This window comes from Anas platyrhynchos, chromosome 4, assembly GCF_047663525.1.
Source record: "Anas platyrhynchos isolate ZD024472 breed Pekin duck chromosome 4, IASCAAS_PekinDuck_T2T, whole genome shotgun sequence".
Taxonomy (NCBI): Eukaryota; Metazoa; Chordata; class Aves; order Anseriformes; family Anatidae; genus Anas; species Anas platyrhynchos.
The window spans coordinates 8399792-8455549 of record NC_092590.1 but is presented as its reverse complement, the minus strand read 5'-3'; the positions used below and the strand labels follow the sequence as shown (position 1 = coordinate 8455549).

Below are 55758 nucleotides of genomic sequence, written 5' to 3'. Positions count from 1 at the left end.
GTACACCTCTTACCAACAGAAAAATAAGTTTCTGTGAGAAGGATACGTGAAGTTCCTAGTGAACAGGCTAAGAACAGTTATGACTGTTCCACTGATTACCTGCAAATACTTGAAAAGATCCCAACAGATCAGTATTACTGTGTACTCAGGGAAGTATTTTACTTTCTATTTTTCATGTTTTTCTTCAGCAGTTAATGCTTCACATACTGAATTAACCACCTTCAGGATTTTTGAGGAATCCTAGTAGAAGCAAATATGCCTTGTCTGTCATGGAAAACAATGAGATTGCCCTTATGTTGCCATTGGAGATGTTGAAAAACAGATACTTCACCTTCAGGACTAAGCATTTCTACCACAGGAACTGCAATGATCTAACGACTTCAGTTTTTCTTGTGATAATTCTTAAACATGAATTTGAGGTCAGTGTGCCATACTTCTTGTTGTTTTTTTTTTGTTTTTTTTTTTTCTTTAAGTTCATCCTGAATGACTGTAGCTGGAACCAAACACTGGCAAGTGAAATCAAATAGGATAAAACATTCCCTATAGACACATAAGGCAAGAAGCACAAAAAAAAATATGGATTAGTTATCAATTAAAAGAGTAAAGTGTTTTTCTTTTTTACTCATTACTTGGTTGTCTTTACAGGTCCACAGCAGAAGGGAACTATTGGATAACTCAATGAAGTCCAAAAATTAACAAAGAAAGCAAAAAAGTTTAATTATGCTGCATAAAGAACTCTGCTTTTTAATTACAAGTACTGAAAAATTAATGTTAAAAGCTTCTGGAGAATAATAGAGTAACCTTTAACAGTAATTTTAAAGCTGTTATTTTTTCCATTTCTTGAGCACCTATCCATAGTTAAGGGTCTAATTATTACACTTTCTCCTACAAACTACTGAAAACAGAAAATATCCAGCAGTTTAAATAACATGAAAAAAGCTGCATCTATTTAACAGTTGCAGAACTCATAGGACAGAGGCAGTAAAATATATATATATATATAAAATAAAAAAAAAAGACAAGAATTAAGAATCCTACTGCAAGAATATTAACTGTAATAAAAGACATCAAAACCAGCAGCTAGTTAGGTGCCAGGACATAATAGAACCCATAAGGACAGGCAAAGAATGATGCTAAGTTAGGGAGAAAGAGTCTGTTTTCAGAGAAGAACTTCCTGACCGACACCACAACAAAGCAACACGAACGGTGACTGTGTGGTCCCCTTCTTGTAAATAAATCAGGCGTCAAATGTTGATCTGCGGTTCATAAGAGGCCTAAGCCTTCTCCAAGGATTTGTAGTATTCTGTCAGCACAGTCCAAGCCTTAGGAGCCATGAAGCCTTCCGGTGGGTTTTGTCCTTCTCGAGCCAGCTTGCGCATGCGGGTCCCTGATATAAAATCGAAGTCTTCGTGGCTGAGAGGATAGGGGTGGGAGTAAGGGGAGAGAGGGAGAAGAACAGGTAGGGAGAGGAAAAAAAAAAAAGAAAAAAAGAAATAGTTAAAAAGAATGCAAAGTTGCTCACAATTCTTCTGCTTTTTTGATAACTTAATGAAAGTTCTTCTTGGAAATATGATCTGATATTAACTTATTTCCAGACATTTGCCCATCAGTGCCAGTACATCTTTACACACCCTCTACAACACAGAGCTTAGGTGACTCCTGAGGTTTAGCAGCTCGGTCCAACTCATCTTCTGGGAGTTGGATCGAGTCTGTGCCTTCATCTAGCCTGGCTTTCTCTCTCTGTGAGGAACTCTGCTGAGAGACAACTCTCTCCTCCACCTCCTGTCTCAGTTCTCTGTCAACAACAGCAGCCATCCTATTCTGCAGCCTCATCCTCTCTGCCCCAGCAGCAGCCCAGCAGTCCACCAGTTGCAGTACTGGTTAAAGAAGATCATTTCAGTGCACTAGGGAATGGAAGAACAACACGGCAGAAGATCTCATAATGAAGGACAATTTGCAGAACAAAAAGTAAACTGATCACTGATTACTGATCACCATTAACAGGACAATCTAAATTAAAATCAACTTCTCAGGTAAGTGGTGATAAGCAGCAAAAGTTCCAGTCAAGTTCAACTCCTACTCCTCACAACAGTGAGACAGTAAAACCAAGACAAGAGTGCCACAATCCTACCGAGTGTTCCAAAGAAAAATCATTTATTCTTAAATTAAATATGGCAATTTTACTTACGCCATTTGTTCAATTTGCAACATGTATCCATTACTCATTCTTTACTTGTCTGTTTGAAATAAAAGCCAAGTATTGATCTCAGATGCACATGCCTGAGACAGAAACAAGAGCCAAGTGTGTGCATCAGAGGGCAGAACTTGGCTCTAAGTGCTGAGCTATGCTCAGTAGGGTATGGAAGTTAGCAAGATGCAGAAAGCATTCCACAGTTCCCTTTCACAAAACCACTAACCCCATAACTTTTTGATTTGGATTGTATGCATCTACACAGCAGCAGTGCCATACGTGCTCTTTTCTTATTGCTCTTAATTCAGAGAGCGATCTCTGAATTAGGTTCTTGAAGTGCAACAACAAGGCAAAAAACCCTACTGTGCTTCAATTTTGCAAAATATAAATTACGCAAAAATAAAAACTTTAAGCTGATGCAAGCCCACCAAAGAAAGAATAATGTCACCAGCATTAAGAACACCTCTACATTTTGTTGCTTGGTGCGGAGATGCCCAGTGCTCACTAACACTGCTCGATGGTAACTTGAGTTCTTTAAGAACTGTTTCTACAAAACCTGTGTGGTGAAATGAGGAGCCTGGTTAATCTTCTAGCAAAAATAAAAAATAAAAAATTAAACCTTTAGATGACTGGGAAGTTAAAAGTAAAGCAAGTGCTATAAAGTTTCTCCAACAACACCAAAGTTCAAACACCAAAAATACATTGTCTGTTTTATTCCCTCCCTGCCTGTTAAGATTGCAGAAAGACTCAAATTCCTCCATGCCCTACATGTGAAATAACGGGACCAAGGCAATGAATTTACGTGCACCATAGAAGTTTGCTTCAATAAGGACCCCATTTCCTTCATGTTCCTCTTATCCCTAGTTGTGGCTGTGCAAGAAGCAGCTGTAAGGACGGGATAGAGAACCACCCAAAAAAGAAAAATCCACTACGAAAATCTAGAGAAGCCTTAGAAAAAGGACAGAAAAACATTAATAAGGGTCATTTAAGAAACATACTACATTCAGTATAGCAAAATATTGCTTAAATAGTCATTTTCAAACATTTCTAAAGTACAGAAGTATTAAGAGATGCCTTCCCAAACTTCTGTTAAATAGGATTCACTTTTAAAAACTACATCAATTAGTAATCTCTAAGATGACTCAATATGGAGCTTTGGCAATATACACCCTCCATTTAAATGGTCCAATACTTTTGCCTTTTTTTTTTTTCCTTTTCAATTTTCTGTTCAAGTTTCCAGCTTAATTTCCCCGGTATTTAAGTGTTATTGAAATAAATAACACCTAAATACTGCCTTCACTAATGGCAAAAATAAAATCTCCTGGGTATATGAAAGTGCTATGTCTACTACGTAGAAATGCTGTAGTGTGGTATGAAACACAAGCATTTTGAAACAAAACCTGACTATGAGTAACTTACTTCTTAACAAAAGACAAAAAGAAGAGTCCAGTAATTCTGTCCAGTGAGCTTTGAGGAAACTGAGAGCTACTCAACATAAAATGGACTTGAGCAGAACAGAGAGTGTGCGTGGGGAAACGTTTGACCATTAAAGCTGTTATGGAATTAAATGCAACAGCCATCCAAATCCCATTCTCAAGTAAAATTTGGAATGAATCTCAGTGAAAATCAACTCAGCCTTTTTTTTTTTTGAGCACGGGATTTAAGTGCCGTTCAAATTTCTATTCAGTAGCTGCTGGAAGTAGCCTTCTTTGAGCCACATTTTAAACAAGTAAATGCCTGTAAAAATGATTTCACTTCTTACTATCAATCAAGTTTGACTAGTATTGATGTAATATTTGGTGCCTACACAATTAAAAGCTTCTCAAAGTTTCATTATGAACTTAATCACTAAGAGCAGTGCTCAAGGCTGACTTCAAGTCCGTAGTTCTTACAACAAAACAAGCAAGCTATCACCAGTTTGCACGTAGGAAACAACTGCATGTAGATGCCCACAGTCCTGTAGGTTCTTGACTCTGCTGCATCTTCACGGTGTCCATAGAGTACTTTAATACAATAACCGAAGGGGAAAAAAAAAAAATCTCTTCAGCAATTATTCCCTGCAGGTTTAAAGGTTTAATCGAAGTATAGTGCATTTTATACAGCTGATTTTCGCTTATCATTTATCGGGAAGAAGTCTCTTCCCTATAAGTGTTCTTTATACTACCTCGTACCAGCTATTCCCACCAGATGAGTACAAACACACTGATTCTGGGGAGCCCTAACCTTTTCCTAGGGTATCTGGCCCCGTGCAAATGACCTCCCTGAAATTCCCATTCCCTGCGGAGGGCAATGTCTCTAGTGGGAATCTGAGGGTCTTAAGAAATTACTCGTAAAATCAAGACTCATGACAACAGTAAGGACCCATGCACTCGCAGTTTCACTGATTCATTAAAACAGTTTTTCTGGAAGCAAACGTATAGAAATAGAGCAATAACATGACTTCGCTCTGCTGGGACTTCAAAACGTGTTCTACTCAGCTGGCAAACCTTCAGATCCAATTACTTCCTAAGACAATTCACAGACCTCTTTATCTCAGGTTCAGTCTTTTAACACTTCTCCTTTTCCACCTTCTTATTCCCTGAACATAATCTGCCAGGAGGTGAAACCCAACCTTATAATGCTTCTCGGGAGGATTTCGACTGGATTGAAATTTGCCTTAGCAGTGTCAAGTTGTGACCTACACCAGCACTTCAACAGGGCACTGTTCCCTACAGCGTTAGCTTTGTCATGTCAATCTGCATGAATGTCTGGCGAACACCCTGCCATGCTGAGCGAACTAGGTTCAACACCAAACCAGTTATGAAAAAACTCTGTGGGAAAGTGAAACATAACCTATGTGCTTAATAACATCATAAGGAAAGCAAATCCTCTACTTGGCTTGCTGATTGGCAGAAGGGCTTAGGTATTTTGAGCTGCTGTGGTGCTTTAATGTATCCTAAATGATATACTAATGTTAACTGTGAAGCAATATTTCAGGGAACTAAATTAAGATGCATAATCAAGCATGCCCATTTCAACCTCTTGCTGCCACTTTAAAATCAGGTATCACACCAAACAAGTTCGGAACAGTAAGTACTTGGCTGAAACAGCTACCTGTAAGTATGACTTGATAGTATGCAAGCAGCTATGACAACCACATTTCATAGTTTATTCCCAGGACTTTTAAAGTCAAAATCATCACTACTCTTCAGATACCCATGCTTCATTCACATTTCACGAAGCACATGAACAGCCTGCTATGGTAACCTTACTTATGGGTTCCTTTTAGCTGAAGTGCTCTCATGGGTTTTCTTCAAGGATGGAAAAAAAAAAAAAAAAGCCATTTTTTCCAAACACTGCAGGGAGGTTTTTCTTTTTTTCTTTTTAATTATTTTTTGGCTGTACGTGTGTTGGGTGTTTTGTTGGGTTTTGTGTTGAATTGTCAGACTAATTTCCTTTCTTAATTATTTTTTTTCCTCAGCAGCAGTCTGTGGCTGCATTTTTAGGACCGGTCTTCAGCAAAGAATTAGGAATCGTTGCTCACCCAAACAACTACTAAGCCACCAATCCCAAACTACACTTGTTTGTGGTAACAGAGAGGCTTTTTTGGCTGAAGAAACATACCAACTTCTTCTGAACAGATTTCAGCAGTAGGTAGTTGTTTATGGGGTTCTTGTTTTTACACTTCTGATAGTGGCTCTCAGATCAGATGTTCATTGGAAGGTCTCCATTGTAACTACAGTTCTCTCTGTAAACATTTCCAAAACATGTCTGCTACCACCTTCAGCTACTGATCCACATTCAGTTCTGTTTCAGGAGTGGTTGAATTTAGACTACCAAGGCACAAGAAGTTACCAAATTTGGATCTCAGAAAAGCCAGGAACCAGAACGAGTTCTGTTCTCACAGCAGTCTCCATCTCAGGACCCAGCTTCCTTCTGACATCTGCTCCCTTGAGTCACCAACACGGTGGAAATGGCACAGTGAAGAGAACAATGACAAAGAACTGACAGACTTCAGCCTTTTGCCTGCAGTTACCAACACACAGGTCACACATCATTCCAAAAAGCTCCCTTTGGCCATTGCTTGGTGATGTGGCCCTGTGGATGACCGAATTCCTGGTGAACAACTCCTCTGGGGCAGGCCTGAGCTTGCTCGCAGGACAAGAACTGTGAACTCAGAAGATTAAGTCTCCCAGACCCAAAGCTAGGATTTAAAATCTGTGGTGGTCTTCAGAAGTCTGCATCGTGACACATACCTGTTGTAAAATTGGAAGGTCGTGGGGGCAGCAGCTAAGACATGCAGCTCACCTACAGCTCAGTCTGGGGGAAACCCACATAGTAAATGCCTCATGTAAACTTCCATGCCTCTGTCGGTGATGTAAGTTCTTGAACTGCCTATTGCCTGTCAACTATCCAAGCCTCAAGGAATTGAATTAGATGCGACAGAAGTCAAGTTACCCATTCCTCAAACAAGCCAGAGCAATGCCTCTATGCATACAGCCCTCTTCCCCACATTTTCACATTGTGGTTTTCACCACGTAAGTGGTGAGCTCAGGAAAGACTTACACGAACATGACTGTTTCATACCCAAGGGTGCTCCAGCACCACTGACACTCATGTTTCCAGACAACCCACTGTTCCCTGCCATTTTCCTTACAGAGCCAAACACCACATGGTCCAGGAGTCTATGTTTTTGGCATTACAGACTATCTTGAAATGCAGCCAGCTGCACCCACCCAAGCTCTAACTCTGTCTGGAGCCTACCACAGTGTTCTGCCTCTGGTGAGCAGGAGCAAGAATGGTTTTCTCTTCGAGCCTGCATGCATCTGCATTGCCATCTAGAGGTTTGCTGCCACACTCCAGTCCAGCCTGCAGCTTACAAACAGCATTCAGAGAAGGACAGGACAAATGGTCTGCATGCTGACAGCAGCAAGGTAAAGCTGCATGGTAACAGCTCTATGAGCTTTTTTCCAAGACAGTGACAGAAAAAAAAGCCTCAAACTAAAGGCAAACCTCTTATCAGAGGTATTGTTGTGTTTTTGTTTGTTTGTTTTAGTTATTAATCATTTACTCTGGCTAATGACAGAGGTACACTTTTACTCCCCTTGATCTAAATCAAATCTATCCTGCACCAGCAGAACTCTTTCACTTTGGTCTTGTTGTATTTATCTTGGCCCTGGGCAGGCCTCACCTGGAGAACTGTGTCCAGTTCTGGGCTCCCCAGTACAAAAAAGACAGGGATCTCCTGGAAAGTGTCCAGCTGAGGGCCACAAAGACGATACGGGGCCTGGAGCATCTTCCCTATGAGGAAAGGCTGAGAGACCTGGGGCTGTTCAGCCTGGAGAAAAGAAGACTGAGAGGGGATCTCATCAATGTGTATAAATACCTGAGGTGTGGGGGACAGAGGGATTTGGCCAACCTCTTTTCAGTGGTTTGTGGGGACAGGACAAGGGGTAATGGCCACAAAATTGAGCACAGGAGGGTTCCACACCAACATGACGAAGAACTTCTTCATGGTGAAGGTGACAAAGCACTGGGACAGGCTGCCCAGGGAGGCTGTGAAGTCTCCTTCTCTGGAGATATTCAAGGCCCATCTGGACGCCTACCTGGGCTGCCTGCTCTAGGGACTCTGCTTTAGCAGGGGGGTTGGACCCGATGATCTTTCGAGGTCCCTTCCAACCCCTTCAGTTCTGTGATCTTTCAAACCAACCTATTTAATCACTTGGACAATAAACAAACAGGACAAATACCCATAGTATCTACTACAACAACCCTTTGACTGTTATGGTATAATGCATACAAGCTGGGACAAAACTAGCAAAATTTACATCAGGATTTAGTTATTGTGCACAGCAATAAGGGTTTCTAGGCACATCTCAAATAACGAATGGCACAAAGGTAGTGAAGTATTCAACAGCTAGCCACCTACGAGGCAGTAAGTGTAGGAAGACTTTCATGTCATATGTTAGGAGTATCCTTCCCTCTAATTGTATTCCTTCTAATAAAAGTGCCATCTGCGTCACTTTGTAGGTCTGGTCTGATGCTGCTACCCAGAGCTACACTTGGTTGAAAAAAAAAAAAAAAAAAGACACACGGTTGCAATACTATCCAAAGAGATGCTTCAGAGCACTGAGGGAAGCCTTATACTGGAATGCTGCCTAAATGGGAGGAAGGAGGAAGGAAGAACAACATCAGCAAACTGCAATTGCTAACTAAGCCTCCCTGATTAGATTCTATTTCAAAACATCTGCAGTGTAGTAAATCATCAAATTTCCAAACACATATGGACATTGTAGAGTAACACACAGCGAAGCTATTTTAATTCTTGTCAGGTTTCAGCAAATTTGCCTTTGTCTTGCTGCTTCTTATTTCCAAACAATGCAAGAACTTACCGTAAAATTAGATTTAGTTGTGCAAGAGAAGATAACACTTTACAGCTTTCAAAAATAAAAGCAGGCCAGTTCAGGTGCTTGGAATTTACTGCTGAAATATAAAGTATTCACATAACTTGCGACTAAGGCTGAGCCAGCACAGTATCTACTAAAGTATAATTAATTGTGAGAAACACAAGATGCTGAATAAAATATGTTGGTTGATTGCCACAAGCCAGTGACATCTTTGGAGACTTATACTCTGTATAATTGTAGCATAAGCAGCTGAAAATTTTCAGTTATTTATTTCAGTTAGTATTTCAGTACTAACTTCAACTGCAGTTTGCCTTAAAAGTAGTTTCAATAATCTGAATAAAGAGGTTTAAACTAAAATGACAAATCTCCTTTCCAGTTCCACTCATTGACACCACAGCAACATATGCAGTAAGTTTTGGACTCTGTTATGCCACATGCAAATAATCTTGGGATAGTCAGAAGACAAAATTACCTGTCCTGTAACTAAATCATAAAAACAAAAGACAGTTAAAAACTCCTGGGTCATACAACGGACTTAGGGCACCATTTTGCATAATTGTTAAGCAAGCAGCTAGTTGCCACTACATTGTCCACTACCTTCTTTCTCCCTGCTGCACTCTCCCATTGATTCTCCTGCATCACATCTGATGCTTACCTGACACCAAGCAAGCATATTTAGGAAGATAAACCAGCAGAAAACTAATCCTTCCATTAAAACGAGTAATAATATTTTCCTGCAGACCTAGCTACTTGTGCCAGCTTGTTCCAGAATTACACAAAATCCAGTACCTGGGAGGAAAATGGGAGCTTCCAGCGGCAACTCAAGTTGCATCAGGTAAGTTGTGCTGTGGAACTGCACCCAAATCATGGCTGAAGTCAAGTTGTATCAGTGGTCTAAAAATGACTCTGAAGACTGGTATATTTTAGCTATATAAAACTAGTTAAAAACTACTCTTTTACTGGAGGGTGCAGGGGAAGAAAAGGTAGCTGCTGCTCAAAATGTTTTAGAACTAAAACATGACTTACCGCTCAGAGTCATAATAGTCCATGCATTTCTTTTTCTTATTATAAGCTGCAACTCTGAAGGGTACAATTTCCAGTGCTCGCAGGCCTGGGGCCATTGTCAACACTTTAGCACCGTGGGTTGGTTCATACAGATCTTTCCCAGTGTCAGGGTGCGGCATTCCTGCTGGATCTCGCCCTACAATGTAGAAGTTAGCTCCTGCAACCATCCGTGATCTGCAGTGCCACTGAACCTAGAACACAGACAAGGGAAAAGGTTAAAAGAAAACAGTTAAAAATATGACCTTTAAAATGTGTGCACTGTGTAACTACCCTGTTTCCCCCCCAATCAAACAGATATTCTTTTCACTGCGGAGCCACACCAGAACAAAGAATCAACTATGTGAATCACCAAACTTACAGCTAAGGCATACCACGCTCCTGTTTCATTTGCATAGTAGGATGCTTAAAAAACTACTTACTTTACTAGTGTTTGGAACAGAATAAACTGAGGATTAAGGTCCTGCTATCCTAAAGCAGTCTCAACAACACTAAATTACCTGTAACGGTTTAGTAAGAATTTAAATTCACTGCACTCTGATACATGATTTTCCTTGTAGAACTGTTCCTTTTCTTTCAAGGTAATTACTGGGAATGCTAAAAACAGAAAAACACTAAATTGGTGCTTATGAAGCATGTCATTTGAAATCTCACAATTTGAAAGGTGTCCATCCTGTTGATAGCCATACTGAGCTTGTTGCTCTGCAAATCATTTGCACTACAGCAATAAATCTGGTACCAATGTCTTAAACAACCTACAGAAAATGATTAAAGGAAGAATCTCTTATTTCTTGGCTACACAAATTATTGACAGGCAGTATTCTGAGGTCACTGGTAATGCTGCATAGGTTTGGAGAAAATTCTTATTCTATCCAGAATAAGGACTGTGGATTTCATTCCTTCTCATACATTCCTGCGTATGAGAGTGAAGTAAAAGACTTCTATGAATTCTCAGAAAAGGTCTACGGGGAACATTGCAACATTCCCTGCAGTAACTCACTCACATAGCTCAACTGGATCTGGACTACAGTTCCTCCTCTGGACTGAAAGGCACTGCAAGCTCTGCTTGATCAGTCAAACAGCCACTAGAAAGGAAGTGCCTTCCGTCTAATTTATTTCCACCAGTGTATTCTCCTATCAATCACAAAGCTACAACAGAATTAACCACTTGAGCCTAGTCGGAATTTGAACTTCCACAAACTCTTGGGGTTCCAACCCAAGTTCTAGCTTTTAAATAAAGTGTTGCCAAAGAATTATTTCATATAAAAGCCTTGAAATAATTCTTTCTAAATTATGTTTGCCAAAAAATAAACAAAGCATTTTTTTTTCCTAATTTGTGTATAGCCCTCCAATATACACACTCTTCACTTAACAGTAATCAACTAAAGTATCTGAATATTCAGGACAACCCTAAGATGCAGTAATTGATCTTGGAATTGATTCTGAAACAGGTCCTAAAAAGAAGGAAAGATGAATTCATTGTCATGCCCTTCTAACTCTAAGGAAAACGAGCATGAGAACAACATTGTCTTCTGCCCTTTCCAAACAAAATCCTTCAATACAGAACATTCTGGTTGATAACAGAGGGATCTTTTACAGTTTGATTTCCCAGTAAGTTTAGTCTTCTCTGTCCACTAAAAAAGCACCACCCATGAATGTCAGGCACAGCACAAACCAAAATATTTTAGTGCACTACCAGAGGGGTTAGGCACACCAGCAAAAGGTTCTGGTTTTGCTGCTGTTGATTTAAACTCCTGACGTACTTACCTCAGTTGGTCCAGCATACATCATGGGGGAAGGAAATATAGCCACCACCGTTGTTTCTGGATTCAAGATCCCCTCCTCCAGCACCGCAGCATGCTGCTTCATGCGCCACATGAGAGGAACATCGTCCTCCTTTGTCCAGCCTCCAAGCGGATGCAAGAGCAACACGGGGCGCCTGTAGCCACGTTCCAAAAGCTGCTTGTGAGTGTCCTGCATTAGAAGCGCATGCCCGTTGTGCACTGGGTTGCGTAACTGGAATGCAAAGACAGCATCTAGAGGAAATAAAAAGACAAAAGATAAGGAAGGCAAGTTATTTTATCAGGAGTTGTACAACAAGAGAAAAATCTTCAGATAGTACAATCTTTGCTCTCAATTCTATTAAGTGCAATAGCAGTAGTCACAGGTCATTATTTTACATGGTTAGACTCAATAAGCAAATTTTAATTAAAAAAGTACTAAAAAAACATTAATCAGCTTCCTCCACTTTTGAAACTTGAACAGAGTTGCTTTAGTTTCTCCAATAGCAATGATCTCCTCTTCAGATTTTTCAGTTGCATAAGCACTTATTATCCAGCTAAACTGCAGTAGAAAACCAAAACTACGCTACCTGTCTTTAAGGCTCAATGTATCAGGAGAATACATGTAAATGGATATTTGCAACAAAACAAATATAAGGGAATTTAATGCACCTTATTAAGTCTCCTTTACCTAAATGGATTAGAAGAGTTTAGGCTCAGTAAGAACAAAATTAATTGCCATCCTAATGTATTACAAAACCCTTCAAAAAAAAAAAAAAAAGATGCAACAGGTTTTCTCCCTTCTGCAAATTAAGATGAATAAAGGCACCCTATAAGACAGCAAAACTGCCTAAACTGAGAGGTCTCCCATAAGCAACCAATGAAATTGCTTAATATCCAAGGATCACCTCCTCTGAACTCAAGTGCAAATGAGGAGGAAGTCTAGCAAAAACACCCAGATGCCTGTGTGGATGAACAAGGTGCTCCTGGCCAAACTCAAACAAAACACCACCAAAAAAAAAAAAAAAAGCATAGGGAGGATAGAAGCAAGGACACACAACCTGGAAAGAACACAGACATTTTCTGAGCATTGAGGGATGAAGCTAGGAAAGCTAAAGTCAAACAGAATTCAATCTGGCACAGGTTGCCCAGTGAGGTTGTGGAATATCTTTCCTTAGAGATACTAAAAGCTGCCTGAACATGGTCCTGAGTAAGCAGCTCTAGGTGGCCCTGCTTCAGCAGTGGGACTGGATTAGATGACCTCCAGAAGTCACTTCCAACCTCACACAGCCTGTGAAATCCAGAAAACAGGTTTTTGTATTTTTAAGAGCATGAAAGCTCAGCACTCAGCCATACCTCTATAGATCAAGCTGAATCTGTTGATATTTAAATCGCTTTCTACCACATTTTAACATTATCTTTTCCTGCATTAATAACATGTCTATTGTGCATGGAAAGATAAAATCAGAACCTCAGGGGTTACCATCTTCTCTTGTGCATTTCGGCAAGATAGTACCTGAGGCTACAAAAATTAGTTCTAGTAAAAGGCAAAGAATACCACTTAAAAGAGCACTGAGATTCTCTATCCTTGAAACAAGGCTTGTCCCTGCAGTATTGAGGCAGCAGGCGTTTGGATAAATCTTTATAGGAAGAAACAAAACAACAAGAGATTACTCACCAGCATTCATTTCCTTGAACTTCTGTCTTAGCTCAGCTGGAGTGAGACGGTATTGATCGAGTCCATCATTCCAATAGATACGATCAAGGACCTGTAGGTCTCCACCTACCAGCCAGTTCCCTTGCTCCATAACCATCTAGGAAAAGAAATGAAAAATCCATGCTGGGATTGCTTATCGACTTGTTCTGAGCATTGAGACCACTACAAAGGGAGCACAGTATTTACAAAAGAGAGAGTTCCAAGTTAATTGCATTTAACAGTCTGAAATCAAGCACCAATATTTAAAAAAAATAAAAATAAAAATAAAAATAAAAATAAAAATAAAAATAAAAATAAAAATAAAAATAAAAATAAAAATAAAAATAAAAATAAAAATAAAAATAAAAATAAAAATAAAAATAAAAATAAAAATAAAAATAAAAATAAAAATAAAAATAAATCACTGGAACATAGTCCAAACATGATACACCATGATGCAGAAGAGAGGCACTAACCCATGGCAGACTTATGCCTTTCTTTTAGAAAGAACAAAACTTACTGTTTTCCCCCATCTCCTCCAATATATAGAAAAGCAAGAAAACCATGTTCTTAACCAACATTATTATATAACAAAAAAAAAAAATGGCTGGAAAAGTTAATATATTGAGTAGAAGGAAGTTGGATGCTTTACAGTTTTTGGTCAAAGCTAATGCACTTCCAGTATCATGCAGCAGTTCACATGGTTCTGGTCAGCAATAACATATCAAATAAAACAGTTCTAATTTACTCATCTGATTTATGAATAAAATCAGATCTTTAAAGTAAGACAGCTTTTGGATTTTTTTCACTTCAGCACTTTATCAAGGCAACATGTATTGTACGCTCACTACAATTCTTTTAGTATCGTCCAACACCACCTCACCCTTTATCAAAATAATACTTACAGCAAGCTGCCTAACATAGTCTATCAATGGCCATAGAAATCAACAATCTGAGTGATTTTTGACAACACATTGCTTTTGAAAGGCTTTTTTGTTCTTGTCTTCAAGTTTCATATACATTTCCAGTCATTTTTCAGCCTGATGTCATTTAGAGATGACAAACTTCCTTGATACAACAGAAAAGTTTGTGTGTACCAAACCCACAAGTCAAGACGTTACAATTAAGTGTGATTTTTGTTCTTTTCTTTTTTTTTTTTTTTGGTTATTTGGGTTGTTGGTTTTTTACTTTGAGATAGAGGGTCTGCTGTTGGAGTTAAATGATGCTGCAGTCACCAAACCATTCCCCAAGAAAATGCCAGATTTTGACATCTTATCAAGGTGTGAGGGAAAAGCATGAGAAAAACATGAAGACGAGAAAATCAGCACTACGTTAGCTCTCAGGCACCCAAGGATTTCTGATGAATTCAGAAAAGCCACAAGATTTATGTGCTCTCATGATACTATAAAGCACAAATTCATGGATATGCTGTCGTGATACCACTATACACACCAGTACAGACATAAGAAGATGGTTTCTCATCTTCTACATTAGTATCAGCCATGTCATTCTGATATTGCCAATATACATGTATGATAAGAAGTCATTTAAATCTTTTCTGCATGAGATTTTCTTAGCATTTCTTACATTTGTGTTACTTTAAGTTTTCAGTAAAAGGGTAGTCTTATGTTCATCAGCACAGAACACAGAGGACATCTTCCAGAATACTCTTACTTCTATCTAGCAGGGTATGTCCTTTTCCAGATATACTCTTAACTGTATGGTTGGAGTTGTAAAGCTTCACTCAGTGAAAGATGTCATTACACATTAATAAAAAATTTTTAAGAATTCAAAAAAACAGTTTTCAGACAGGTATAACTATCAGTCATACAGCTGCTTTTAGAAAACATCAAAGGCTTTCCCTTTTAATTGCAAGCTCATAATTTGAGGTTTATTTCCTTTTATCTGATTTTAAGTCGTATATGTAAACAAAGAGATATTAGAGAGACAGAAATGGGAAAAGAAACATATTTATGGGCTCCACGGAACTATAATCTAACAATTATAGCATCTTTCAAAACTAAACTCAACAACACAAGAATTAATGATACAATTAAAATACTTCAGTATGACATACAGATAAGGTCAAGACAATAAAACATTCTGAGCACAACGGATGGGAAGTAACTCCCCGGAGAGTTAAATTACAAACTCTCCAGGAAGGGTGCTTGTTTCAAGGGCATTTAAATCAGGCAATTCTCACGTGCTCCACATACAGGCAGAAAAGAAGTTTTCTTGCTTCCACGATGCATGTGTCCACCTATTAAGGAGTTTTGATGACCCATCCGGGTCCACAGGAGATAAATTTCCTAGGCACTAGGCTCCTCTGTAGCACAGATTCTGCATCCTAAATTCACTTCATGGGTACTTATGGACATCAGATTTTCACACTGAGTATAGACTACTCAACAGCTGCACTACACAAAAAAGCACCTTTTTTTCCACTCAGATGTTTTAGGTATTTCTCCAAGAAGTTTTGGTGTCAAAATACACCAGTCACATACATCAACTTGAGATGTCCGCAGACAGGGCAGGTAACAGGACTAGCTTTTCAACTTTTAAACACACACCTTAATATAGGGATGTTCCTTGCACGTCGTTCCCCACTGCCTGGCACAGCGTTCCTCCTTCCTGTGCTCATAGAACTCCGGGTTACGCAGAATGGCCACGCGGCGACCCTCGTACACGAGTGCGATTGCTGTACACCCATCCAGCCTCTCTTTGTCTTCCTGCGTAGCTGTTAGCACTATAGGCACTGACAGGTTAATGACTCCCCCTGCAGAAACAAAAAAGCCATTATCCACAGCAGTGGTCATCAATTACATTTTGGAAATCTAACCTCTTAAAAAGTTACAGCCCAGGCTGTAAGTTTATCATACAACAGACTCAAGTGTGTATCTATTTCAGAAAAAAAAGTTGAATCAGGCAGACATTTTGCATAGTTTGTTCAGCTGAATGCTTACCAGCTACTAACTTCTGAAAATAACCCAATGTATCTGAACTTAAAGGTTACGTGGTCCTCATTTTTAAACATTTACTTCACTGCTAGATGCTAGGAGTCTTGTTTTTCCTGACTATAAGGGTAAGATTTAAGAAACCAGTGGCGTAAATACTGCAACTATCATACAATTGCTTGAATTATAATAAAAACAGATTTAACAACAGAGTGCAAAACTCTTGGGTGCTCTCCAGGAGAAAAGTCATGGGCCCATTGAAGGTAATTTGAGTTTTGCTGTTGGCTTCAGTGGAGACAGGCTCTAAATAAGGCTGGTTTGCCCATAATTTAAGCAATACATATTTTAAAACCTTCTCAATCATACTCTAAGCATGATAGGAAGTTAAAAACAATGAAGCTGGGTGTAAAGGATAAGAGAAAAAAGGTAAGTAATTCTATCTCCCTTCCTTTGTAATTCAAAGGTTAAAAAGTGTGCTGCATATCCTCTCCTCAGCTGAGTCTCACCATCCAGAGTTATTTTCAAAACAACTGGATCATAAAATTGAGCTTTGCAACAGTCACAGGGATGGCAATTTGCCACTCCAACTTTGATGATTAGTAAAAACCTCTTGCTTTAGCAGCAAGAAAATAAACACTTCCAACTGGGAAGAGACCTCTAAGTGGTTAATTATTAAAATTTTGTGAGACTGCAACAATAAGTATCTCTAACACCCATCTTCATCCAATGAACTAACTGGAAACGGGGGCAACACAGTTAAGTGAGATGTTCTGTTGCTGTTTATTTTTATTTATTTAAGCTCAGAAGAAAATAGCATCAGCTTGAGACTATTTCGGGTAAGTTAAGCTTTTGGGCCTTTTAAGGCCCAAAGGACAAATGCATTGCAGGTATTTTGTCTCCCTCTTATTGTTATTTATTTTTCATAGCTTATAGTTTATTTGTAGCACCACAAGAGGTATCAAAAACACCTGCAAGAGAAATTTACGAATTTCTAGTATCGCTGTATCTGAAATACCTATAAAAGGCTTTAAAAGCCTCATAGAAAAATCTGATTTACAGAAGATTACAGGGCAGGAGCTACAAGCTATTTTAGCAGTTAAATGCATAGCAACCGCAGGGTACAACGCATCTGGCTTGACACTCAGAAAGGCAAATGGAATGAAAACCAAACTAGTAGCCCAAAAAGCTGTTGCAAACTTGAGATGCTCCAAAATAACTGGATGCCCTTATGTAGGTACAATAGTACCTCAGAGACTTCTGAAAAGAGGAACTGGAAAAGTTTGGAGACAACAGAAGAAGTGAAAGACGATAGAAGTGAAAGACACGTGACATTTTTTTCCTGCTATTTGGTCTCCAGTAAGAGAAGAGTAACACAGTAAAGATTCCTGTCTTCCTGTTTCCTTCTATCACTTTTTTCATATAGCATGCAATAAAACCCTAAAGGTTTGAATAAAACAGTCTTCTAAGAAGAATAAATCAAATAAATGACAGAGAATCAAACTCAAATTTTAAAACCTGATGATATCACTTGTCAGCTACCTTAACTAATGTTCATTCTTAGCCCATTACTAATACAAAATAAAATATATTTGTTTAAATCATCATAGGGTAATTGTTACAGTAGAGTCATTCAATTGCATGTGACAATTGTACGTAAACAAACCCTTCTCACATTCTGATTTCATACTTGCAACTTGAGCATGCAAGTTACTTTGTTGTCCTTTTCTTCATCACTACTTAAGAACAGATCTCTTGCTGTTCCTCACAGAGCTAAACAAATTCAATTGCAATTTCAACTTCTAAAATAAATTCCTTCCAAACAAATCAGAAATTTGGCTTTCAGGTTTAAATGTTCTCAAAAGTGAAAACATTTCCACAATATAAATTATAATTTGTGAAGGCAAAAAAGGAAAGGCACTGATTTTTCAAACTAATATGGTGATAGGAATAAAAAGAATAAATACATTAAAAGTAACAATTTTAGTACCCTATTCTCTTAGCTCAGACTGTGCAGAAACATGAAAAAGTGTCACAACACCATCACTGGACAGCAAAGCATCAACAGTGTTCCAGAAATATGATTAATTTCCTCTAATATGATTAGAAATATGATTAATTTCCTCGGTTTTACTAAGAGAAATATCTTACCATCAAGGAGACAATCAAAGTGAAGGCACTGTAGGTATTCTCTCTCTCTCATAAAACCGTTCAGGGGCGTTGCCCAGCCTTCTGCCAGCACTTGCACCCATTGCATATCCACCTTGCAAAGAAACAGAGCAGATAAAAGTTGTTGCTCGATGGCTCACATTTAATGGTAATTATCTTAGAACGTGATTTGTCCATAAAACACAGTGTAAATGGAAGATTTCTTGGTGTTACAGTCTTAATCACAAAAAGTTCTAAGTCTCCAGAAGAAAAAAAAAAAAACCACACTGTTTGTGACTTTGGCTATTTTTCAGTCTTGCGCTTAACATCAAATATCATTTTGTTACACAAAAAAGTGCTTCATTTGTAAATGTTTGAAAATGTTCGACTTAAATAAAAAAGGAGAACTGCAGTTATTTTAAGCTCTTGGTTATCTTGCCTTATTAAAAAATAAATGCAACAAAAACCTACACCACATACAGCTACCACAAAAATATCAGAATAAGGAGGGGAGGGGGCGTGTGAATACTAACAGGTTAAATCTTAAAACAGATTAGAAAGGAAATTTTTATTGCAGAAAGTAGTGAGAAAATCCAGAAGTGAAATTCTCTCGGGACTAGTACTTATTTCAGTTTAAGATGCATCATCTTACAGGGAACTTCCTTCCATACCATTTAAACAGTCACACTATGACTCAGTGTGTGGCCTTTATTATTTCTGCACGTGCATTACTAAGACTTGGTCAAGAGTCTTTGACAAAGGACAAAGTCCACTGACTTCACTTGTGCAAGTTTCTCTTGTAAAAAGCATGACTAATTTTATCACATTGTTTAATTTATGTTGAGACAAGCGTAACACAGATTTTCTTCCCTAGCTGACGTTATATACTTGCTTGATATTTAATAAACCCCTCGTTAGGAGTAGAGGGAGAAAGAATTTGTTTTGCTAGATGGGAAGCAATTTAGAGTGCAACGCTACAGAAACTTAATAATGGTGACCCTACAAATTTATTCCAGAGCAAAGCAATATATAGTTTTACAGATACACGTGAAAAGAATCTAGAATGACACAGAGTGAGGTCACCTCTCAGCCTCCTTTTCCACAGACTGGACAACCCAAATGTCGTCAGCTGCCAGGCACGCTGCTGGCTCATAATAATACTGTTAAAGTCAGTGAAAAAACTCATGCACTGTATCTGTGTTTAGACCTAATTCTTCAGAAAAAAAGATTACCAGAAAGAACAGATAAACAGCCAGAAGCAGCTTTGTCTAATTGAATTCCAAACTGGAAAATAATGCATTTAACCGAAGTAAGAACAGTGTCAATTAAGTTGATCCATGCTTTTCCAAGTATTCTCTGCTGGAAGCCAGAAAAGTAGCATGAACCCATTCTAACCAGAAAACAAAACGAAACAAAAACTAATAAATTAGATCTGGACACCTACCTGCGTAAGTACCTGATCACTTACCTCGAAAAGTTTGCATCTGTATAAGCCTTATATATAAGGCTACTACTTTAACCTGAAGGTTACCAACAAGGAGATGAAGCAGCAGCAACTGATTTCCACCATATTTCTAGGTCATTACAATTTAAAAAAATATGTGTTTATGAAAGTAAGCTGAAAATTCTTCTAGAAACAACTATCTCTTGTTTTGAAGGTATGCAAGGCATGATTTAGTCTATGGACAAGGGTGGAAAAAAGTCACAGTAAATTTAATCACCATGCTTAGGATTAACTAAGTAACACTATTTGAAATACCAGGCATTACTTATGAAGTTTCAACTGTTATTTCTAAAAAGCAAAGGAAGAAAACACAAATGCTGTGGTGTTTCTCAAGAAAAGGAGAGAAAAGCCTATCAAGTTACAATCTGTAATCAGTACAGGTATTTTGACTATACACAGTTCTGCCGAGCAGCAGACTGTTTTTTCAACTTCAGTACTGAGATAACTGAACACACAATACCTTATTTATTTCCAAGGTTAACAGAGACTCCGCATCAGTTTTGGCCAACTGCAGCTTGTTTTCTGGCACATACAGCTCTTTCACCTCGTAGGAGGCATCCACTGGTACAATGTCCTGTACAAAAGGAAAAATCAGAATTTAGCGTTCGGTCCAAGTGCTTCTTGGACACTAAACACAAGGTCAAGAAGTAAAATTCTACGCTGTACTGCTCTGTGCCAAGAATATGTGCATTAAGCAATTTTTATTCGTTTAAAAAACAACAATGATCCAAGATTATGATATATGGCTAGCAACGCTGCTGGCTTGAGTAGTAACAGTGAAACATTCTGGCAAGAAGATTTTTTTTAAACTAAGTACCTCATACAATTATAACACTTACCTTGTAAATATTTAACTACTGAATTAAGGGCAGTTGTTATGACTGATTAATGCCTATATTCGCTACAGCAGAAAGGTTGAGTGTGTGCTTTTATAGATGCTAAAGAAGTAAAAAGAAATGTTGTAGAGACTGAACAAACTTACAGAATTAAGTAACTGATTATACAAGATGTGTTAGCAATGGTAATAGGGAAGTAAACTGAAAGTCATTAATACAGAAGTATAAATTGGATGTGTCACCTACAGCTAGTAAAATAACTCCAGTGTCCTAATTATAACCTAAATACCACAGAATATCACTTTTATATTGGAAAAAGAAAGGGAGGGGAGCTTCCTCCATGGGTTTTAAATAAAACCTTCTCAAGACTTTCTCATTTCACTATACTCTAGATCTTAAACCCCTCGTAAGGATAAATGCACACTTCTGAGGAGAGGGGAAGAGAAGGGAAGGTCATCCGTGATAAAACTTTGAAGAGTCTCCTGACAGAGGGTTGAGTCAAGCATCAAAACCCAGTCCAATGTTCCAGTGATACCCAGTAGGAAAACATTAGTGAAAAATGGCAGATATTTCTTTTTTAAAACGGGGTTTTAAGTTAATTCTGTAAAGCAAATCTGTTGGAAGTGGAGTGGGAGGAGGAAGCTCACCCACAGAGCAAAGTATACATAAACCTGTAACAAGAGCACAAGGAGTTATTTTTTATTCTTCCAATATTTGCAATCCATAGTAAAGGGGTGTGCCTATAGGAAAGGCAAAGTTTGCCCAGGAGCATTAAAGCATTTATCCAAGCACTTATCAGGCGTTAGGCACCACCTCACTGGAAAGTCAAAGAAGCAGGATGATGAAAGGAACTGGGAGACAAAACAACGGCAGGAATGTAAAGAGGTGGTGAGTCTAGCTAGCCCTTACACTGTTGGTGTCTCCAAAGACAAATAAAAGAAAAATAAACAAACTAGCACTCAGAGGTGGTATTGTGTATGGAAAAGTTGAACCATTACATATCAGACTTCAACTGGGAAGTGATTATTTTAGATAGCAACTTAGGCAAAACATGCCCTGTATTACAGAAGCAGAATTACAGCCCAGCAATGCTGCAGCAACCTCCCCGTAGCAGTAAGCCCAGAACCAAAGAAAAGCACTGCCTGCTGCTACGAATCGCAGACTTCACAAGCAAAGTATAGTGACTGGGTCCACATTATGCTGCTTCCCATAAGATCCTGCTCTGGACCCTAGTTTCTTACCATGCCGTAAAGTTCTAGCATTACAAACCATCAAAAGCTTTACATAAATGTGGCTATTAAAAGGTTTTTGTTGTTGTTGTTTGTTGTTTTTTTTTTTTGTTCAAATATTATCCTGCTTTTGGTGCCCCACTGATGGGCAAAACAATGGGAACAACAAAGGTCTGACAGTGCATTTTCTGTAAACAACCCCTCTACCTCACTGCGGGGATGCAGACAGCCTGAAGGAACCCCCAGCAATGCTGAAGGACCACAGGCCATAAAACCAGAGCAGGCAATCCAGCCCTGCTAGAAAAGCAGCTGAATCCCCACCACTATTACCTAAAGAATCAGGTAGAAAACAGTGACAACCACAGCCATGGCCACACCAGCATTGTTATTTCTACCCAAGTGCAAGAAACAGCCAAAAACAGCTTAACAAGACATTTAATCTGGGGCCATTTAAGCCCCTATTAGAGCAAGCAGAGAGATTGTATGGCTTGAGATCGGCTCATTTTTGTTGTTGTTGTTTCGTAGATTATTTTATTTTAATAAAGTGCAACATAAATATGATTATGGCACATTACATTTTTTAATGAGTTAAATATCTAGATAATTTGTAGGATTAGTAAATCTAGACTCCCTAGCAGACACAAAAATGGTACTTAAAACAGGTTCCTAGATTTTAAATAGCAGCAAGAGGAATTCAAACTGAATGAATGTTAGGGAAATGCTAGGCTAGCAGGCCATCTAGTGACCACTTTAACATGGCAAAGTTAATCAAAGATTCATTCTACCAACAGACAAGTTACACAATATTCCTCTATGCTTACCATTTGTCATTACATTTGAACAAGTAACTGTAAAAAAAAATAATAATAAAATATAAACTAGATGCTTTATTGGAACGCGTGCTATCTTAGACTGTGATGCCAGTTCCTTGCTGATGCAAGCATCCTGAACAGCCTGCAAAGAAGGGGCCCTCAGGCAAGTTTCCAGTAGGTAACCATTCACAGGCACCATCTGATTTATAAGACCGATTATTCAGTAATGTAAGTTCATATTAATTGATGCGTGAGGCCACAAAACAGTTTATATTTGGAAAAAGCAAACAGCAGTGTTTGCTTGACTGTAATCACTGATGGTTTGATAGCTACAGCTTGCAGGGAAGTAGGTTAAGTAGGTTTGGCCATACATTAAGAGCAAGGAAAAAATGGAAAGTGCAATGACAGTTATGACCTTAAACAAAGGGAGGTAAGATTTTCTGCTTCTTCTCTTCCCATCAGGTCTGTTCTATCACCTTTCAGTAACCTGATAAACACATTGTTTTCAGTGTATTAATCTTTATCTATAACCAGTTGAATTCAAGATCTTTTCTTTAAAATGTATTAAACAACATTTCTGACTGCTTTTAAGTTAACAATCTATTATTTTTTTTTTTTTACATTTCATACTTTTAGAGACCATTTTCTCAGGTGACACATCAAGATTACAGCATACTGAGCACCCTCATTCTTACAGGAAAGATGGTTTGTTTCAAGTAACATAACTAATGGATTGGGTGTAAACGCACTACTACGTGAATAGCTGTTGCAGAAATAAAATTCTACATCAGAAATCCCTTAAGCACCCTCTTTCTACATGCCATTTAACCTTATTCCTCATCTTCCATCCTCATCCCGTCTTCAGTTTCAGTAGAACTGTCAGTTTTCAGCATTTGGTCGTTCAGTGGCGACAGGATTACCATTCAGGCTAATTGGCAGCTTATTTCTCTGAGATATGACCTCCTTCTCTAACTTAATTAGAGCTTGTTTATGTCACTGCACTCCGGTTCTGTTGGCTTTAAGCCTGAATCTTCCATGATGCAAACAAAAAGAAAACAATGACTGGCATATAACTTAAAGCACAAAACACAGTTGATTTTTCCTGCTTTGGTATAGGACCAGAAGGAACAGACAAAGATACCTAACACCTGGCTCTCAAAACTATAATAAAACAATGATTACAGCTTTCATGCATATGCAGAACAAATTACTATGGCCCATGGTACTACCAACGTTCAAAGATTTTCTTCTAAGCACTCTACTCGTACAGTATGAAAAATGAGATGTTAGCATAAAGCAAGTGTGATCTAAAGGAAATAGATCCTCCTAAAATCTTGCACTACTTATTGCTTCATTTGGGATGAAACTGAAACATCCTAACTCTACCCTCAAAAAGAAAAAATACATGAATCATTCTCAGCTTGAGTATAAATCCCACTGGATTAAAGCATCTGTTTAATTGTACTCTGCAGTGAGAAATTCTCCAGTGAATGTATTTCTAGAAGATCCCGTATTTGGTAAAAATTAAAAAAATAATTAAAAAAAAAAATAACAGATTATGAAAACTACATTCAACATGATACTACAATCAACTACAGAACTACTTTCAGCTCACCAGCAAAACATTATAGGGTCTGAGGCTCTTTTTCCCTCTAAGTTGGTTTGTGAGTGTGGATGTTGACAGAAACAGTACAATTTTCAAAATGCAATGAAAACAGTACAGTTAAAAAAACAATTCTGGAAGTAAGTGCAATTAATATATATTTTTTGAGAGAGCTTGATAAGTTTCTTTCCAAGCTACGTGCTTATTTCTCCAGAAGGCTGTATAAACCAAAACAAATCCGTATCATCTTGGGAGGAGTTAAAAGAAATAAAAATTCTTGAAGTAGGACTAACCAAAAGTTTCAGGCCTATCTATGACCTACCCATCCATAAATAAAGAAGGGAAGGGTTCACCTGTGTCATCCACTGTCGGTCAGCTATAAATACAGACCTTGTTTGGAGGAGCAGGAAGTTTGAACCCATTCATTGAAGAGCAACGAAGCTGGTGGAGAGACTAGAACATGACTTAAGAGGAGCGGCTGCAGGAACTGGCACTGGTTAGTCTTGAGAAAAGGAGGCTGAAGAGAGACCTTAGTGCTCTCTACAGCTACCTGAGAGGAGGTGTCAGTCTCTTTTCTCAGGTGAAAAGTGATGGACATGAGAAAACGGTCTCAAGTTGCCTCAGCAGAGGTTTAGATAGATGTCAGGGAGAGTTTCTTCATGGAAAGCATGGGTGGGCATTGGAACAAGCTGCCCAGGGCAGTGGTGAAGCCTCCATCCCTGGAGGTATTTAAAAGATGTGTGGACGTGGCACTTAGGCACACGGTGCAGTGGTAGACTTGTTGCGTTAGGTGGATGGTTGGGCTTGGTGATTTTACAGGTCTTTTCCAACCTAAATGGTGGGTCTGTGATTACTGCCCAGCTGGAGTCTCCATGACCAACACAGAACATCCATGAAGCAAAACCTTGCCTGTCCCTTTTCCCAAACTGCAGAAGTTAAAAAACAGAGAAGAAAGCAAAAGACATGCAGCAGCAACAAAAATGACACCATCGCTGTACCTTATTACACCATTCATTGTAACTGCGGTTTGTTCTTTAAAAAACACAAAAATATACACGCTTTCTAAAAAAAAACAAACCACCAAACAAAAAACAATCTGAGCTGGTGATATCCATTTCTGTAATACCATTCAGCAGTATATTTTCAAAAGACAACTATCATAACTCCAGCACACATAACCTCAAAAGCAGGAAATCCCTAACTTAAAACACACAAGTCCTCCTTAATTCTCTAAGCAATGAGAAGAAATCAGTGGTATACTGATGTGGGAATTACTGAAATTTAATGCTGAGGTTTTGGTGGTTTTTTTTGGTGGTGGTTTTTTTTTTTTTTTTGGTTATACTTAAAAGCTTATGAAGTTTTCTGCTCATTCTGGCTTACATACTTACTGTAAGTATAAAACTACTAGTACAGTCTTGCACGGCCTTTATGCAGCACTTGCTTTTTCCCCAGCTTCTCCCACGACGTAACGATGAGCCTTATCACAGAATCACAGGGGGACCTCTGGAGGTCATCTAGTCCAGTTTCCTGCTCAGAACTGAACCAGTTGCTGTCCGCTGCTCAGAGACTTGGCTAATCAAGTTTGAAGTAGCTCCAAGGATGGAGCATCCACAAATTCTCAGGGCCGCTTGTTCTAATCACTTCCCTCAACCTGCTTTTGCTGATACGGTATGGTATGCCATCGGCCTTCTTTGCTGCACAGGCAGCTGCAAAAACACTTCTAAATAGTTTGTGATGTTGCAAATAAAATCCTCGTTGTCTACGCTTGGTCTTACAAATCCCAGTTGGTCCCACTCAATCACCCTTCGGTGTAAGCATTGGGTTTGGACACTGTGCTCAAACAAATAAGTAAACAGCTGCATTCCTACAAATTTTCTGCTGAAGCCATTTTGAAAGAAGGAGCCAGAAAACAAGGTTGCATGTAAAACAATGATTCAATACCCAGCCAGCAGATGAGTGCATTTGACAGTTGATTATACCCTACTGAGGGAGTAATTTATAGCCAATGAAAAAGAAGGTCAAAGACCTGCAATGCTTGTACTGCATCAATGGTACAGATATTAAAAATACTTATCTCCCATGTTGGTAGGCTTCTCAAAAAAACATTGAAAGACGGGTTTGGGGCCTGCTGCAATTCGAGCTTATAACCAAGGTGATCACACAGTATTGTTAATCACAGTTTTGATAAGCCAGGAAGGAACTAGGTAACACTGAGGACCTAGATCCATAAAGAATCACTATGGTTACAGTGATGGTAACTGTGCAGTATAATTGAGGGAAAAAAATATATATGCAGATTATACAGAACAGCAGAATCCATTTCTACATACTTGCCAGGAGCTTGCCAGGAACTGCCACCCTCAATTTCTATTTTGCTTGAAATTCTCGCTGCTCCAAAATACAGATTTTGAATACACTTGTAAGGAACTGTGTGAATATAGTTACAAAATCAATGCTTTCAAAGACCAGGAGGACCACCTCCCTAAATGCAAGTATGATGTTGAACCTCAGAAGAAAATGTTCCCAGGCTTAGATAGGAACTCAACCTTTGGCTGTAATTTGGTGGTAGATGGAATAAGAGAGGGAAGGTTTATACATGCACTCACAATGGATTGATCTAAGTATATAATCTAATTCCCAACATTTGTGGGTTTCTTTTGTGTTATTTGCAGAGCTGCTGTAATATTATGCCCCTAAGAATGGGACTTCTGTACAAAAGTAGTTAAAAGCCACTTTTCCTCAGTACAATGAAAGGTAGGTACTAGAAATGCAACTCTTTCCTTATATGCCTTTGGCACTTCCTTAACAATAAAGGTGGCATTTCTGAGAAGTAACTTCTTGAGAAAGCATTTCCCTGGTTAAATATTGAACCGATTTCATTACTGAGGAATATGAGCTTTGTGTCATTAGCGAGATCAGCTACATTTGTTGACAGGAAAAAACAGCTAAAACAATGAAATCTCCATAGCCAAATATCTGCAGTAGGCTTGCTTGACAGCATATTGGATGGTATCAGCAGACTAAGAGCCAAACTTATCAAGCCCAAAACCACACATGCCTTTCTGACTATGGATTGAGCAAGGACTCATTCATTCAGTATTGAAAGGAACTTCTCATGCGACTCAGGCTCAGCAGCTTTAGCAGATACAGTACCTCACACGCTAGGTCCCTGAAAAGAACTTTGAAGTGTTTTATTTATTGCATTCACATGCAAAAAAAAAAAAAAAAAAAAAAAAAACTATCCAGGTGCCCCTCAAAACTGAGTTACACCACACAAGAGCTTTCCAGACTCAACAGCTGCTTATTACTCCTCCGTGCAGTTTCCTCCCTTCTCTTCCATAAAGCACTGAACATATTTCTGGAGAATACCTGATACATTTGTTTGCGAGTTCTTTGCAAAATATTATGAAGAAGTTTTAGGAACTGTCCTGATTTCAGTTAGAACAGAGTTGATTTTCTTCCTAATAGCTGGTAGAATGCTGTGTTTTGGCTTAGGATGAGAAGAGTGCTGATGACACCCCAATGTTTTAATTGTTGCAGAGCAGTGCTTACACCAAGCCAAGGACATCTCAGCTTCTTGCTCTGTCCTGCCAACGGGCAGGCTGGGGGTGCAGCAAGAGCTGGGAGGGGACAGACCCAGGACAGGTGACCCAAACTAGCCAAAGGGGTATTCCATACCATCTGGGGTCATGCTAAACAATATATAGGGGTGGCTAGCCTGGGGAGGAGGCCGGACTGCTCGGGGTTAGGCTGGGCATCGGTCAGCGAGTGGTGAGCAATTGCATTGTGCATCACTTGTTTGTACACATTAGTAGTAGTGGTACTATTATCATCATTGTATTATTATTATTATTATTTTCCTGTCTTATTAAACTGTCTTTATCTCAACTCACGGGCTTCAATTTCCATTTCTCTCCCCCGTCCCAGAGAGGGAGGGCGGAGGGTGAGCGAACGGCTGCGTGGTGTTTAGCTGCCGGCCGGGTTAAACCACGACAGAACCAAGTTTCCATTTCTCATGAAATAATAAATGCTTCATATTCTTAATATATATCTATGTATATCCCCATCTGTCTGCATCTATCTCAACATACACACATTTTTTCAGCTGTGCTGTCTTTTACTACCATTATTTTCTGAACTAATAGAAGAAGAGCCCTTGAAACTCAAGGATTACCAACATCAAGAGGACTTCCTTACAGTATATTTCACAGCTATTAAAAAAATATATATTTGTAATGCTGCTGTCTTACAGTTCTTTTCTCAATAATCCAGTGCGATTAGTAAGGAACAAAACCGCAGGTTTTTCCAGCTAAGGGAAACCTACCAGAATTATATTTAAGATATCACTGGGTTATATATGGCCTGTTCAGCCATGCCTTGGTTTCATTGTCTCCCTAAAGTAAGCAACCACCAAGACATCTTGCCAGTCATTGTACTATTCTCTACAAAGAAAAAAATGTTAAGATGTGCTTTAATCAAAGGACAGAGCAAAGCTGCCTGGGCCAGAAGCCAGCATTCAGCATTGTGTACCAAATGTATTAATGCCAGAGTTGCTTGTTGGCACACAGCTTTCTAGAATTGTGAAATCTGAACTGGTCTTCTGAACAGGAGGCTCAGGGCTTCCCACAATAAGGAGTTGCCACCTCCCATAGATAGGTCTTATAAAGCTCTCTCCTTTTTTCCTCCAAAAAAACATTCAGATGAGTATTAGGGTACAAGTCTAGCACTCTGCTGTGGTTTTTCTCCTGTGTCAGGTCTCCTGAGCAACCTTGATCAAGCAGTGAACTGTTAATAGAGTTTTCTTGAAAATTTAGAAAAAAATAAATCTCTCTGAAGGTGTACTGGCAACAGAAAGCCACAGTGAACTCAGCGCTGGCTATATGATGGAGGTCTTTTTGCTTGTACCAGCTTCACTACTTGGCGGAGCTTTACTCGAGCTACTGTATACACCTCCAGTTCCCCGTACATCCACCTTACAAAGAGCATGAGGAACTGTCTGTCAGAGCTTCTAAATTAAAATAATGGCCTGAAATGTCATCCTGCTACTCACTGACTACAGGTAAGAACGTAAGGAGACAAACTCCTTCCGCACAGACATTAGCAAACTCCTTCCTATCGAGGTGAAGACTAAGGAAAAGAGGCAAATCAAAGCCAGAGGGCAGAACTCGTTACCCTGACATGTTGATCCTTCTCCGAGTGATTACCATACTCTATCAGGGAAGGCAGAACGGCATATAAAATTCCATCCCACACCAGAAATAAAATTCACCCGTCACCATCCTTAAGCTCTGTTTTCAATTTGAAGACTTTGACACTGTCTGTAGAAGCCAGCTTATTAGCGTATTAGGTAACACTGCTGCTTAATACAGCTTAAAAACATTAGGATGAGAATATCAGCAGTTCAGGACATATATAAGGAACATCTCAGTTAGGATATGAACTGCTGACAGATCGAAGCTGAGAACTGAAGACAGTAGTTACTTTGTCCATTCTCGAAATGCCACTGGCCTCCTTCTTCCTGACCACATCCTACTACCTCCTCTGGATCGTTGAGTCATCACGTCTCATGCAACTCTGCAATGAACTAGTGTAGGTGATTAAACAAACACCACCACCTAAAGACAATAAAAAAAGACTGGGGTACAGTTTCAAGACTATAAAGCCTTCTCATGACGACTGCCACCACTTTTGGGGCTTGTGTTTGTTTTTCAGGTTGGGTAATGAACTGAATCCACTTCCCAGACAACAGGAGTAACACTAGAGCTTCAGAAGGGATGGTGTAGATTGCGTGAGGGAGGAAACAGACCTGCTTTTTCAGAAGCCATAAACCATTAACTCAGCCTTATCAGGAAGATCAGCTTCCTGAAGCAGTTGCTACCCAACTGCAAGATCACTTTTACCACTATAAAAAAAAAAAATAATGTGAAGGAAGGCCAGACAATCACAGCAGCCCGTCAGCTCAGATTACTGTGGTACTGCATCCCTGTCTCTTCATGTTTGCAGTACGTACTAATAAATATGCTTTAGAGACCAAGTAAAAAAAATGAGATTTACAAAAGCTAGAAAGCAATTTAAAAGTTGACAGTCACTGCTGGTTCTGTAACAACTTAGACAACTTCTCTCCCTTAAAGTTATCAGTTATGACAGTGAATATAAATGAATTTTTTTACTTGTCCAAAGATAATTCACTTGGAGACCAACGTTGTTGCAATATTTAGGTTGAAAGCAGGACAATTTTAAAAGCTAGAATTTAAAAACACTAAGTCTTTAACTCAAAAATTGAGTTTCCCAGTACATACATTCAGATTTCATGCATCAATGCTTTGTAAAAGCTACTAAGACACAGCTGCATTGCTGCTCACCCTCTCCTGAAGAAGTTCCACAACTTGTTGTATGCAATCATTCACGTCACAAGAATCAGTTTTCAGCACAAGCTCTGGGGCTTCTGGTTTTTCATACTCAGAGTCAATTCCAGTAAAGCCTAGAGAACAGAAGACAAAAATCTTAAATGACTTCTTCCAAAAGATGACTGCATTTTAAGGTTGTTCACGGAACAGTTTTCAGGACATTAACAAGGCATGAGCACAAAGGGTTACTTTCCTTAACAGATGATTGCTTAGGGGAATCACCTCCCTTTTTCTTCATTGGGCTATTTGCTAATCCTACCACATGACTGCATCTAACTTCAGCATTCTGCAGCATGTACATTGTATATGTTTATTGGTATTTGATTTACTCTGTGAATAAAAAAGGTAGCACTGACAAAAGAGCTATGCACTTCAACACAGAGATAGTAGATACACATCCAGTAGCTGTCCTTCATTAGTAGCCATGATTTTTTTTTATTTTTTTTTTGCATGTGAACACAAAGCCTGATTTTGAATGAGTACATATTCAAACTTACACTCATGCCAGCAATACCTTGAAGAGTAGGGAACTGCATCATCTACTACGTTACTTTAGCTCACATACCCATTGTAAGATAGCTACTTAGGTATACACGTGTGACCCTTATGGTTATAAGGACTATTTTCACAGACTTTGTAAGTGTGGTGACACCTGGTGACACCTGTTCTGGCCTAGCTGGCTAGCAATCTGCGTTGAAACAGAGGAGATTCTAACCAACCATGCCCGAACAAGAAGCAAGGAAAGTTAAGCTCAGTGTCAAAGCATGCGGTGCTACAGATCTCATCTCCAGCAGAGACATCGGCTGGGCTCTATTAACTGGACACCTGCATTCTCCATACTTGTAAATGCAAACACTGCAATTCGAGTTTTGCACTTCAGACTTAAATATTCTCTAAATTAGTAGCTTTGTTCCACATCTGTGAAAAATACCAATTGCTGCAGTACCTAATGTGAAAAAGAAAGGCCAGTGTCTGTTCCAAAACCTGTATACTTTAAGAGTACCTAATGACTAAGGAATGGGAATAGGAGAAAAAAAAAACTGTCACATTACCATTCTTAGAGAAAAGGAAGACAACAGAAGTTGTAATTAACAGGCATGTCCATTTAATTTCAAGCCTTCATATCAAGTAGTTCGTAAGAAACAGTCACTGCTAGATTCCCTTGTAGGCACTGAATACCTCACTACCACTTCTGAAGTTACAAAATTCCCTTGTGCGCTTTGTAAAATTAACAAATTTCTGTGTTGCACAAACAAGGATTCTGTACAGTACAATATCCTCGCACCTTTCCCACGCAAGACATCTTGCTATGATTCTGAGCAAACCTGACTTCAGCTGCATTTATTGCCCATTCTTCACTGCATATTTGGTAGAAGCACTGAGCTTCAACCAAGTCATCTGGAGTGCCTTAGGTTTCTTGAATTTTGTGTCAGTCTTGATTAATAGCGATGTCATCATTAGAGCATGAGCAAACTCAACCCATGAAAGTGAAACCTTTAAAAATTACTTTGCTTCTTAATAGAGGTGAAAAATGTTATCAATCTCTTCTACCTAAAATAATACAGAGCTAAGAGCTCTTTAAACAGTATTTTCAACAAGTGATCAAGCTTTTAATTGTTTTGTAGGGCGAGGTTGCTTTTGTTCGTTTGTTTGTCTGAAGTAATTGCAGGCTGTACTTCAGAGTCTTAACTAAGTCTGGGGACAGAAAATTATACCCATGGGCACTAGCACTGAACCTTGATTTCAAAATAAACAAGTTAGTCTCTTTACAGAAAGATGGTGACACTACATTTTGGAAGGCAAAGTGGGTAATTCATATTAATACAGTTCTTTAAAGACTTAAGAGAAGTATCAGGCTCTTTTTAGGCATGCAAAGCAGGTAAGACTGTTCCTCAATTCTAAGAGCTTGCAATCGAGAAGCCTTGAGCAGATCAGCAGATTACACAGTTCCCACATGAAGACAGGCATTTTTGCCCCATTACTGTCCTATGCATTTATAATGGTCAGCTGCCCCAGGCAGAATTTGATCCCAATTTTCTGCTCGGTCCTATCCACAGTTCAGCCATTTGGAAAAGTGACACACTCACAAACTCGAGCTCACACACTTACGTGTAGTCCAGTTACAACATTTCACCTATGCAGAAAGGACACAACTACATTTAGGTTCACCTTTAATTTCTCCAGCTCTGGCTTTCTTATAGAGCCCCTTAACATCTCTCTGTTCACAGACATGCAACGGAGCATCTACAAAGACTTCAAAAAAAGGCAAACTTGCCCCTTCATGAATTCGCCTGGCATTATTACGATCCTGAAAGGAAACAGGAAAAAAAAATACTAAGATTGAATCCACATAACATTGGTATTGCTTTTCTGCTTCTGAAGTTCATTTTAAAGAAACTGATAGTAAAACATAAGCAAATTCTCCAAGTCTGAAAAAAAGAAACAATTTGAACAACTGATGCCCCACCAGCTAAATCATTTTTTTCACAGTTCTTCACATGGTCCTGGTTTCAGAAGTAATCTCAACTTCTTTCTATACTTAAGTTTAGTGTTTCTGGAGTTTGAATAATCATCTCCAGAAAATATGAATGTCAAAAAAAAAAAAAAAATAGCAAGCATTTTATCCTGGCTAAGTTCAGTGACAGGTTCTTGTAACTCAAATTCTGAGTGACATTTCACATTTTTTATTTTCCCTCACACTATCAAGAGGGTTTTCACATTTACCTGAGTATATGGAGAGATGAAACTAGTGATGCACACCAAGCCAGCATCTGCAAACAGTTTAGCAACCTCAGCAATCCGACGGACATTTTCTTCTCTATCTTCGGGTGTGAAGCCCAGATTCTTATTAAGGCCTTGGCGAATATTGTCACCGTCCAATGTGTAGCATGGAATGCCATGGCATACTAAATACTCCTCCAGAGCCATGCTAACTGTAGTCTTCCCAGCACCTGACAGACCTAATTGAATTAAAAAAAAATGAATTAAATTGAATTAAATTGAATTAAAATAGGTATTGTAAGAATAAAAACAAGTTGGAGTGAACTGTAGCACATGTACTACTACCACTAGAAAAAAAAAAAGCAACAAGTGCAATGCCTGGTTCTGCCTTTCAGAGATGCTTACCCTCAATACAAGCTAAGTGCCTGTTACACAGACAACAGATACAGGGAGAACGAGGCACAAAATTAAGTGTGCTACTTGAAAAAGATGAAGAGTGTGGCCTTGAGAGCTATTGCTGTTCACAGAGGTGGTACCTATTGCCCAGTGCTGCTGTGGCTGGCAGTTGTTTCCACCTGAGCCAGCTACATTCAGAAACCCAAAACAGAGTTAAGGAGATGTTACAATTGCATTAGATGAGGAAGCTCTCATGGTCAAGTGAATTTCAGTCAACAGACTGGGCTCAGACCAAACCACACTGTTCTGACTCCTTGCAGAGTAACAGCACTGAATTAGATCACCACACACAGAGCAGAACTGTGTGTCTCTCAGGACTCATACACAGCAGTCATGCTCCACTAAGCAGAATGCATCAAAAACAAACAAAGGCAATTTGAATATGAACCTTCAGTTCAGAAACTTACGTAACAAACCTTCAAACAATGAAGAATGTTCTTGCTTGCACTAAGTCTACAGCTTGCTTTAAGCTGGGGATGTGTTTAAGTAATTTTCCAGACTAGAATCTAGGAGTTTATATGAAGTGAGTGCTTAAGCTTAATACAGGGCAATCAATTCTTAAATGGGACACAAGCTCAAATCTTGATAAGACAACTTTAATCCTCTGTGTAAGAAAAATGGTAAGGATAATGGTAAACAAAAAAAGAAATACTAATAGTAACACTACTAAGTGAATAAAGCTGCTTTTATTTTTATTAGTGATGGTTAAGATTTATTTTAGTGTTCAGAGAAAGAAAAAAATCACTCAAAGCAACAGTCAGTTTAGTATTACTTCAAAGACCTTTAGAATAAAGGGTGACAATCAGACTAAACAAGCACTTAGTAAGAAAATGCAAAGCAAATCTTGAGAGCTGTAATAGTTTAGGGCAATTTAAAGATGAAGAGTCACGATACTGGTTCATCCTTTGCTCAATTTAATACCCACAAGATGCAGAGCAGTCTATCGAAAATGAGAATGTGTATCCCAGGTCAAGCCCAATACGAGAGCCTCCTGTCCACCTCTGATTTCTTTATGGCTTAGCTCATACTCCAGTCTCCGAAAAAGACTGCAAAGGTGTGAATAATGTTTTATCATCTATAAAAATTATCTACACTCAGACAACTCAAGCTTCCATTGTCAATGCTTACTTGTCTGGCTTGAAAAGAGCAACAGCTAAAAATGATGAAGCTGGATGTCGCGACTTAGGCCAGAAACAGCTTGCCAGAAGGGGAGGTCCTGCTCTCTTGCCTCTCTTCACTCTCACCATCCTACCTCTATTATTCTACCACCTCCGGCGCTCATTAACCAACTCAGTTTGCTAATCTTTTTTATTTATGTACTTATTTATTGCGCCGTGTTAAGTTCACTGATGATTGAGCAAGTTGAATCAGCTCAAGGTCAGACTGGGCGGGGTGAAAGTAGGGCAAGGCTGGGAAGAAAACAATGTTCTTTTGGCAGCAATTAGAGTCGGAATGATTTGGGCTGGAAGGGACCTTACAAACCAGCCAGTTCCAACCCCCCTGCCATGCGCAGGGACACCTCCCCACTACAGCAAGTTGCTCAAGGCCCCATCCAGCCTGGCCCTGAGCACCTCCAGGGATGGGGCACCCCCAGCTTCTGAGGGCAGCCTGTGCCAGTGCATCACCACCCTCACAGTCAAGATGTTTTCTCTTGTATCTAACCTGATTCTACCCCTTTTTATTTTAAAATCATTACCCCTTGTCCTATCACTACAAGCCCTAGTAAAAAGCCTCTCCCCTTCTTTCTTATAAGCCTCCTTTAAGCTGAAATGCTACACTAATATTTCCCTAGAGCCCTCTCCTCTCCAGGCTAACCAACCCCAGTGCTCGCAGCCTTTCTTCACAGGCGTGTTCCAGCCCTCTGATCACTTTGTGGCCCTCCTCTGGAGCCACTCTAACAAGACCATGCCCTTTTAGAGCAGGATACAGTATTCCAGGAGGGGTCGCACAAGGGCAGAGTATGTGGGGAGAATCATCTCCCTCAACTTGCAGCCCCCATCCTAGAAGACAAGCGTGGCCATCCAAACTAAGATTGCAGCTACTCACCATTTCCTTCTCATAGCTCATGTTTGTGGTTTGTAATTTTGTTCCTGCATCTAGCTTGCTATTCACTGAAATGTTCAGTGTTCCATGCAACATCTGGTTTCCAACATGGAACGGAATGTAAAAGTTAAGGTCATTAAACAATGATCTATAAAAATCAGCTTTGAGCTGGTAAGCCTTTAAAATAACTTACTCAAAAAACATGTATTACATTATTTTACACATGAAAGTAACACTTTCCCGTATTTTTGATACATTTCTCAGTTTTTTTCCCACTATGACCCTCTAACTTCACAGCAGAAGACATGCATTGCATTATAGTTCCACTCTCAAATAAATCTTACTTTAAAATTGAAAATTGATCTCTGAATACACCTTTCCTACACCACTATACCATAATTGCTGACAACAGGAGAGAACCTTGAAGGAAATGTACCACAGTTTCAGCTTTTTCAGCAGAAACTAATTAAAGAAGAAATTTGGTTGCATTTTTTCTCTGGGATAACTAAAGAACTCCGAAGTTAGTGTGTTAATGCTTCAGAGAACTTTGAAGCAGAGAACAAACAAACAAAAGTCACACTTATGAAACAAAGCTACCTTCCAGGATTTACTTAACACTCTCTTTTTATGATCAAAACAATTCAGTGAGAAAAGACCACGCTGACTTCAGAATAAGCCCTGCTATGCTTTGTCACAACATGCAATTGCTGTCCAAAGGCATACGATTACAACAAATTGTTATTTCAACCCAAAGCCGTGAACATTACAAAGACGGGATCTTTACAGAAAAGATTCAGAAAAGCAGACCGTATAAAAAAGGTTTTATATATTAGCAGTTGAAATGGACAATAAGAACAGCAAGAACGTGGTTAAAAAAAACACACTCCAACGCACTCTAAGAATTAATCAGTGGACAGCAATTAATTTAGCGTTCCTAGAGCACTGAACAAAATGCAATCTCAAGTTATTGTCCCAGAGCAATTTCTTGATAGTCAGCCTAAAAAATAATAATTAAACTGCATCAAGGGCTCAGATGCCATGAACATTCAACTTTGGGGAAAAAAAAAAAAAAAAGAGCTACAGCTAAGCAGCTTTTCAGAAGACAAACTAAAACAAGACACAAGGATCCTGAGAAATCCCAAACCGTACCTGTTAACCAGACTGTGCATCCTCGAAAACCACTTCTTGTTCCAACCACCTGGCCTCTCTTATTTCTGCTGACATGATGAGCTTGGTAGGTAACGTTGGTTGCCCTCTGCATTCCCTGTGGAAATAGCAGATGATTAGGTCTTTAACTTCTGATAAGATAAGGTGGCAAAGTATATCAAACCTTATTCACAGGCACAAAGGAGGACTTGGAGACCTGTGAATGGAAAGCAAAACCAATGCCCAATCCATTTACTGCAGTGTCAAAGGACACAAAGGAAGTTAAACACCCACATACCTTGTGCCCCTCCTCTGAAACTTGGGTTATCAGGCTAGTCAACTGTTTTCATATACAACCAGCTGAAGAAAATCAGCCAAAGAGAGAGAGAGGAACTGCTAGACCTGACTCCTATTCAGGTCATTTAAATCTAAGGAGAGCAAGTGGATTCCTCTCACAGAAATGAAGGTTTCAGTCGTAAGCAGCCAAACATTGGCTCACTTTTAACTCATAAAAAGACACCCTTCCATTGCAAACTACGCATGTGATCCACCTTTCAGTTCAGCAGTCACACCTCTGAACCACTCTGCCTTTATCTATCTTCAGTCTCCAAAATTAAGACAGTTACGATATATTCCGAGTCCTTACAGAAAATATTCCTAAAGTGACTTTTTAAAGAAAATGCTTACAAAGATGTGGTTTTCCCGATAAAATTCTGTTTTAAAAAATCCAGTTAAGACTTTCTTAAAGCTATTTATTCACCATAATAAGCTGTCGTATCATCTTACATAAGATGACATTGCTGTCAAGCACATTTCATAATCTAAGCCAAAGGAACAGGAAGATCAGCCCCAACATTCCCTTGAGTTTCGTTGGTATCTGATTGTATGAACTTTGCTCGTGAAAGATCAAGACCTTAGATAACCAGACCAAGTACGAACAAGCGAACAAACTGAAAAGAAATCTTCAAAAAAAAAAAAAAAATGAAGAGGGGGTGGAATCGTTTGCTTATGTAATGCTGCTTTGACTTCTCTCACAAACAAGTTGCAAGGTATTTGCATTATCTTCTCCTTCATTATTGTATTAGTGATGGCTGGAAAGGAAAGCACTTAATCAAAAAAAGGAGGGAGGATATTCATCTATCAAGTACTAGCAGAGAGCTGTATGACAGATAAAAGTAGGGTTAACAGAGAAGTGTTATCTGCTTATGATTTCAAGAAACGCTGTTGCATCATTCTTCTGTAGAACAGCATCTCAAAATCTAGTTTACCCATAACTCGATAGGAATGTATGAATATGAGCAATTCTGGCCCTGCTTCTGTACACAGCTGGGCTTGTAGCTGATATGGAAAGAAACTCAAGCTAGGAACAGATGTTCACATTTTTAAATAAAACAGATCTATCTCATTGGTGACAGCCCAGCACGTAAAATTAAAGGAAAACTGAAAATCAAGCTGTAAGAAACCACCACCTGCACAGGTTATGGCTGCACTTACTCACCAATTGCGTTATCTTCAAATAACTTATCTCCTGCAATGCTGCTTGCAGATAAAGTCAGTGCAATAAAGCTAACTAAAACCAAAAATCAAAGAGGCTTCTTGCAGTAGAAACAATTAACATGCTACCTATAACTGGAGATTGTGGTGAACAAACGAAAATTGTGGAATTAAAGACATGGAAAAGAATTTAGGGACTTGCCCTTCAATTGAAAGGAAAGACACTGTGTGTAATGAACTAAGACATTAATAGCAACCTTCTCTCTCATTAATTCACCTGTAACACACCATGGTCTCCAAACACCGCTCCCCTGCCACTGTCTCAGTAGAGCTGCAGTACACTCCTAACAAGCCACGTGTCCCCCAGACACCAGGTATCTCAGATTGCCTAACCCAAGAGCTCTGCCTGTACTTGAACGATTTCCAAAGCTAGAAAATTTCCAAGAAAGCATCCTACAGAAAAATTTACATTTAAAACAAACAAACAGCACCCGCCTTGCTTTTGACGCACAGGATTACCTCTGTTATCATACACAAATACTTTACAGGTCAAGTGCCTCACCCAGCAAGACTTCTTCCAGCCCGTACTCAGTAAATGGCATCAGTTTCCTTCCTTTTCCAGAAGCAGCAAAGCAGCAGTGAAACTGAGCCAGGCATTTCACTAGCCTTACAAAACACACAAAGCCCTGAAGAAGCAGGCAGAGTTAGTTCGTTAAATGATGAGAAAGAGACGAGTTTAAGAAGTAAACACAGAAAGGCATTAAGTAAGGAATTAGATGGGAGAGACATCACACAGCATCAGCGAGGAGGCCAGCAGATTGCTGGAGCTGAAGGCACACGAGTGCAACAGCGCAGCCAGCAAGCTCAGTGGTGGGACAATAAGCAGTGGGACATGTATTAGGAAATACTTAAGAAGCTGACATCTAAAAACTAATCTCGAAGTGCCCAAACAGATTGCATGCATTCAGAGACACTCCCATGCCCAGCAGCACCACTCAGCACGCGTGCTCATGCACAGAAATGAAACAGCCTGGTCCCACTGCTGGGCAAGGCTGTAGCCAAATGCTCCTTATGCTCCAAAAGCAAAGAGCTTTTAGAATTAACCATGTAACAAGTCATTTTCTGTTACTGGAAAAAAATAATAGCAGTGTTTCTTCATCGTGCTCACTTTCCTACCAGATCATCTACCAACCACCACCACCAAGCAAACTGCACACTCGATCCTCAACACCCGAAGTTTTATTGCTGTCCCTGACACACACACACTTACTGCAGACACTGCTGTGGCACAGAGGGGTACGTAGGAGTAGAAACCAGCGGCTGACATCAGTTGTACTCTGAAGTTATTTAACCAGTCTTCAAATTTCCGGTACATAAAAGTTGGTGAGTATCAGCTGATGCCACGTAATGGCCATCCAAAACGAGAGCAGAAATAAAGAGCACTCATTTCATCTGATACTAGAGCAAAGCACTGCTCACCTTGGAGAACTCGATAACCACTGCTACAGGAAACGAAATGTAAGACAATGAGTAACAGCAAAACTCAATTTGATGAGCAAGTACTTTTTTTTTTTCTTTTTTTTTTTTTTTTTAAAAAAAAAGCTATTTTAGACCTCTTAGCCTAATTACTTCCCTTATAATAATCTCTACTGAAAGTACACACCAGAGTTTTTCTGTAAAGAGGGTAATGAAAAAAGGTTATCAATCTCAGAGGTCCACTTATCTGTTTTGTTTTTTTTTTTTTTTCCACATCCATTCGAATTTCCTCTCTGATTTGCCCACAAATCTGTTCCTTTCTCCCCGTGTTGCACATTAAGTGTCTCTGTACTACTTTTAAAAACTGCATTTTAATATTTTCCCTGCCCACCACGGTAAAGAAAAGTAATGCTTCAGTCCCCTGCGCTGCATTGTAACTAACATCAGCTGGGAAGGCTGACATCCTTCCTTTCTCCTCCCTCTCTATGCTGGTTTGTTTCTCGCATGAAATCTGAAGCGCCGTAATAGGCTCGTATCTTTGTACTAAGGATAAAAAAAAGGAGTATTGACATAAAAAGCCTTTCACGGATGTGCACTGAAGAGCTGTAAGGACGAGCGAGCAAGGAAGGATGACTCTGCAGCTCACTGTCTCCGGCACAAGGGGAGCCTTTCAGCATTACAGGCAGTTGACCAGGGAAATAAACACTGACATCTAAGAACTACGGAAACAGAGCAGAAAAAGAAGATGGGGATCAAAAGGAAGCATTAACGCTGCCAACTTCTCTATGCAAAGCCTTGCTAAGATAGGCAGGAACTGTATTTTTTTTTTTTCTGATCCTATTCTTGATGTTTTGCCCAGTTTCAGCTATCGATGCCAAACCCCTTTGATACAAGGACTCTGATCAGCCACGCAGATGTAGAAGACCAAGCCCAAATTGCAACACCAAGACCAAAATACAGTAGAAAGGAGAGATCATTGCTTAATTGTTTCAGAGTTAACGGACAGACCACTATGCTGACATTAACTGCATTCATTTTTCATTACTTCAGAGCAGTTATGAAACGATGCTCCAGCAGCCACCCAGCAGCAAAGTTAACGTTGCCCAAAGCAGGACCTCTGGCGCAGGAAGCAAAGCCACGCAGGGACTCCCTGGGCTACGACACCCACTTCGGACCATCGGCTTTGAGGCTGGAAACATCAGAACAGGGTAAAGAACAAGCACAGTTCCTATATAAACCATACGTATCCAAGAAGCTCACACTATTTCTGTAGTCTTCTGTTCTAAGAAGACACTGAATTCCCCAGGCTAAAAATTCCCATACGCTAACAATAGCGAGGCATTCAGCACCACCTCCATTAATGCAGTCTTATCTCTAACACCTTTCCATTTCCCAATCATCCCCGATATTTTCTAGGGCATTTGTACCTGTACGCCCTTACAAGTCAGGGATTCCCTGATAACAATGCATTTTTATGGCATTTATAGCATTTATCCAGCACTCAGACAAATGGTATCTTCCTTCTTCCCTCCAACCCACTCGCTTTAATATAGAGGCAGCAACTTAAGCAGACTGAACGCTTCCCATTTATTTTGTCTACCTCGACACACAAGCAAGGAGAAACAAAGTGGAAACAGTTCTAACATACAATTCTACTGCTATAAAAACTAGAACAACTGCACTACAGCTGAAAGTCTGTCCGTCCGCCTACCTAGATGAGGTTTCAGGACCTGTTGGCCAAAAGATCTGCCAATAACGCCTTCTGGTAATTACCACCTCCAATTCTGGCTTGGAAATTTGTGCTTTGGGTTGGACAGTTGTGCTTAGAAACAAAGGACCAGCCTTATGTGATACCCAAACGACAAGACTTTTATAGTTATTAAGAAACTTTAAGTCATCAATCCATTTTTTTTTTTTTGCCATGGCTTCCAGCGTTATGTTTTCTCCCACTTAGATTTACAGCAAAAAAAAATCTTACTTTTATCCTCATAACTGCTCTCCAGAACACGGATTGCCACAGTGATGCTGATACAGGAAGGTTATCTGAGCACTTTTGCACAGAGCAGTGCCCAACTGGCCTAACACATGCTCTCCTGCCACTTCCACAGACCTGATTTACGCTAGGCTTTCTTTGCCAGCTGTTCTAAGGCTGGGACGGTTTCAAAAATCAGTGACAGAAAGAAGAGACTGTTCTAAAGCACTGGGTACACAGGCAGCTCCGTGATAACCATACTATGAGGAGTTTTATCTTTACTTGCAAACTGCTGCAGCAATACCACAAGCCGCTTGCTCACCACCGCTGGAGCCGAGGCATTAGCAGAGGGAAGAGACCAAAATGAAGTACTGACAGCCAGCAATGCGGGCAGAAAGGAAAATCAGAGCAAGTCCTTGTTGCCTCGTTTCACAGGTAATTCCTAGCACCTCAGCAGCCAGAGCGACGCTCGGGAATGTGCTCCACAAGTCCTGCAGCCAAGCCAGCCACAAACGCTGCCATTGTGCTCTTGTGTGTTGCTCTGTAATTCGGGGTATGCTGTGCTCAGAGGCGGGCTTGGCAAGCAGACGAACACGCAGAGGGTTCCACAGAGAGGGGCATTTTGAACAGTACCAGATGCCCAAATTTCGGGAGATACAGCTCTGCTGGCTCCCCTCACGGCTGCCGACTCCATCGGGGTGTAATAGGTCGCTTTGACTCTGCTCTCAGACGAACAGATGCGGAGTCAGAAATGCCAGAACATTTGAACATTTTTCTGTGGAGCGTGTGAATCAGCAGGATATTTTTTTTCCAGTAAATTTACTGGATTAAAAAGAGCACTTCAACTGAGGTCTTCTGAAGAAAAAGGAAGAGGTGGAAGCCTTCCTCCGCTTGCCACGTATCCTGCAGGGCTGGCTACCATCAAATGAGCTCAGCAAACAGTTAATCAACTTTTTTTTAAACGTGTCCCTTCCCTGGTTTGGGCAAATCCATCACGATTTTGCCTCTGACAAATTAAACGATACTTCTTTTGGAGATACTTCATCGCCTACACCCAGCAATGATTTACTTCACTACCTTCTTCATGACACCTGATGTCACCTTTTCCTCACAGAAAATGAGGGAACATAATTTACCAAATACTCTTTTGTAAGCAAGTTTGAACTCGCTGGCTCGGGAAGAGGGCTGGCACGGCACAGTCTCTACTGAAAGACTTTTAGTATGGTAACAGCTTCCCCATTTTTTAGGGGGCAGCTGTGACTCGTTCCTTAGCCTTTTTGTAAGAAAGCTGTGGCCTGCACGGCTTACAGCAAGGCTTCAAAGATGGTTCTGCACTGTTCCTTATGTATCAAACATCTTCCGGACCTTATCTCGTCTGCTTCAGCTCAGCATGGCTTGAAAATAATCATATATCTATTTCTCTTTTTTTTTTTTCCTTACTGCCTTGCATCACCAGAAGTATTAAGTGTTCTCGGTAAAGGCCTGCACCGTGTCTCCTAAATAGCTTCATTTTGGTGTCGGCTGTAAGCCGATCTGCCCGCATCCCCACACACAAGAATGCAGGCTCTGGCTGTGGGGTTTTTTTCCAAGCCCTGTCTCGACGCTTTTCCACACAGCTCCCGCCGCACAAAGGACCTCAGTCTGGGGCTTCATGAAAGCCCGCATTGTACATCGCCCTCCCGAGCCCTCCTTCCTCCGCAGCGACAACTGCAGCCCCCTTCTCCTTGCCCCCATTAAGGGTCTTGCCCCCCATTAAGGGTCTCCTCTCCCCGTTTGGGGTCCCGGCTCCACCGTCCCCTCCCCATCCCCATCCCCATCCCTCACCGCCCCGGGTGAGGCGCGGTGCAGGGGCAGCCCCTCATCCCCGCTGCCACATCACCCCCAGCGGCTCTCCCGCTCCTTCTTCTCCTTCTTTCCTCCCTTTTCTCCCCCTGCGCCCGCCCTCTCACCCAGCTCGGCACCCTGTTGCTCAGCTTCACTTTCTTGCACTGGCTCTCGGGCAGCTCCATGGCCGCGGGGGCGGCGAGAGGACGGAGGGAGGGTGAGGCGGCGCGGTCCCTTCGGATGCTCCGGGCGGTCCAAGCCGCCGCTGTCGCCGCCGCCCGGCCGAGGGTGGCGCAGGGAGGAGCCGGCAGGCAGCGAGAGGAGGAGGAGGAGGAGGAGAAGAAGGGGAAAAAGGAGGAGGAGGAGGAGGGAGGCGCATGGGGAAGGCGAGCCCGGCCACACGCTTGCGCGGCGCCATGACGCGCCCGCGGGCGGGAGATGGCGACGGGGGCGACGCCGCCATTTCCGCCGGTCACCGGCAGCCCCGCTCTCGGCTGCCCCTGGCGGGCACCGGGCTGCTCCCTGAGTAGCCCCGCCGTCATCTTTTCCTCAGGAATTAAAATAAACCAACCCCGAAAGAAAAATAAACCAACCCCGCAGAGCCCGCAGGTCCGTCCTCGTTGTAACTGAATGGCCAAAAAATAAAAATGAAAGCGTTTTCTACTCCTGTGAGCAGGCTGAAGGGAGCTCTCTGTTTTCTACGTGTTAAATTATCTGTGAACATGCCAAAAAATGGGTTTGGGGGGGCTCCGAGGTGCGGAGAGTTGTCTGCAGGGGGCTGAGCTGTGGGGATGTGAGGGATGGGGAAGGCAGCACCCGACCTTCTGGCTGCAGCACCAGGCAAAATCCAGCATATCGCAGGCTGGCCAAGCCCAGGGTGACTGAAAACCAAATAAATCCTTTTGGTACAGTCATGCTTGCTTACAAGACTGCACAAGAAGTCCTGCTCGTGTGGGAGCTGAGAAGACTCCAGCAAAAAGAGGCTGTTTGCCTGTACTCAGCCAGCATCCAGAGCTCCCCGTCCTCTCCGGTGGCCAAAGGGGGTGGGAGCCCCCCAAAGCCATTAGGAAAAGCGGGCACAAGGTGGTGTCATCTGTCTGTTGTCTTTCATAGAATCACAGAGTCATTAAGGTTGGAAAAGCCCTTCAAGATCATCTGGTCGTCACCAATGTCACCCACTAAACCGTGTCCCCAAGCACCACGTCCAACCTTTCCTTGAGCACCCCCAGGGACAGGGACTCCACCACCTCCCTGGGCAGCCCGTCCCAATGCCTGACTGCTCTTTCTGAGAGGAAATGTCTCCTCATTTCCAACCTAAACCTCCCCTGGTGCAACTTGAGGCCATTCCCTCTAGTCCTATCGCTGGTTATCTGCAAGAAGAGGCCAACCCCAGCTCCCCACACCTTCCTTTCCTTTCCTTTGAAGAAAGACGGCTTTGCTGCAAAGCTTTGGCATGGAGTCAAGGAAACTCCGAGCAGCAGCAGTAGGCACTGGTGGCAATGTGGTCATGAGTGACTTGGAAGGCAAGGATTGTTTCGACTGAACCTCCCACCCTACAGGGATGCCCCAAGGAAAAAGGCCACTGCTGTGCTGTGCTCCTGATGTGAAATGGCAACCACCAAGTTCTTGGATTCTTCCTTCACGAAGGGAACTGCTTAGGCATGACGCTTCAGGTGGAGAAGATGTCGTGCTAACATGAGTTGAAATTCACTGTGTAAATATTACCCCATTTGTATTAGTTCAGGAAAGGAACTGCTTTAGCACTTAAGTGCTAATCTCAAGGTGGGAGCGATGCTGCGCTGACTAACACAAATTGCATTTACTGTACAAACATTAGCCCATTTACAGGCTGTAGATTTTTTGTTCTTTGACATTTTAAACAGGAAATTAAAAGGCCCTCTTTGTGGTTGAATGTGTTTCCACTGCTGTATTAGAAAGACATCTTTCCAAAGATACTATGGTGTTGGTTTAAAGCACTTAAAAAAAAATGTGGATTGAAAGCTTAAAATCCTTGTGCAAGGTAAATGACCTCTCTGAAATCCAAAGGAAAAAAAATACTCTGAGGTAGTTTGAAGGTCAGATATAATTATCACAACGTAACTAAGATATATGGTGATTGCAGTTATTTGCTTAGGCTTGACTTGAGTGGGAAGGTTGTACAGCATGCTATCCTGCAAATAATCCTTCAACAGATGATCCCTCCCTGTACAGGAACATTCAGACCATGGCAAACAGTGACAGAGACGGGGCCTGGATTTTAATTAGCAAAATCTCTCATACAATGCTCTCCCAAGCTTGGAAAGAGAATTAGCATAGTGCTGTGGAACAGTGAGTTGGGAGCTTCTCCCTGTTGACTATTCAGTTGTATTTAAGGCAGGCTTGGTTAACTTTACTTTGCATAATACTCTTTTCTGTGGCTTAAGAGTAATTCTACATGTTATTTGCAATCACACACTTCTGTTTCAGATTCTACTGTTATTTTGTTCTAACTGTATTACTTACAGATTGGTACTGTTCATTTTGCAGTCTGTGAGACACTAATGGGGAGACAGAAGTATGTAAAAGTTGTGAATTAAATCAGAAAACACAGGCAGCTCAGTTAGCGATGTGAATGACTTCTTACAGCTACGTTTGGATCCCTTTTAATACTCACATAGTGACTGGGAGCAAGACACTGAACTTTAAATGCTCTCCATAGGGGTTTTGCCTTGCCCAGCTGTTTGCTGGCAAGTAGCTCCATCCTATCAGGGGATTTTTTTATTTTTTTTTCCAGCTAGTTTCTAAAGAAACAAAGAAACTGTGTTAGATTAGATTTGAAGGGAGGCTTCGAGCACAGATTAAGTTTTAGGCAACTGTATTTGCAGCCTGGAAAATCGCAAGACAATAAAATGGAGTTGTATTAATCAGGCTTTATGCACAATACTGCTCAGACAGGCTGAAGGCAGGGAGCTGCGTGATCCCTTCCGCAACGTATTGCAAGAAAACTTATGAATGGACCATATGGTAGTAAAATATGAGGTGTGACTGCAGCTACAGACACTTGTGATCAGAGCAATGACATAATAGTGAAAGCAATAAAAACACATTTATGAACAGTTCTTAGATCACCTTTTATGATTATGCTAACGTTGTAAAATAAGGTATACCCATGTATGTGCACATAGTGTGTTAAGATACGAGCTATATCGTAAAGCCACACATGTAGATTAGGTAGATCAGGCCATCACCAATATTTACATGTTTTACTGAGGCTAATGGCACAAGCATGGACCATATTTCCTCAGTTCTTGTCAACACTGTTTCACTGAAAATGTAGACTTTTTTTTTTGGCATACAGAAGATAGATGTAGAAGTCTGTCCAGAATGGCCCATGAATTTTGGCTCTAACATCTTAACCTTCTTAGACTGGTAGGGAGATGAGAAAAAGATTCTTTAAATATAGGAAGTAAAGACGTGATAATTTATACCAAGATTTGGAGAAAATGCAGCGCATCTGAGTTCTTTGTTAGGTTATGTGTAAGCTCTGCATACATTGTAAGTTCAAGCTCCACTTCTCCGAAACCTTTCCCAGTGGATTGATTTAGATATGCAAGCCACGTGTTTCCAGGACTTCAAAAGCAAATTTGTATGGGAGCGCTTAGTGAAATTCAAATTAATAAACAATCTCTGATAAATTGCTGATAAATTATTTCTTAATCTGCTTGAGTTCAAAAAACAGTTTTCATGGTAACAGGTGTTCTTGCAACTGATCTCTATGGATCTAATGTGCAGTACACCTGTGTCCTTGCTAAGTGTTGTCTGGGAAGAGAACGAGGGGCAGAATTGACAATATGGGCTAAAACTTTGGCCAGTTTGAGACCACAAAAGGACTTTGAAGGAAAGAAGACTTTGGAGAAAGAACCACCAGGATTTAGTATTCTTGATTTGATTGTGATGCTGAATATTGCTGCCAAAGAGCTACTCTGTAAAATTGCCATATTAAATTTGAATCTAATGTTCTTTATAGGAACAAAAACAAAACATCCACCACTGTTATGCTTAATTTCAAAACGGGAAATTATATAAAAATGAAGGTATTTGTTAAAATGAAATTACTAGAATCTGGTAATTAGTAGAGTCTAGCACAGAGACTAGTTACAGAAACCCTGTTGGCTTCTGATTTGAAGGTTGAGAAAAAGAGGCTTTGATCACAGGTGAGATTTTAGGCAAGGCATCCTTCACCCACATAATACCACTGTCAGCCCAGAGCAAATTCTACATGTGGCAATGCTGACCAGTGCAGATCATAGGGAAAACCTTTTAATTTTACATAGCAATAAGGCCATAGAGAATAATTATCTATAGCCAGGTTCTGCATGGCCAGCAGTTATACTCTCTAACACCAATCAATCCCAAACACATAGTATAAGTCTCAGTGTGTACTATGTTATCTAACGGAGATACGCGGTACTGTAACAGAAATGTAGGTACCCTAAAGTTTTAATCTTCAGGAAATTTGAGCTACTGACAAAATTAGGAAAATGGTGAGTTGTTTTCAATTAGGTTATATTCCAAAGAAATGCAGGAGAAATAATCAGCTTTTTTTTTTTTTTTTTTTTTTTAAAAAATAATAATCAAAATATTGCAAAATTATAATGTCTGATATTTTTAATACTGTGTTTCACTAGGCAAACTATCCCAATATGTCACTTGAAGCAACACAGCTAAATCAGGCTTTAAGATGTCCAGAAATAGACAAGTATTTTGAGAAGCCTCCAGGCATCAATTATAATATAAAAGGAATGTCTGAATTAGACTTGACTTCAGCCTAGAGTCAAAATATTCTGCTGTTAAAGACTGGTCATCTGTTTGTGTATGACTGATTTACAAAACCAGAAATGAGTTAGCTAGAAGTATTACCTTCAAAATGCATATTACCTTATTTCTAAGAAGGAAAACAGCATTAATGAAGGATTCTGTGGATCCACCTACTGTAGCCACTTTCAATAAAACAAGCAATTAGGGCAAAAAATCCTTAAATATTGCAATTCCCCCCCCGGTAAGCATTCTGATCAAATTCCAGTGACATGACATTCACAGAAACATGCATATATTCCAGCGTGACTCAATAGTCCTGCAGGCAGACTGCAGTTTTGCATTTTATTTGAGAAAGTTATCACCTTTCATGTAGATGATGCTGCCTACATTGAAAAGACTTATTGCTGTTCTGTTGCGATCGTTTCCAAGCTTTATTTCTCACAGAAACCTTTCTTCTTTTGACACCATTCTGGTGAGAATGCCTTTTAAACAGATAAAGTGTTTTTCTCAAGCTTTTCTCAAGCATTTTTCAACACTGAAAATGGGGCAATGAAGCAACCTCTAATGGCTCCTAACCACATTGCTTCTTATTGAGTGGTCTCCTGTTGGAGGTGCTATTTTCCTTCCGCCACGATGTTTGTGCAGTGGGAAAGATGGTAGCCAAAGCCAACTTTAACTTGCTACCTGAGATTACTCAACTTAACGTGTGGATACTTCACCTGTAATGCAGTTTGTGTTTGCAGACAGCATATGTTCACCTCCATACAAAACACACAAATGCAGGAGTCCCGTATAGCTCCCAAATCTGGGAAAGATGGTAATACAAGAGATGTTTCTGGGAACCCATTCTCTGTCTTCAGCAAAAGCTTTTAATAAGTTCTTTAGTATTTGGATTGATGAGTATGTCCTGCAGAAGAACAATCCAGCCCGGCTTTTTAAAGAAGCTACAGAAAGATCAGCAGAATTGCTCATAAAAATCCTTGGTGATGAGAATGCCGTTTGTTTTCCGATGTGCTGCTGAACATTCAACCGAGATTTCTTTTCATGGCCCACAATACAGAGGATTAGAGCTCTCTGCCCAGTTATGTTGCCAGCATGCCCTCTGCTGAGTTTGCTCTTTCGACAGATAAACCCAGTCCGTGTGCCATCAGCGTTCAGGATGAAGGGGTCAGCCTTGATCTGTTTTGGCCAGCAGTGAGAGATGACGGCCACTGCTGGCACCAGGTAATGCAGCGATGTTAGGAGAAGCTGCACAGATGGCACACAAGGTGAGAGGACAGACAGCAGCTCTGTGCTGTCCTACAGAAGGCCGTCTCTCCCAAAGTTCAAGAGAGGTAGATTGTGGGAGGTAGTGGCTAGCAAGGGGCAGTCACAGCTACTAGAACCCTGCCTTCAAGATCCCACCGAGGCAATAAGTGCTCGCTTTGTACAGTGAAAAGGTGAAATGCAATTCTAACAGTACGACAAGGAAGCCTTCCAGGTGTAGAGCAAAAGTGCATAGTGCACAGGTTTGAAAAGTTGATACTCGTGCTCCGTATTTTGGAAAAAAAAAAAAAATACTGAACGCCTCTAGAGAATGACCACTAGAGGTCATTCAACGAATAAGAAATACTTCAGGCTGTTGCTGTCCTGCTTGGCGATTTTCTGGTTTGGGGATTATTTGTTTTGTTTTGTTCTTTGCTGTTAACAACATAAAGAAAGAACATTGCAGGAGAGCTAAGTATGGACTTCTAAAGATAACTGTCTTTGGAGGTGATTTTCCTTGTACGGTGTTGTGAGTGCTGACATTTTCACATTTTCAAGCGGTGCTAGTTAATTTGACTTTTTTTTCCCCACATCTCTGAATGTGATGTTATGCGGGAAAACAAACAAACAAACAAAAAAGAAAGAAAGAAAGAAAAAAAAAAACTTGTGGTAATCCTGCAAATAAGCTAGACCTGGTGAGATCTCTATGATTAAAAATGGAGCAAAAGAAGGTTATCAGGCAGGCAGATCGGAATGTGCTTAGGGAAGAAAAGTGGGAGAAGGGTGAGCAAGAGACAAAAGAGAAAGTAGGCAGTGGTTCTTACCCTAAAGCCAAAGGACCAGCTCTTCTGAGCTCTGAGCCTAGGGGGAAAGATGAGCTGAGGAACAAAGTGAACCTGAACAGCTTGTTTTCTCAGGAAAGAGGACACACAGAGGACTTCCACACTTACCGACAAGCCTAGGACACAATATCCCTAGGAATGTTTCATCAAATCAGTACTGCTGAAAGAGACGTTCCTCCCATTAGTAGACGTTTTTCAACTAAAGTAAATAAATTGTACATTGCAGAGTAATTTCCTATGTCTCTGTGCTACTGAGTTGCTTTCTCACCAGCTACAACAGTTCTACCACTTTTCTACTCACTACCTGCATCATTAGCTTACTAATAGTTCTTGTCTTTAGAATACAAACAGATTTTCTTAATGAGTAAAGCCCTTTTTCAGGAACATTTTAATATAATTTCTTCTCCAGTCATTTGATTTGTTGCAAATGGAAAGTGAACCATTAGAGTGCTTTTCAATAATTTATTACTCTCCGCATGCAAATCCATCCCCTAAGTATAAGACGTTTAGGAACAAAATCTCCATCTCAACTTGAAAACATTTTTGGACTGCTAAATAAAGTACTGTGTCACAGCCATACCCACCTGTTGGAAACAACAGTAGCAGCCTGACTGTTTGCCAAGGAAACAATGGCATATTTCAAGACTGTGACTGAGCTGATATTAACCCCCAAAATGATTAATTGGAAGAAATTTTAAGGAAAGGTATCATAGTTGTCTTTAGTAGTTTTGGCAAATACACAGACTTTCAGACTTAAATATTTCCTACGTGGAACTGGCAACAAACAAAACGATTCAGAATCAAAGATTGCCCATTACAACTTTAAAAGATTGAAAAAGCATTTTGTGTGAAAGTTTCACAGCTACACACAGATTCTAACAGATTGGTGAGCTGTCACAGAGCCACCAAGCTTTGAAAGATAGCTTCGTAACAATCTCCACTGAAAAAGTACATTAAAAGATTCAAGAAGACCACGATCAACTTGTGGGAAAACAGGACAAAGATCATGGAATGCATACTTGCAGGGAAAAAGACATTTATACATCACACTTATTATTTTTTGTCCAATATCAGGCATTTTGATGTGCATTTTGGAGGAACATCTAGAACCTATAAAGCCACATAGCTGCTAACCATCCTCGAAAAACAGAGCACTTCAAATAGGTCTGCAAATTACTACTTGACTCTGAAGGTTTTGAGCTTATCTTTCTGTGTTTTAGTTTCCTGTCATATAATACATGAATAATGATTCTTTTTACTGCTTTGTAACTCCTTAATTTGAGAAAAATGCTTTGAAATTGGAGATTTTTTTTTATATCCTAAATATTATTATGTCAAGTGCATGAAATAAAGTTATCCAACTGTGATGACATTTACCAGTAGTGAATTATAAAATATATTTCAGTGGAGAACACCCAAAGGCCCAAGCTAACAGAGACTCAAAACACATTTCTAATACTGTTCATAAGGCATTTAATCCCAGAGACTCAAGTGAAGAACAAGCAAAACTCTCCTGTACTCTAAAATATTTATCAAACTGCAGACATTTTCATAAAGGTTATATATATATATTTGCCAGATGTGCAAGTCTGAAGCAGCTTTAACTGGAAGTCTTTTTTCAAGACGAGGGAACTTGGAGCTCATATTTTACCAACATAACTGCCTCAGTCTGCAACAGGGTGTTTTACCAACACAGGCTATGGCAGAACCATTGCAGGCTGTTTTGGTGTTGCTTCACACCCACTTTTTGCACCTGAGTGCCCAGGACAGGTTCTCATTTCAGCTTGTGGTCAGAGGAAGGCAGAGACCAGCCTGTGAAGCATTTGCACCCAGATTTCTCCCTGACTGAAGTTGGACTAGATGATTAGTGCACTTAATCAAATCAAAAGGAGCTGAAGGTTTTAGCCTTTTTTAAGAGGCTTTCAGCCCAGCAGCTAAGGATCAATCTCTAAATGCTGGAGTAATCGTCTATATCCTTTTACTCCTTTTGATGTTCAAGAGCAATATGCTGCTATGCTGACAGACATACCAGCAGATCTGAAATTGGAGAAAAACAACAATATAAGCACAAGCAGTTTAGCAGTTCCTCCTGAGGGCGCAGTCAATTTTGGTCAAAACCATTTATCTAGTGACCCAGACTCCTCTCTGTCTCCTTACAAGTTCTCTCTTACCACTATAAACAAGGTAAAAAATGGGAGGGAGAGTTTTATACAGGTCTCCGAAACAGAGACCTTTTAATCCTTTTCAGCTTTGAGATCACATTGGAATAATCTTCTGAATCACTAAAGGTCCCTCACCATAGAGCTAAACAAGATCACAAGGGTGAACCCTGGAAAAAGGTCTAGAGTTGTTGTTACTCTCTGAAATAGATTCAGCAATCTCTTGGGCAAGCTATTCAGTGAGCAAACCAGATGGGATTGCATCCAGAATCTGACATTTCATTCGGTGACAGCAGATTATGTTTCCGGGCGGGTACCTGTCTGTTCAGCAAAGCTGCAGTTTTGAACGGGGGGAAGCAATCCTGAAAAACATAGCCCCAGGAATGATGCCTTGGAGACCTTCAGATCAGAACACAGCGAGGTGGGAGAAGGATAAAAAGAGCTCCTTTCATTGCCGTGTGGAGAATGGGGAGAGAGAAGGAGGCAAAGAAACTAAGAGATACGGTAGATAGCTGGTGGGAAAGTTTTCCTGAAATGTCAGCCTGTAACGTACCTCGGTAAGAATGAATCGTTACTGTAAGCTGTGTCCTTATTATGAACCCTTCTTTGTGGTTGTAACCTTCCTGCCACTTGTGATTCTGTCAGGCTTTCTCCCCAGTATCGAATGGTTAGAGCTGTGCTGCAAAATTATGCACTGGCTCCGCTCAGAACAGAGTTCTGGCTTCCTGATGAATATTCAGGCAGCAACTACTGCGAGATGCTTTTCGTGTTCATTTTTTTGTTCTTTTTACTATTCAGAACCTAGCCAGCAGCATGTTTTTCAGTTCATTGCCTTCAGGTTATTTTACCAAATCATTTTTTACAGATTTTTACCAAAAACAAACAAACAAAAATGTTCTGCCAATTTGCACAAAACGCAATAACTTAGGTTCATACCAAGAAGAAAGGACACAATAACGAAGGCTTGAGCCTGATAACTTCAGTTTCAGTTTCACTGTCCACCTAGAGCCACTGGGCATGTACACAGCCTGAAATACGAAGCTCGGCTTCCTTTAGTAAAGAATCCAATCTGATAATCTGGGTGACTGTTACACATCACTATGAATGTACAGTGTCTATTTGGAGCACGTTTGTACTCATGTAGCAGTTACAAGGACTGGAGTAGGCTCTCTGTTTATGAGCTGTGCTTATCTTGGACTTCAAACATTAACTCCAAGCCACGTGTCATTTTGTTACCTGCATTTTGAAGCAAAATTCCAAGGGAAGTTGGCATAAGATCATAACATTTTGGCTATTATCTTTTGGACAAGGAGAGGCTTGTATGATGATACACCCTTTCAAGTCTGCAAAGGGAGGAAAGGACGGGGCATTTAAACCACATATCACCTGGTTGCAGAAGGTGGTGAAAAACACAAAAAGTCTTATGACAGAGGGGTTGAGAGCTTAAAAAGTAGGAAGAACTAATCTACTGGATGAGCACTTTGACCCAAAGTAGGTAGAGCAATTGCTGGAGGGAGTGCAGTCACAATGAACAGATAGACTTCTAGCTATAGGAACGAGAAAAGCACACTGCATTTAGATAGTGTCTTCTCACAAATAAATTTGGTACCTCACAAGTAATGACAGATCATATTTTAGTTCTTTTTGTAGCTCACTTAAGCTTTGCTCTCACGTCTGTGTATGGCCAAAGAACAAAAACACGACCCAGAATTGTCTATGCAAAACAAATTCTTCTTGAAAGTTTGTTTAAACAACAAAGAAGTCTGAAGAGTCAACAATAGGCACAGGAGTCAGTTTGCTGAACTGTATGTTCAGTTTCAAAGGGAGCATTACTTTGCACCTCACAATACAAACACAAGTGAAAGACCCGGAGTCTCTTCAGACTGCAGAAACCTAACACAGACCAGGCCCAGTGGACTGGGAGCAAACAGCACAGTCTGGTAAGTGTCCAAGGAGCAGGCTGACCTGGTTTGTGGCAGCGTTAACTCCTGTATTTCATTGTGTTTCAGTTGGTCCTGACAGATGTGACTGCATTTTGCTTGGCATTTCTAAATCCTTACATAGATTATATTTGTGTATGGCCTTTAAAATACATGCTCAGCATTTAAAATATACTAATTTACATGTTAATTTGCAAAGGACTCAAGTAGTTTGCAGCAGAATGTTTAATAGTAATTAGAGAAATTTTAGGAGATTTATTATTGTGATGAATAATTTTTCACATTAACACTATTACTCAGAGTTGGATTGTAATGATAGGAAAAAAATACAACCATGCAAGAAAAAGAACATTTCAACAGTATGCTTTTGTTCTCTAGAAAAGAGTGCTGCAGAATCATCTTTCAAGATGTTATGAGAGAAGGAAAAAATTAAGCTCAGAGTAACTGGAAAAAAGAGAACATTTGGATAGGAAGGACAAAGAAGCATAACGGAAGAAGTTAAATAAGGTAGAAGACAAAGAAAGCTTTGAATTTGTAAAGTGAGGTGTACCTCTGGCAGAATCATCACTGTATTCATATCCAAATTTTCCTTTATAAAAAGCCTTCCATCTCAATCTTCTGTTAGTCTGGAAATCAAAGCAGATGATCAAGAGAAAACTACTTGAATTGTAGGCTTTCATATATAGTTGTCTTTTCAGGAAAATTGTTCTTCCCAACTAAATTTTCGAGACAAGTGTCAGTACTCCATAAACATCATTGCGACACTTCCAGTGTTAACATATTCACTGATGATTTAGGGAAATAAACAAGTGCTTCTACATTGAGCTCTGACCTCAATAATGTGTCTAAATAACTATATTGATTACACTGAGGTAAGGCAGCTTTAAATTTCCCTCTGTAGGAGCTTAGCAATGCACTAGAGTGAAGATCGTGATCTTTTTACCGGAACAGGGTGGAAATTTTACACAGAAAAGAGCAAAATTCAAAAGTGCAAAATTCACAGAAAATCCTGCAGTTATCACTGGAAGGGTCGTGAC

The 55758-nt window shown here is 40.1% G+C and overlaps 1 protein-coding gene across 2 annotated transcripts; it reads right to left on the bottom strand.

Annotated features, from left to right (window-relative positions):
• Positions 1 to 692: 692 nt before the first annotated feature.
• Positions 693 to 44157, bottom strand: PAPSS1 (3'-phosphoadenosine 5'-phosphosulfate synthase 1). 2 transcript variants are annotated; one of them, XM_005019823.6, is made up of 12 exons: positions 43864 to 44157; positions 36976 to 37090; positions 33331 to 33566; positions 32776 to 32914; positions 30562 to 30680; positions 20180 to 20293; positions 18219 to 18330; positions 15687 to 15892; positions 13099 to 13234; positions 11407 to 11675; positions 9604 to 9833; positions 693 to 1413 (listed from the first exon to the last, which is right to left on the bottom strand). In XM_005019823.6, the coding sequence occupies exons 1-12, from the start codon at positions 43921 to 43923 to the stop codon at positions 1275 to 1277; spliced, it is 1875 nt and encodes a 624-aa protein (XP_005019880.1). In that variant the 5' UTR covers positions 43924 to 44157; the 3' UTR covers positions 693 to 1274. The 2 variants fall into 2 exon arrangements, with proteins under 2 accessions (XP_005019880.1, XP_005019879.1); XM_005019822.6 differs by lacking the exon at positions 43864 to 44157 and adding an exon at positions 39737 to 39856.
• Between the last annotated feature and the right edge of the window lie 11601 nt (positions 44158 to 55758).

What these genes read in the sequence shown, in the direction of transcription:
- PAPSS1 (XM_005019822.6), bottom strand. Translation starts at nt 39,841, where the DNA reads ATGTACCGGAAATTTGAAGACTGGTTAAATAACTTCAGAGTACAACTG. An exon ending in TGGAACTTCTTCAGGAGAGG is followed by an intron (nt 20,294 to 30,561) that starts GTGAGCAGCAAT and finishes CCTTTTGTACAG; the next exon opens with GACATTGTACCAGTGGATGC. An exon ending in AGGAACATCCCTATATTAAG is followed by an intron (nt 13,235 to 15,686) that starts GTGTGTGTTTAA and finishes TTCTTTTCCTAG; the next exon opens with ATGGTTATGGAGCAAGGGAA.